The 71,417-nt window shown below is 32.2% G+C and overlaps 8 protein-coding genes, 1 non-coding gene and 2 pseudogenes across 12 annotated transcripts in view; 6 read left to right on the top strand and 5 right to left on the bottom strand.

The window, feature by feature from the left end:
- Positions 1-537, top strand: part of LOC125842145 (protein KINESIN LIGHT CHAIN-RELATED 1-like) — a 2,877-nt gene extending 2,340 nt beyond the window's left edge. The window contains exon 3 of the mRNA XM_049521373.1: positions 143-537. Coding sequence (XP_049377330.1) covers positions 143-383 — 241 coding nt within the window. The 3' untranslated portion in view covers positions 384-537. The remainder of the gene's footprint in view (positions 1-142) is intronic.
- LOC125842141 (serine/threonine-protein kinase BLUS1-like) overlaps positions 1-12,457 on the bottom strand; it is a 287,074-nt gene extending 274,617 nt beyond the window's left edge. Inside the window, exon 1 of the mRNA XM_049521369.1 lies at positions 12,454-12,457. The gene's annotated coding sequence lies outside the window, so the exon portion shown is untranslated. The remainder of the gene's footprint in view (positions 1-12,453) is intronic.
- On the top strand, positions 2,460-7,621 carry LOC125841761 (UDP-glycosyltransferase 86A2-like; annotated as a pseudogene).
- LOC125842170 (NADPH-dependent aldehyde reductase-like protein, chloroplastic) lies at positions 8,825-9,888 on the top strand. The gene has a single exon (XM_049521403.1). The coding sequence runs from the start codon at positions 8,921-8,923 to the stop codon at positions 9,734-9,736; it is 816 nt and encodes a 271-aa protein (XP_049377360.1). The 5' UTR covers positions 8,825-8,920; the 3' UTR covers positions 9,737-9,888.
- On the top strand, positions 12,011-14,045 carry LOC125842173 (bidirectional sugar transporter SWEET4-like). The gene is made up of 5 exons (XM_049521408.1): positions 12,011-12,056; positions 12,384-12,420; positions 13,021-13,402; positions 13,638-13,757; positions 13,844-14,045. Exons 1-5 carry the CDS (start codon positions 12,011-12,013, stop codon positions 14,015-14,017), a joined length of 759 nt encoding a protein of 252 aa, XP_049377365.1. The 3' UTR covers positions 14,018-14,045.
- A 451-nt stretch (positions 14,046-14,496) lies between these two features.
- LOC125841850 (mitochondrial pyruvate carrier 1) lies at positions 14,497-17,087 on the bottom strand. Of its 2 annotated transcripts, XM_049521031.1 has the most exons (5): positions 16,945-17,085; positions 15,222-15,338; positions 15,077-15,131; positions 14,863-14,998; positions 14,497-14,732 (listed from the first exon to the last, which is right to left on the bottom strand). In XM_049521031.1, exons 2-5 carry the CDS (start codon positions 15,312-15,314, stop codon positions 14,699-14,701), a joined length of 318 nt encoding a protein of 105 aa, XP_049376988.1. In that variant the 5' UTR covers positions 15,315-15,338; positions 16,945-17,085; the 3' UTR covers positions 14,497-14,698. The 2 variants fall into 2 exon arrangements, with proteins under 2 accessions (XP_049376988.1, XP_049376989.1); XM_049521032.1 differs by lacking the exon at positions 14,497-14,732 and having other exon boundaries at positions 14,859-14,998; positions 16,945-17,087.
- A 2,035-nt stretch (positions 17,088-19,122) lies between these two features.
- LOC125841262 (protein NLP7-like) lies at positions 19,123-24,460 on the bottom strand. 3 transcript variants are annotated; one of them, XM_049520350.1, is made up of 5 exons: positions 24,065-24,460; positions 22,046-22,623; positions 21,553-21,600; positions 20,534-21,491; positions 19,123-20,420 (listed from the first exon to the last, which is right to left on the bottom strand). In XM_049520350.1, the coding sequence occupies exons 1-5, from the start codon at positions 24,378-24,380 to the stop codon at positions 19,273-19,275; spliced, it is 3,048 nt and encodes a 1,015-aa protein (XP_049376307.1). In that variant the 5' UTR covers positions 24,381-24,460; the 3' UTR covers positions 19,123-19,272. The 3 variants fall into 3 exon arrangements, with proteins under 3 accessions (XP_049376307.1, XP_049376309.1, XP_049376308.1); XM_049520352.1 differs by having other exon boundaries at positions 22,046-22,545; positions 24,065-24,222; XM_049520351.1 differs by having other exon boundaries at positions 24,061-24,200.
- Positions 24,461-32,652: 8,192 nt separating this feature from the next.
- On the bottom strand, positions 32,653-38,761 carry LOC125841759 (cellulose synthase-like protein G3; annotated as a pseudogene).
- Positions 38,762-40,793: 2,032 nt separating this feature from the next.
- On the bottom strand, positions 40,794-46,530 carry LOC125842194 (auxin response factor 9-like). Its single transcript, XM_049521432.1, has 14 exons — positions 46,035-46,530; positions 45,811-45,926; positions 44,722-44,817; positions 44,401-44,457; positions 44,138-44,290; positions 43,952-44,036; positions 43,740-43,830; positions 43,473-43,637; positions 43,027-43,140; positions 42,824-42,896; positions 42,581-42,734; positions 41,897-42,477; positions 41,597-41,784; positions 40,794-41,323 (listed from the first exon to the last, which is right to left on the bottom strand). Exons 1-14 carry the CDS (start codon positions 46,099-46,101, stop codon positions 41,206-41,208), a joined length of 2,058 nt encoding a protein of 685 aa, XP_049377389.1. The 5' UTR covers positions 46,102-46,530; the 3' UTR covers positions 40,794-41,205.
- Positions 46,531-55,311: 8,781 nt separating this feature from the next.
- LOC125841450 (B2 protein-like) lies at positions 55,312-58,538 on the top strand. Its single transcript, XM_049520584.1, has 5 exons — positions 55,312-56,195; positions 57,312-57,412; positions 57,526-57,609; positions 58,016-58,126; positions 58,381-58,538. The coding sequence occupies exons 1-5, from the start codon at positions 55,553-55,555 to the stop codon at positions 58,438-58,440; spliced, it is 999 nt and encodes a 332-aa protein (XP_049376541.1). The 5' UTR covers positions 55,312-55,552; the 3' UTR covers positions 58,441-58,538.
- A 1,895-nt stretch (positions 58,539-60,433) lies between these two features.
- TRNAC-GCA (transfer RNA cysteine (anticodon GCA)) lies at positions 60,434-60,505 on the top strand. The gene has a single exon. It is a non-coding gene; the product is annotated as a tRNA-Cys (tRNA).
- Positions 60,506-71,417: the final 10,912 nt, after the last annotated feature.

Genomic DNA, 71,417 nt, shown 5'->3' with positions numbered 1-71,417 from the left:
TGCTCTACTTCTATTCCACTAATGAAAATGACCTCTCTACCGTCATTAGAGAATAGCCATTACTGGTTTGGTGGCCTCTATATACCTTTCAAAGCTTATTTTTTATGTGAAGGTTGTTCTGACATGTTATGTTAACATACAGAGTGGATGATGCTATTGAGATTCTGGAGTACGTTCTTAAACTGAGAGAAGAAAAACTTGGAACTGCAAATCCTGATTTCAACGATGAGAAAAAGAGGCTGGCTGAATTATTGAAAGAAGCAGGCAGATCTCGGAACAAAAACCCGAAATCCTTAGAAAATCTTATTGATCCAAACTCTAAAAGGACGACGAAGAAGGAGACTTCATCAAAGAAGTGGTCTGCCTTTGGGTTCAGAAGTTGATTCTATCTAGCAAAAAAATTTCTGTAACATTGTAGAGGTATGTATAGGAGCTAAGCTATAGTATCATTATAATCTGGTGAAGCCTATTGGTTGTTGTCCTTTTGAATTGTCATTCATCTTTGTTTATCAGTTTGTAATTTGAAGATATTTCTGTTGTCATTTTTTCCTCCAAATTTTACTTTCAGTTTCAACAAAATCAATTAATGTTTATCAATGGAAGTAAATTACAAAGATCAGATGTTAGAGAAAATGTCTTATAGTATAGCTGATATGGGTATTATGTCATTTGGTGACAACATTTCTGTTAGGATTATTATCCAAATGATAAAAGGAAGAAGGGAAATTTTAATAAATTTAGGAGTAGCAGCAGAGCCACATTAGCCTAAAAGATAGAAAGTTGAATATCCTTTGTTGAAAAATTATATTTCACAAAAAATTATATCGCAAAGTGTTGTCTCATTGTGTGAGAGAGGTAGGGGATAGCTTTCTCTACGCTGTTTCTTATTAGTAGTACGTATTATTTACTAATCGTGTTATTCATTTTCTTCTATTTGTATTTTGCTACATGTTGAATACATGTTACTTCAATTGCTTTACATTTTGGTACTATATTTTGTTATTATTGAGGGGTATAAAATCGAATCGAAAATCAAATTAAACTGCAAAAGAGTCAAATCAGAAAAAAATATCTGACTATACTTTGGTTGGATTGGGTTGGTCTTAACTAAAAAATTAACCCGAGACCCAACTAATTTGACACTATGTACATAATTTTAAAATTTTATTTTATATTATATAAAAATATTACTTGGATATAATTTCTAAATACAAACTTAGGATTTTGAATGGTCCAATGAAGGTTATAGTCCATATAATGTTAGTAATTCTAAAACGCTCAAATCAAAATCAAATTCATACTAATGCTAACAAAAAAAATCAGTTCAACATTAAGAATCTATCTATATATAAAAGGAGAAGAAAAACAGCATACGTGTCAGCGCCACAATCAATCTTGAAATTTAAGTATTTAAAAATTAAATTTTAAAAAGAAATATGACTTTTTATAAAAAAAAATAAAAAAATAACACATGTCAGCAAATTCTATCCACATTTTCACGTTGCTAAAGAATAGGATTTGATTAACTAATAAGCAATTTATTTTAAGTTTTAAATTTTAAGCAACTCAATTATCTATTTTTGAAATACATTTAAAAAATAAAAACTACCTATTCAACCGAATTGAAACTTCCTTACTATTTTAAAATTCTTTTAAATTAATCGAAACTTCCTTACTATTTTGAATTGAATTCATGGGTACATGTTTTTAATTTTTAATTCTTTTTAAAGTTTCCATGAAAATTGTTTTAAATTTGAATTTTGAAATTTCCTACTTTAATATACAACTTAAAAATAAAAGGTAAATTATAATTTGGATAAGAATGAATTTGAATTGTATATTGGTTAGTTTCCACGAAAATTGTTTTTTCTATTTGAATTTTAAAATTTCCAATTTTGAAATATAATTTAAAAATAAAAGTGTAAATTGTTCAATAATAATAATAATAATAATAATAATAATAATAATAATAAATAATAATAAAAAAATTTGGATAACTGTGGATTTATAACTGATTAATATATAATACAAAAATTTAATTAAAATTAATTTTTTAAAACATCTATAGGTGATAGTGTTTTTAAAATTTTAAAATATCAAGTAGTTAATTATTAATTAATAATTATCTTTAATTATATTAAATAATAATACAATTACAATTTGAAAAACAAGCTAGAAATTTAAAACGGTTTCAAAAATTAACATGACAGTTTTTTAAAAACTAAAACATATAAAACTAACAAAACCCACATTTATCTAACTTCCCATTTTTCTTGCCCACTTCTTAGTTTTCTCTGAAATGAAAATTTTCATTAGAGAAATATTTCACAAAATAAATTATATAATGCCTCACAAGTTCTATCATGAATGTACCGGTTGTGTTTGAAATGTTACCAAACACATTGTTGGTGTTGAAGTTAACAACCAAGTTCATAACAAGATCTTAAGAAAGAGGATCCATGGGAGGACATCAGCAGTCTCGATGCACGGAAGAAGTTAGAGAAAGGATTAAGAAGAATGATGTGGTTAATGATTTCATCTGTGGTTTATATAAATTTCTGCATAAATGAGATTAAAGACATTGAATTTCATGTATATTGGGTTTTCTCTGATTCTCCGATGATATTTGACCATTTTCAGACTTAAAAAATGCATATCAATGACATGTTTTGTTATTTCTTCAAAACAGTATTATTGTTTCCCTTAACTGCATGCAATTGTAGGATGCTAATTGAATTGTTAAAGATATTCTAATTTATATTGGATGATTATGTTGAATCTTTTGTCTTTTGTTAGTTTTATTGTTAATACATAATTACTATTACTTTACTTTTACCACTATATACGTATATACAAGATAAAGCACCAAATTTTTATAGTCATCATAAAATATGTTAGGTATTTATATTCATCACAAGATATATTAGGTATTTTATGCTTCTGTACTTTGAGTTTTTTCTATCTGATATTGAAGTAATAAACTTTTTTTTTTTACTATTATACAAAAAAAAGAACTCATTAATTGGACAATTAACTTTTCAAAATTTATTTCTGCTTATAAATTGATTTATTTATTATCTCATATATTTTAATGAACTTTATGTAAACTATGCAATTCTACTCTGCTATTAATAAGAGAGACCTGCGTTTGTTTGTTTGAAAAGAATTATAATGTATATTATTTTTTCTATAATTTTTATGTATTTAAAATTTAATTTTAAAAATATTGATTTATTCTAATTGAATTAGCTTTGAATATTAATTAAATTGTCTCTAAAAAAATAAAATATGACAATTATTTTGAAGGAGGGGTACTATTTCTTTCATTTATTAATCATAATTTTATGTGATACTTTAAGAATTTAGTAAATTTTATGTTTACTAACTAATTACTATTTATTCGTGCGGACAAACACATTTAATCAATACAATGCTCCATGCATGATGGAGTCTTCCATTCGTATTTATCTTCTTTTTTTTTTTACAATAGTTACTATTAAATTTAGCAATACATATTTATTTATTTTTTAAATCCTGTTTGGCCTTATTTAATTTTTTATTTATGTTATAGTTGTGTTTTTAATTCTTTTAAAGCATGATTTATGACATTTTATTTTTTTAGTATCAAAATAAGATATGTTACTCCTTCATTAGTGTAGGAGATTTATTGTAAAATAGTTGGATTGTGTAGAGAGAAACACGATGAATGTTTTTGTTGTTCATGAGATGAGACAAATAATATGAATTGTGTGGAGAGAAACACGATGAATGTTTTTGTTGGTCATGGGATAATGAAATTTATTGTTTTTCTTTAGTTATGTATTTCAATTTTAATTTATGATTTTCTTGATTGAAAATTCATAGAATATGAAAGAACAAAAACTTATGAATATTTTTTTAATACATAATTTTTATTTAAAATATATTAAAAAAATTCATGTTATTTTATACTTTATTAATGAAAATATGTCAATTGTTAAAATATTTGTTAGACAATAAAATTAATAAATTTGAAATATATAACTGTCAGTGTAACTACAAATTATATTTGAATGCAAATTGTGAAAAATACATATACAACAACTTTTTTTCCTCGCTGATTTTGCAACTCTTTTTAATGACTTTTTCTTGCAATAACAGCTAAATCTTATAGGATTAACCTTTTTATATTCATTTTTGATTCAATGCGTTTTTCGAAATTGATTTGGAAATTAAAAATTATTTAGTAATAAAATATTACTATAATTAGATGATTTTTTTAAAAAAATCATGTAATCAATATATGAGTTCTAGAAAAATAGAAAGACACAATTTAAAAAATTTGAATATCATGCCTACAATTAAATATTTAATCATTTCATGTGAAAATTAGATTTAAAAAGTTACTAACAAGAATATAATATTATTTCGATTAACATAATAAAAAATAGTAGACCAAACATGTAAAACATATAAAGTTTTTGTTTTTTTAATCAAACTAAAATAAACAAAAAGAAAGTAATATTATCTTTATTAAAATTTCAACAAAATATATTAAAAAACAATAAATGTAGCTAATTATAACTATAAACATAATATTAAATTGTGTATTAATAAAAATGATACTGTAATATGCACAAATAAATAAGTTAATTGATTTGTATAATTATTTTTTAAAATATACATTACAAAGTGAATAGTAGATTTTATTAGTTTTTTTTTTAATTTTAAAATCCGTGCAACGCGCGGGCACGTATACTAGTAACAATAATAATGTTGAATATTTGTTATTTAGTTTTACATTGGTTTAGACAATTAAAATACATAATCTAATTTTAATTTTTTTTTAATATTTAGTCATGTAATTAATACTTGTTAGACTTATTTTAGCATGATTTAGTACTTTTAAATTATGATCATTTTCATTATAACTTATTAATTTGCAAGAGTTGTTTTATGCATTTCATTATTATTTTTTGTTGATCAGTATTTTAGTGTCATCACTCATCTCATGTTTTGTGTTATTTTCTTAATAAACACCTTCGATAGTTGTATTTTGGTAGGACTAAAGAAATATTTGAAGCACAAATTAATTATATGCTTGTACGAACACTTATTGGAAAAACCAGAAAAAATCCAAGGTTGAAAAATTCAAATTTTATTAATTTGATTTGGTTTATAGATTTAAAAATTCGACATAAATGGTTTGGTTTGATATTTAAAAAACCCAAATCAATCCGTCCATTACACCCTTACTTGCTACCATGCTTTGTATTCTTATCTTACTCTCTCCTATCCTTCTTCAATTTTACTTATGAAATTACAGAGTATATTATTATTTTAATGAAATTTCTAGCTACCCCAAGTATATCATGATACTTTGCACCATTTCACAATCCATCTAGCAATCAAGCTTGCACAAAAAGGCTTCACTATCACCTTCATCAATATCGAGTCCACAGACTATCAGATCACTCAAAAGAATAGTAATATCGACATATTTTATAGTGTTCAAGGTCATCAAGACCTAGATATACGTTATATGACGGTGTCTGATGGGCAAACGGTAAATTTTAACAGGTCATTGAACCATGACCAATTCATGGCTTCTTTATTACATGTGTTCTCAACTCATGTTGAAGAAGCTTTGGTGAAAACTATAGTCAAAATTAGATCCTCTAGTGACCTGTTTGATTGCTGATTCTTTCTCTGTGTTTCCTGGAAAATTGGCTAAGAAATATGGACTTTTATACATATCTTTTTGGACAGAACCAGCTTTTAGGTTTTACCCTTTATTATCATCTTCATCTCTTGAAGTTACATGACTAGTTTAAGGGTATATTTAATCTATTTCGAATAGTTTAAGGATAATTTTGACCCTTTTTCGTTTATTTATTTTTAATTTTGGCTCATGTTTATTGTTTGATTTGTGGTCAGATACGCGTGAAGATCCTATTGACTACATACCAGGAGTCCAATCAATAAAGCCAAAGGACCTAATGTCATATCTTCAAGAAACAGACACAACCTCAATGTGTCATCAAATTATTTTCAATGCATTTAATGATGTAAGAAATGCTGATTTCATCTTATGTAACACTATTCTAGAGCTCGAATCAGCTCTACAAATTGAAAAACCATTTCACGCTATAGGACCCATCTTCCCACCCGAGTTCACCAAGAGCGGTGTGACTACTAGCATGTGGTTCGAGTCCGACTGCACCCACCGGCTCGACTTAAAACAACATGCAACCTTTGTCTTGTACATGTCATTTGGTAGAGTCCGAAGTCAAAAGGGCAAAAAAAATTGTCAAAAATTCCAAAAAGGCACATCAAATTTTTTTTTTAACCAAAAGGATAAAATCGCTCCTAAGGGAGCGATATCCTTCTGAGAAAATTAACTCCGTCTACTCCGTTACGTTAAAATATATCAAAATCGCTGCCACGATTTTGTCAAAAAAAAAAATCATAAAATCGCTGCCACAACAACAAATTTGCCAAAAAATTTATAAATAAAAAAAATCACTGTTCAAGCTGCGTTTTTTCTTTTTTTTACATAGAAAAATTAAATTAAAATCGCTGCAATTGCGGCGATTTTCTTTAAAATTCTTTAAATTTTCTATTTTTTTTAAATAGCTGCTGAGCAGCGTTTTATTCCAAAACTTTTACGTTTTGTCTTTAAACTTTTTTCTTAAAAGAAGTTTTGGAAAAAAAAATTAAAAAGAAAAATAAAAAAATAAAAAAGAATCGCTGCTATTGCAGCGATATTAATTTTTTTTTATATAAAAAAAAGGCTGCTGAAGCAGCCATTTTTAAAAAATAATTAAAATTTGACAAAATCGCTGCCAGTGCAGCGATTTTTTTTTTTTAAAAAAACAAATTTGACAAATTCGCTGCCTTAGCAGCGATTTTAAGATAAAAACAATAAAAAAAAATCGACAAATGCAGCGGTTTTTGTTTATTTTAACGGAGTAAACGGAGTTAATTTTCTTCGAAGAATATCGCTTCCTCAGGAGTGATTTTACCTTTTTGGTTAAAAAAAAAATTGATGTACCCTTTTGAAATTTTTGACAATATTTTTTTTTTCTCTTTTGACTTCGAACTCTCATTTGGTAGCTATGCATGCCTATATTACCAAAAATGACCTTGTAGAGATAGCTTATGGTTTGTCATTAAGTAAAGTTTAGTTTTATTTGGGTGCTCCGACCTGATATTGTAAGTTCCGATGACCCGAACCGGTTACCTAAAGATTTTGAAGGAGAAATTTGTGGTCTGTTTTCAAAAATGAGTGTTGACTCACTCAGCAATCGGAGGATTCTTGATTCATTGTGGCTGAAACTCAATCCTGGAAGCCATTTGGTGTGAAGTTCCATTGTTTTGTTTCCCTCTGCTCAATGATCAATTCACTAATCGAAAATTAGTAGTCGATGATTGGAAGATCAGACTTAATTTGTGCGATAAAATTCCAATTACTAAGGTTGAAATTTCAGAGAAAATACACAATTTTATGTACGGAAAATTGAGTGATGAGTGTAGAAATGCAATTAAGGAAGTGAAGAAAACGTTAGAGAATAATTTATTAAGAGCTGAAGGATCATCAGAGAGAAATTTAGATAATTTCATAGGAAGAGTATGTAAATAAAATAAGTTTGAATTTATTGAAATTATTACATGAATTGGTATTCATTCGAGTTTTACGATATTATTAATCATATGTGATTGTTGTTTTTTTTCACACTTTATTTGGAATTTGGATGGTCATCATAATGTATTGTAATGTGAACTGTGGTGTATTGTAAATTGCAATGTATTGTTTCAATAAATATAGTGTTCGAATAGATTGTATTATTCTCCATTATTACGTAATGTCATACATTGAATGATAAACTTATAATAAAAGTAGGAGTTTTTGGTCAAAAACATCCTTTAACTACTCCTAACTTAAATTACATAATTAAATTATTCTTCTTAACAAAAAAACATCCTTTAAGTATTTTAAACTTTAACAACTTCCATCCCTTTGTTAAAATTTGACAAAAAATTAATGAAATTCCTAAAAAATATGTGTAATTCATATTACACTCGGCAAAACTCCCTAAATCATCAAAGATTAAAAAATCTTTTCATTCCGTGATACATCTAAAATATTGTGAATTCTTTTTGGCAACAACACTTGGCATTATGTAGATCCTTTTATTAGCAACTTTGTTTTAATTTATTTTTCATTTGATTTGATATTAAAAAATTACTAGTTGAAATATTTTTTTTCTCATTGAAACTGCAAGAAATGGTGGTCACCTGAGACTTTTACTTTTAATAATGGAGAACAAAATTCGAGTGCCATATATGAAATTTAGAATCTTGATCACTTCAAATATCAAATGCCCCAAATAGTTATTGATCTACTTACATTTTGTCTTTACAGAAGGTGAAAATGATGTGAAATTAAGCTTCAACTTCGTTAAGTTGGTAAAGGAGGAGAAGAGTAGATCATGTCTCTTTGCAACACCATTTTAACTTAATTTCTTTTTAGCAAATAAGAGTGCTTTTTCCAACCAATAATGAAATTATATGGGAAATTTTTTACGGAGAGCAATGTGACCTGCACATATTTTTGTGTAAAATTCATTAATTATTTGATAAAAAATTTAAATTAAGGGTATAGTTTATGAGTGTTTTTGGTAAAAAAAATCTAAAAATAGAGTAAGAGGAAGAACTAATATAAAAATGTTGTATAAATAATATGTGATTATTTTAAAACAAGTTGTAAGGTAATGTTGGGATTTCAAATCATAAGATTTGCATTTCTTTAAATAATTGAATTGAAAAAGGGTAAATTGTTTTAATCATCAGTTTGATCGATTTTTATATATCATCGACTTGGTTCTATTGATTTATCTTCCTTAGTAGTAGTAATTTCAAAGCTTTAATTTCTTCATTCATGGCGGAATCAAACGAAAACGTACCTGCTCAAAAATTTCCGCTCGAAAATCGGGTAGCTATCGTTACCGGATCTTCTCGCGGCATCGGAAAAGCGATTGCACTTCATTTAGCTTCTCTCGGTGCTAAGCTCATCATCAACTATTCCTCCTCAAACTCCACTACTCTAGCCGACGACGTCGTATCTCAAATCAATTCTAATAAATCCATGAATAATTCCGCCGTATCTGCTGTCGCCGTTAAAGCTGATATCTCAGATCCAGACTCAGTGAAATCCCTATTTGACGCAGCTGAATCAGCTTTTCAATCTCCGGTCAACATCTTAGTGAACTCCGCCGCCGTGTGTGACGAAAAGCGTCCAACGATCATGAATACAGATCTCAACGATTTCGATTTGACTTTTAGTGTGAATACTCGTGGATCCTTTTTATGCTGTAAGGAAGCTGCGAACAGAATGATCAAACGCCGCGGCGGAGGAAGGATTATATGTGTGACGTCATCTGCGTCAGCGTCGTTTCGGGCTGGGAACGGTGCGTACACGGCGTCGAAGGCGGCGGTGGAAGCAATGGTGAAAATACTGGCGAAGGAACTAAAAGGAACAGGAATAACGGCGAATTGTGTGGCGCCGGGACCGATAGCGACGGATATGTTTTTCAATGGAGCAACGGAAGAGAAAGTGAAGAAGGTGATTGATGAGTGTCCACATGGAAGACTTGGCCAGTCGGAGGATGTTGCTCCGGTCGTCGGATTTTTGGCCGGAGATGCTTCTGAATGGGTGAATGGACAGATTATTCGTGTCAATGGCGGTTACATCTGATCAGTTACTTAGTTGCATGCGAGATTTTTCTGTAGTGTTGGTTTTAACTTATTAACAAGTTGAATAAAGTTGTTCGTACTCCTTTGTTACTCCCTCAGATTACTTTTACTTATTTCTTGTGATTTTTGAAAGCCAAATTATATTTATTTTGATTAATATTAAGTTGTATTTTTTTCATGATACTAATATAAAAAAAATATATAACTTGCAGGTATGTTTCACGTAGTTTTCATTTATTCAAATTTTAAAATTTAAATATAATTTAATTTAAATAAAAATTAACCCAATTAACACTAGTAAAATAGAATATGTGACAATAAAAATAAAAGAATGAAATTATCATTTCTTGTGTTGAATTTCTTAGATAATACTTCCTCTGTCCACTTTTAATTGTCATGTTGCGCTTTTCGAAAGTCAATTTGAGTAATTTTCAAAGTTACATTCGATTACATTAATTCGATATTTTAAATAGAAAATTTTGATATTCAAAAACTGTACGAAAAATACAATAAATTCCAAATTTGCGTATCAATATAATGAAAAAATACATTGTAAAATATTAGTCAAAATTATTACTATCCTTTAACTCTAAAAAGGGAAATTGTGATAATTAAAAGCTGACAAATATAGTATTATTGTGGGACAAAAAGATTTTGCTAATTATTGGGTGATGTGAAGGATACAAATTCCCGTGAAATATAATACTCCAAAATCAAAACAAACTTGTAAAAAAATTACTCCCTTCATTCACTTTTATTTATTTTAAGAGAAAATATATAAAGTGACACATAAAATTGTTTCAAATTTTTAAAAATACATATTAATTTTGCGGTCATTTTATTACTCCACAAAATATTTCAGAATCACAATAAATATACATTTTTTACACAATCTGCATTCTCAGTGCTTGAGCGTGAATCTCACCCCAATTAATAATATAATTACATATTTTTCTCCAATCTATTTAGTAAAAATTGAATAAAATCTTGACCCATTCACATTTTAATCATGACCCACTCCATTTAACCCTAAACCCCTTTTAGATTTTCACTCCACTCTCTCTCTTTGATGATCAAAACCCTAAAGCATGTCAATAGTCACAATAAATTTATTTTGCAGAGATAATTTCTTGAATTATGGAGTCAAAACGAAAAAGTGAAGGCTCACATGTTAATTGTTTCTTGATTTGAATGCAATTTTTTGTTACAAATGTTCTTTTTATATAGTAGTGATTTTTTGTAAAATAATTTTATAGTGATTTGTTGTTATTTTCTTTTTGTGTTATCTATTATTCATGTGTATGTAGTGTTAGTTTAGGACTGATTTGAGTTTGAATGTTTCTTCACTGATTTACTTTTGAAATTTGTTTGCAATTGCACTTTCAAGATTTACAAATTAGTTGATTTCATAACTTATAAATAAAATAAAAGGAAGAAATTGAAGCTAGTAAAACTAGATGATAATTTCATTGAGGATGGGGAATAATTTATTTTTTTTGGTTGTAGATGGAAAACTCTTCAAGATCCATCAATGGAGGTTTTGGAGAAGATGGAAAGTGGGTCTTTTAGTAAAGAAGAAAATTCAAATTGCCAGTGCCACATGACATTTTTACATTGGTTTGGGATGTATTTTTACTCCTCCAGGCGCCTATCATATGTGAGAACACAACTGCTGAGAAAATGGGTTAAAAAGTGTTTATTTATTGTGATTTGAAATAGTTAAATGGGATAATAGGACGCCCGCAAACTTCAAGTGTCTTTTTGAAAATTTAGGACAACTTCATATGTCATTTTATGTTTTTTCTCTTATTTAAATGTATTTCAAAAATAATTTTAACTTCCTTTGTTATTTTTAACAAAGCAATAATAATATCTTGTTTCTATTTTACTTTTAACATCTCTAAATAATTTCTCATGATTTAAAATTACATAAGTGTTTTAATAAAATACATATTAATTACTGTTCTTTAATAAGGATTGCAAAATCCAAAATAAACGAGTAAATGTGAATACTTTGACTTCAAAAGATTGGAGGGTAACCTCAATCCAGAATGAAAACAAAAGAAAAAATAAGTATAAGTTTGGCTTCGAATTTAGTGTAAGCAAAAATAATAATAACAATTAATTGATGAGTAGTTTTATCTTTGACTAACTATAATACATGCAAAAAATAATTAATTCTCTTTTTCCCAATTTATTTGGTGTTTTTTTTTTTTTCATTTCCCCACACCCTCCTCCCAATTTAGCATTTGTTCCTCTCTTTTTCTTCATTGACATGGTTTTAGATAGAGAGCATGCTCATGTTGCTTTTGGTCTTTTTGGTTAGTTTCCTCTATTTCTTAAGTTTGTTGGGTGATGAAAAAAAAAAGTTTTTGGGAGTCACTTGCTATCTTTATTGCTTGAACTATTCAAAAATGTAGTGTTACCTGTGTCGGATCCTCTAAAAGTGCACTAATTTTAAAGGATCCAACAAGTGCATTTTAAAAAATTCGGCACGGCACGATGCACGTGCCCACTGACGGTTTTGAAGAATTAGAGCAACATAGCTTTCATCCCCTATCAAAAACAATTATACACAAATACACTCACTTGCTGAATTTTTTTCTCACTATGTTTTGTTGATATGAATTTTGATATATTTATTTCAGGAAGCATCAATGCATTCATCTTGTTGCTTTCACCCTTGTAAGTAAGCTATATACATGTTTCTCCATTTATTGAGTTCTCAAGATAATTTAAAGGATGTGTGTATATATGGCTTGAACTTTTTTCGTTATGTCTTGTTTACTTATATTCTACCTTAAAATCTGCATACACTTTACCCTCTCCAGATTCCACTCTGTGGCATTACATTATATTTGTTGTTGTTGTCTTGTTACTTATAGTCAATGACAAATCACTATTGTTTGGGATCAAAGCATAGTAGTTGTTAAATTTACTTAATATCCAAGTGAAATAAGCAAATTAGTACTCCCTCTGTCCCAATTTATGTGATACTTTTCGTTTTTCGAGAGTCAAACAGTTTAAGTTTGATCGGGAATTTGCGCATGGAATTTTCAACTTTTTTTAAAATGAAATTTATATATTTGTAAACTAAGTAAAAAGTATTATAAGTCACAATAATTGATAATTCAAAATGTCTAAAGATCTATAAATAAAAATCAGTCAAAGATAGACTTGTTTGAATCTCAAAATCTGAAAAGTGTCACGTAAAATGGGACAGAGGAAGTAATTAATCTAAACTTGTTCACCTCTTGCTCATTAACTTCTTAAACTTTTTTTTAGGCCTACATTTATTCATATGTGGAAGAAGAAATCAGTGGAGAAATTCTCAGCATTTCCATACATTGTTGCATTCCTAAACTGTGGCCTTTGGCTTTTATATGGACTTCCATGGATTCAACAAGAAGGAAGCCTTCTTATCATGACCATTAATGGAATTGGACTTGCCATTGACATGGTGTACTTGATGCTATTTATGTTGTACTCTAAAAAGGAAAAAAGGATGAAAATTTTCCTCATCATCTTAAGTGAAATTGTGTTCATTGGTTCACTTGCCATTCTTGTCACAACTCTTCTCCATTGCCACAAACAAAGAACCACAATTGTTGGTACTATTTGCATGGTGGCAAATATTTTGATGTATGCTTCTCCTTTGACCATCATGGTAAATATATAATTTCCTTTTTTACATCATGTTTTTTCTAGAATGTTCACTAAATTAATTCAACAAAAATAAATTGACTTTGTATATATATATATACTGTGTAATTTTCCAGCGAAGGGCCGGGGTTTCAGATTGGTCTCCTTTGCATCCCTCTTAGCTCCGGCCTTAGCATATGTGTGAGATTTACATGTCAGTAGAATATATAGAGAACTTCTGATACTTTTTACTATTGTAGAAATTGGTGATACAAACCAAGAGTGTGGAGTACATGCCCTTCTATCTTTCCTTTTTCTCCTTTCTATGCAGCATAAGTTGGACTGCTTATGCCATCGTCCGTGTCGACTTCTACCTTCTTGTGAGTATTTTTCACTTACTGTCAACGTATATAAGTTAAGTTAAATTCTTCTTGATTGCTTTAAATTTTTCACTTCTTTATTTCAGACAGCAAATGTGATGGGAGCAATGCTGGGGCTAGCACAACTAATGCTTTATGCCACCTATTACAAGTATACTGGGAGACAGATAGCAGAAAGACAAGCTCAAGGAAAACTGGACCTGGTTGAGAAGACAGTCTCTGGAGCGGCCCAAAAGACGAGCAACGGGGCTAGTGTTTAACTTAATGTTTGGAAGGCCCATATTCTAATGATTTTGAGTCATTAGCTCAACGTCGATGGGCCCATTTTCCTTTCGTAGCACCCACCCCCACCCCAACCCTGCGCCCCTCTTCAGTATAGGAACAAAGACAAGAAATAACAACAAATAGAAGCAACAGCCTTCACCTACTGCTACTGTGCTACAGATAATATCTTTGTTCCTTTATCTTGATTTAGACTTTGTGGTGCACATGACAGCTAAAAGTCAAATGAACCTTGGGTCTAACTTAACCCCAAATAGTTCACGAGCTAGTATTACTCAAGACCATATAAAGAGAAAACAATATCATCCCACACCCTAATGTAGGGCTCTCAGTACCCTCGCCCCCAGGACTGAATATTTGAAGCATGAACAATATAATATGGATGCTCAACATCGAGCAAGCCTAGAACAGAGATGGGTATGACTCTGATAAGATGATAAGAAATGGACCTTGCGCTGGGTGAAATCACAAATATATTAAATTCTTCCATACTAACATTTCTTGCCATTCAAATTATGCTATTTACTGTGGCATATGTAATAATTTGAGCTCCTAGTTCAGCTCTTGGATGATCAAGGACAATAATCTGTGCAAATAGAGATATCGAAAATTACCAAAACTATACACATGTCCAGAATTAAACAGGAAAGAACACTAGATCACTCTGCTTTGCCTGCTTTCTTCTGCAAATATCTGCACGTACGATGGGGAAACCAACATAAACACAAATGAATGATTGGTAGCATATATTTGCAAAACATATACTCGAAAAATTGCAACTGTACACACAAAACAAAGTAGTAAAGTTAGGGTAATCGCTTACCCTTGACTCTTTGCCCAACGTGATAACTGATAAAGTTGCACGGTCTCATTCGAGGCATGGGATACCATTAGTAGATAATTACGAGGCTGTACCATCCATGCAAATCGCATGAACAGTGCAGAATACACACACATTACTGCATTATCAGAAAGAAAAGAAGATGAATGTATTAATCGTTAAAGCCAGCATCTGTTTAAACAGAAAAGTCCTATACCTGATGTCATGTTGCCTGATATCATTTCTGGAGGTTTCTGTGTGTCTACGAGTCCCTGCAATGTACGTAAAGATAACTCAGGTACAATGCCAACCAAAAGAAACGAACATCATGTTATAATATTATGTATTCTAGATAAGGGTACAGCAATGATAAATCCCCAGTTGCCTATGGGACCCCAAAAATGAGTTGTTTTGGGGCCAACGGGACTGTTCAAAAATGCCTTGAAGCTAGCCATACACGATACACTGTGTTGAATTTTCTGCAATTTAACACAGTTATTCAGTATTCGAAGTCAAAACACGAGATATCATGTTACAGAAATCTGACTATGCTAACATACCAGCAGGCAGAAGCAGCAAAAACAGAACACATAGCAATTGAGCGCGAAGATTAAGCAGTTAAATGAATTTGAATAGAGTTGGAACTAAAACAACTTCAATATACAACCACAATCAACGCGAGAAGTGCATCAAACCAACATTTGTTGACTAAAAACAACGTTTCAAAAATGTGGATCAAAGCTGTTACAATAACCAATTTCTTATATGCAATGATTAAAATCTAACATAACCAAATCTTCTGAGTCAATCTTAATCAACAGCATCAAATATGTCTCAATCACAAGCTAGTAGTGGTCGATTATATGGATCTTCACTATCTATATTGTTTCATCTGACTAAGTTTTCATTCTACTAATCAATACTTTTGGACATGGTTCTCTAACATTGGCAGTTTTCAACATTTTCTAATGACTGAATTGACTAGTTTTACATCGATCGTTAGCCTAGTGCTATCCTTCTTATTTATCCAGGCGCGAGACTGACAATTTAAGTGGACTCTCACACAGGAACAACTAAGTGATTGCAATTGCAATTTTCACAACTCCCTCACAGTGCTCTGTATTACAACTTATTGCTTTACAAAAGTTCCATTTGTTTTAGAAAACAAGTCAAAATCAATTACTACCATCTTATATGTATCTTTTTTCTTTTCAATTTTACTTTTTCTTATTCATTTGTTTATGTAATTATGTTTTTTTTTTTAAAACTCAATAATCACACATTTTTAGTACATCTTTTTCTGTTCCTTAAACGTTCCTAACATAATGCTAAACGATGTCTTTTACTCTGTTAGGTACTATAAGTCTATAAATAACAAATAGCAAATCGTTATATTAGCATTATATATTTTAAAAAAATACTGTCCTTAATACGTTGAACCAAATAATGGACAAAGAATATTCACAGCATAATTATATATTTTGTAAGAGAGCTACAAGGGTTGTGGTGGAGTAGTAAGTACTCCTTATTCCTTAATCAAGAGATTTTGGTTTGAGTTTCCTGGGTATAAAGTCACTTTTGTTAGGGAGTACTTTACCCCAAAGGTGGGACTTTCCAACACGAATCCGAATTTAGTCGAGCTTCCTGTGAATATCTAAATGGAAAATTAAAAAAAAAAAAATTGTAATAGAACTGATCCTACTTAAACTAATTGTCAGGATATTAATATTTTTATAAATTATTTTTATGACAGCACGAAACACCAATAAATACACTATTCTATAGAAAAAAAAATAGGAAGAGACAAAATTTCTCCAATAAATATTGAAGTTCCATTTTTTTGGAAAACTGTACTCGAGAAAGACTCCACTTCGTAAAATTTTTACTGGTTAAGTTGTTGTAAAAGTTTCATTTCTTCATGACCCATATATCAGAAATCAAAAACATACATATTCTGGCCATAAAATCGATATTAACTGGGTTAAACAAACATCAAATTTAACAAAAAAACTGTAAAAATTTCGAAACTCCAAATCAAATAACTTACTTTGCATCTAAATTTAAATAAATTTATCAAAATCGTACCTTAATCAGAGATCTGGAAGGTGGGTTGCTCCGAAAAAATGGCGATGATTATCAGTTACGTGTGTATATATAGTATAATATATGGTCAATTTTTGGTAAGCCAATGGTGTACTAGTGTATAGTTGCCAAATAAGAATTGAAATTATTTTTCTATAAATTTTGAAGAAAAAAAAAAGTTTTATCTTTATAAATAATTAATAATTTAATCCTTGGACTTGGAGCTTTCTCTTGTAAGGTAAGAGGAGGACCACTTAGTTACATCCGCCCCCTACTCCAGCACAGGTTGAGTATTGCAAATTAGAGATCTCAATTTGTATTTTTTTTAATTGTATTAGTTAAACACTCAAATTTATAAAATGATCATTTAAAGATCTTTAAAATTTATGTACCACGTGAGTATTGGGTGTACACGTGACACTATGAAAACGAGTTGGAATGTTTAGTTGTAGATGGTCTAGATATGTATTTTAAAGTTGGATATATTTGCTTGTCAGTTAAGACCAATTTTAATTGTATATTTAGGTATTATGCCAAAATATTGTGATAACTATGATATTATTGGAAAAATAATTTATTCAAAAGGAAGTATTCACACTTGTGTCTAGGTTCATTCTTTATTAAGTAGTTTTTAATACATTTATTGTGGTTAAATATCTTTTATTGATTAGTCATAATCATCTTTAATTCCTCTCTAAATGACCATTTGAATAGCCATTACAATATCTTAATTCTTTCGACATTATTATATTCATTTTTATCAATGACCGTTGAAAAGTTCAGCCATAAGCAACTCTTATTTTGTCTCTTTTTTTTTTAATCTATAAATGCCTGTCCATTTCTTTGGTGAGGGAAGGGAGAAAGTGAATATTCTTTCTCCAATATTCTTGTGTTTGGTTTATATTGAACCTTTGTCTGGTTTCTAGTTTTATACTAGAAAAACTTATTGAATTTTGGGAAATATATCGATATCGGGTGAAATATCCTTTAGGACAGTCTTCTGATATATTTCAAGCTATGAAAATTCTCTATAAATGTTTGTGATGAAAAATTTTCCATAAGATTTTTAATAGTTGGATCAACTTAAACATAGCTCAACTAATTTCACAGACTACATAATCTACTATATTGAGACAAAAAATAATATAAGATCTTTATTAAAATGTTAACATCTAACAGTCTTCTTTTTTTTTTGTAGTGATATAGTTATGATAATAATATTGTTTTCTCTGTAATTACTTATCAAAATACATCTATATAATTGTTAAATTATGTTTAATGAAATATTTTAACAAGTTGACTAGCAAATATGATAATACGGAGAGTTGTAGTTGTTTCTATTATATTTGATTCTTTTCTTTTCTTTTTTTGTTTTTTCACACCCCCTGTGTTTGTACTTTTTTGAGTCCGACTAATTAAAATTTACGCCTAGAACTTAGAAGCATGCTCTATAAATTTTTAATGAAGTATCTAGCATGCTCATATTTTTTTATTTATGATAATAGTGTTGTTTAATATGCATGGGATATGTGGTTGTTGTTGTATTGTTTAATATGTAGGTTAAAATACTTTGATAAAAATACATCTATATTGTCAAATTATATTAGATGAATTAGTTTAACAAGTTGCCTTTCAGTTTCATATATATTAATATGAATTATTGTGGTGTGATACAATCAAAGTTTAGGTGAAAACTTAAGTCAAATGGGATGGCTTTCTCGTCCTTTCTTTTCTTGTTTATAAAAAAGTAGTGTTAGACCAATCGTTCTTCGAACTAATCATATACATTATTGGGATAGATGAAACTCCTCCTCTGAGAACCATATATGAGACTTTCATCTCGTACAACTCAAGCAAAAATATTCAAATACTAGTTGCAATAGATATGGAATAGAAAGTTCGAAATTTATTAAGTTCTGATCCCATGAAAAATCCAAAAGCTTTCTTTGTAGCGATAATACCAAAATATTAACTGGCCTCTTGAATGTGTGCATACCAACAATTTCATCGGTACATACTAGCCAAAAAGATGAAATATTCCGTATATTCATCAAGATATACTACTCAAAGGGATAAGATAAGATAGCGGGTATCACGTAAAATTTTATCGAGGTGGGTGCAAATTGATCTTATAGCAAAAAAGGAGGAAATTTTAAGTAATGAATTTATTCTGAAGCAAAAGAAACAAGAAAACACACTATATTACCTCAGAGGCTTGATACAATTGGAAATTTGTTACAACTACAGAGAACTGTCAATCAAAATTTACATATCCTAGTATTACAATAATTACTTCACTAGTTTTTATGTATTTACAGCCTAATTCCTTAATCATTTACCTGAGCTCTCACAGGAGCTCCCTAGGTTGGACATAATATCATGAATCAACAACCTCACGATACTGCTGCCCGATGATCTTGAGATATCGACACATTCCTGCAAATCAGCATCACAAGAAATAGGAACTAACTCAAGATCATCGTCTAGATACTTGATGTCGATAGTGCCAAGCTCTAATTTAAGCCTCTTTGCTACTTCTTCCTTCAACTTAACTGTACCAGAATTTAAACAAAGCCGAAATCTTATGATATCTTCCTTATATGTTGCTTTTATTGTAACGGATGTCACTTCAGGCCAGGCAGAATATTGTTGTATCGCGTCAGGGGGAACATAAACGGGGTCCTTGGCAGTTGCATCAGAAAAAGGTGGGTTCGTCAAATTGTAGTCCGGGACACGTTCATCAACCAGAGTGTCTCTAGGTGAACAAAGATTTCTCAGATCGTGAGAGCTGCCTGCATCCCCAACTAGCATTCCTCCAAATGGTTCCTGGGTGTGTTTTGGAATAATAGGCCGAGGCATTAGGAATGCAGAAGATAAGTTGATTTCTGTTGTGGTCTGACGAGCTGCTTCCAGAGAGCCTCCCACTTTCATGCACGACTCAAGTGCTGGTGAATTAACCAGCTCATTCTGAGGGGAGAATTCATTTCCAGCGCAAGGACTTCCTTGACATGAACCATGGGACGTAGGTGTCCCTGCGCTCTCTTCTCTTGAGACACTCCCTGTTCTGGACTTACGTGTGCCTTCTGCATGCAGAAAACCGTTCTGCAAAGGAGTGAATTCTTCCTTCCTAGACACCCTGCCTCCTAGCATTTGATTCGAGGGTTCAGCTTCTATGTGACTTTCTGGTGTTCCATGGTGGGAGAACTCATTCCTCTCCTCAGGAAATACTGAAGGTTTAGACGATGGTGAACTTGGTAGATTGGAAACATTTGCACCAGCAGGCCAAGAAATTGAACTAACAGCAGCAGGAAGTGAATTTGGTGCCAGTGAAGTCAGAGTAAATGCACCTTCGGCTCCTTGAACGGATTCAATTACACACTTTAGCTTTGAAAGGGAACGATTGACCTTATTTATCTTGCGAGATGGCCATCTAGAGATCCCATGCTGCCTACATATGCGTTTCATTGTGGTAGGGCAAACTGTTGTTGCAAGAACATTGATGAGAATAGCTTTTAAAAAAAAAAGGAAATAAAAGAGATACGTTTATATGAGCGATTTGGTCAACAAAAAGTATTTCAAATTGAGAACATACCCCCAAGACTCTTTGCAGCATCCTTGAGACTTCCAGCAAAATACTGCTGCAAAACCTCTAAGCTAATTGTTTTCTCAGCTTTTCCACGTTTTCTCTCTGATTTCTTTCCAGACGTTTTATTGTCGGAGTTAGATACATGGTTAGGGGCTTCACTTGTACCACTTGTGCTCCTTGCACCTTTAGAAACATTGGATCCTACTGCTGACTGCTGCTCTCCCACTGGATCAAGATGCATCCATCCATTTGGTAAACTAGTCAGTTGAGGAGAAGTTATTGGTGTTGGTACAGATTCAGGCTTTGCGTCAATTTTCTCTTCCATGGAAGCCTGAATAATCTCAACTGAACTCCAGTCATGCTCAAGTTCCCCTCCGGAAGCAATGCTGAGACTCCTGAAGTGCTGCTTCATTGTCAATAAGAGTGAGTTAAGCAAAGCCTGCTGGTCACTGTAATCCCCAGAATTCGGTGGCAGAAAAAATTCCAGAATATAATCATCATTGGCTGTGTGACTGCTCCGTAAGCATATTGCAAAACAACTGGTCAACCCAAACATGCGTGCATAATGTACCAAAGGGTACTCGGTTTTGCAAAATTTTGTGATGTCTTCACAATAGCATGATTTTCGTGAAGCGTATGCTCTTCCAGCAACTCCCTGTCCCCTTTGTAAATGATGCTCCGCACAGGCAACACGGAAACCCCACATGTGAGCATCAACCAAGTAAAATGCTACATCTGTTGTGGACATACAGATCTGTCCCATGCAGCTCCCATCGAAACTACTGCAGCTCTTTTTCAACCCACCACCATCAGCCAGAACACTGCGATGCCTGCATGGAACCCATGTCTGAGCCAGAGGCAGTTTGTATGTTTCACATACTGCAGTTAGTATCTCCAAGATGTCAACCAATGCATTCTGCCGGCCTTCATTGCAGATCTGGTTCATATACCCCATCACATAGACCTGTTCAGAAAATGATTAAACAACCACTTAACTGAGAAAATTATACACAACTGTTCCTCACCTGAGTGTTTGGGTGGTCCAATATATCCGAACTTTTCAAATTTACAGCCTGCAGAAAGTAGAATTAGATTAGCCAAAGAGAGCTCATCTCGAAAAAAGAAAAGGCAAGAAAAGATGATGAACACATTTGGTTTAGATGAAAGACGTGCTTATCTACTCAAAAAAATTTAATACCCTACATAAGTAACCACAAAAATTGGTTTTACTCTTGCAGATAGATGTCATGCCATGTGAAGACTGCACAATACATGTCCAAATGCACCTTTGAAAGCCAACAACCCTATCAAATAATTCCTATTGAGTGCATGATTGAATTGTGAACAAGTTTCCAACAAACAAAATCTCAGCCTCTCATGGTACAATAGATGCTATAAATGGCTGGTTCTAACACTTTCTCATACAGTTATGCAGAAACACAAGATCCAATATCATCGAAAGATAGGACATCTAACATGAGATATGTGAAATTTTACACAAGGGTTAAAAGAACCAACCTCCAGTGCTTTGCATACTTTATCCACCTCAGCAGCATAGTTGATCTTCTGGGAGGTCATTATGAGTTCCAGTACACCAACACAAGATCGTCCAGAAGGTTCAAATACAGGCAGAGCTAAAGTTCCTCGAACATTGTAATGCAGAGCATGATCAAGCCGAGGGAACTCTTTACTGGAGTAGTATTGCACATTTGGTGTCCATTCAGGCAACTTAAGGCGGAAGACACGGCCCGGAAGTCCAAGAACTCCATCAGTCTCTCCATCCGCAGCAAACATATACATCAGAGAAACCGTTCGATATTGATGAAGCCCATTACACTCTGGGTCAAGAACAAAGGGCTGCCCTGAAGTTGTGAGTACAGACCGACCAGCTTCCTTTACAGGTGCCCAGACCTGAGCCAAGACTCGCTCTCCTGTGGATTCCTTTAAGTATCGGAGCGCTTGTGTCATCCTCTCCTTGATTATACAAGATCCATCTGAATTATCTCCAGGTATTAGTCCTGAAATTGGTGAAGGAAGTCGTCCCTTATCAGCGTTGACAGAGACAGTTTCAGTTGTAGCTTCTATATCACCAGTGTCTGCTCCAAAAATGGAAGGCAAATAGATTACTCTCTCTTTGTGTGTTCCCAGCCAATGATGCACATTCAACTCATTTATCCCATTTTCACAGGGACAAACTAACAGTAAGTTTATACATCACAAAGCAATGCTACTCATGGAGAATCTAATTATAGAAAGACTACAACTAGTTCATTATAAAGTTCAAGATGGAAAAAAGTTCAACTCTTGTATATCCCACAATCTAAGCTATTGGGAAAACAATTACACAAGAGTGACAGCATAGCTTTAATGTTTTACTATGCGAAGTCATCTTTTTCTCTTTTTTTTTGATAAGTACTATGTGAAGATTCTATATGCTTATAATATTAATTCATCAAGAAAAAGCAGACTCAGTTCACATTCTATTCTTATCTACAGAGACGAGAAATATTTCTACATATTTTGTTCATCAGTAAGCAAGAGTATTCATTACAAGAAGTACTTTTTACTATTAACACTCTGATGTCCAGCATGTTCTTTATCTACTATATGATTGCTAAACAGAGATGAGCACAACTCCGCAGAAACTTTCCTGCTCTAATATATATTCACAGGTTGTTTACACTAAACCAATAAATAAATGTGTCTTTCTTTTAATTATCACTCAACCAATGTCCCTAATATTAAGATATGATTTGCATATGATGTTACATTAAAATCTAAGAAAATAAAATTATTTTCATACTTATTTACATATTTTTATAATCTTAAGTAATATAGTAGCATCTATGTTCATAAATTATGAAAGAACAAAACCACATGATCCCTAATCAAGGAAACAAAAATGGAAAGAAAATGACGAAAACAAATCTAACTAATCTCACTGTGTAATTATTGCTCTCCCTAGAATCAAATTCGGTAAACATGATGTGAATAAAAGGGTGGGAATAAGTAATGTCTTGAAAATAATATTCTCTAAACTGAATTTCAATAGATTCAATTCAGATTGTGCAAATATGGTATCCAATTCTGCAATCTTTCTTTTCTGAGAAGAATTAAAAAAAAATGGTGGTAGCGGAAACGGAAATGGTGGAGGAGATTACAAGGTGGAGAATCGAACCCACCAACAAGGTGAAAGTTCAATTAACCAACCAATTAACTTAGCTACTAAGATTTCCCAATTCAGCAATCTTTCAGCTTTCCTTTGTTTCTGTTTCTGCAAAAGCTAAAGTTTGCATACTTTTAAAAAGCTTTTGCTTGCAGAAGTGTTTGTTTGATACTGTTTTTTCTAATCAAAATTAGCAAATTTAAGTCTTTTTTTTTGTAAAAACTAAATCAAATGCTACCTAAATTTGAAAAAGCCTAAAAAGTTCACCTAAATTTGCAGCAAGAACACAAAGTCAACTAACTTTACTCCAAAGTTTCTCAAATGATTTCTCAAAACCAAAACAGCTTAAACCAAACCAAAGGCTTACATACAAGCGACAAATCTAGGGTGGCCGGAGATACGTAGAGCACCGGAAAGTCCATTTCCGGCAGGTTTTTCATCGTTATCATCGGAAAACGCCCAAAGAGGAGAACAAGGCAGGAACGGAGACGCAGGATTCGATGAAACCGCCGCAGCAGCAGCAAAAATCTGATCAAAAGACCAGGAAGCGTCAATATCGAAATCGAGATCCATCATCATCGACTCTCTCTCCGTCACCGGCGCCGTCGACGCCGTATGCGGCAGAGGAGTCAACTCCTTTGACTTCCATAGGTGATTTTGAGTCATTCCTCCTTCCGGTTCCGACATTTTTGTTCAATTTTTTCTCCAAATTTTTTGTTTTTTTCACAGAGATTTTGTATGTGGCGAGTGGAGAAGAAAGGGAAAAATATGTTCAATGGCAATTGGCCGAGTCTGATTCTATAAGAAAAAAAATAAACTTGGAATCTAATAAATTGCAACTTGCAAAAAGTATAAGGGATTATTCTATGTATCAAATCACTATCTACTATATCGTATCAAAATCAGATACGAATTCAGAATTTAAATTTCACGTTATCAAAATGTATTCGGAAAGGTTACTTGTTTATCATTTACCTTTATGATAGAAGCAACTTATCAAGATTCATATATTCTTTTTACTTTTTCACTCGATATTTGATATGCATGTAATTTAATTTCGCATTGTATTATTTATTTATTTTTCTCCATTTTCATGGGCTTGAACTCGCCCAGTTGTGTGGCTAGATGAAGGATTATTTTATCCTGTGTTGAAATTATTTATCACACCATATATAACTAAATGATGAGATAAGTTCTTCATATATATGATGGGATAATTTATCCGAAATAATTAATTTCGGAATCAGTTATTTGAAAGGGAAATTTCTGATGTATAAGCTCTTATTTCTGTTGTTTAATTTAAAATTTCGTGCAAATTACAGGAAGGTGGACAGATAAAGAAATTGCTTTAGGAGACCCATTAAAAGGAACCAAAAGAATTTTTTAAGCAAAAAAGTGATTTTCAATAGTGACGTAATCGTTCATAGAAATTTTATTTTATTTATTTTTCTTAATTTTAAAATTAATTTGTAGTTGGTCGAAAAAGACATCCTCATTTATAATAAATTGATGACTTGAGGAAACATTGTATTATTTTCCCTCTTTAATTTTATCTAGTTTTTAACTTTTTAATCATTCGACTAGCTCTGAGAAATTCCATATTGTAAAATATATTCTAAAAAAGAGGATTATGTACACAATAAGATTCGAACATAAAATTTTTTAATTAAGAATAAATAAGTATTTACAATTAAATTACATTCTTAGTTAAAGATCTCAAATTTCAAATCTTAAAATGATAAATATCATGAATAGAATCACTTTCCTTAATAAGTCTTATTCAGCTCAAATTCAAATTACTATAAACCCCAAATAATATCAAAGATAGGATGAAAAAAGAGAGACAATATACCATGACTAAAACCTCAAAAGTGTCCTTTGGATTACTCAGTTGGTTTAGAGGATGGTCATCCACATGGATGACTCGAGATCGATTCTCCCTCAATGCCTTATGAGTCTAGCATATGCCTATCACATAGGGCTTGTCTAGTACGGTTTACAATTCCATGTGTGGTTTGCAAGCTATTTTATGCGGATAGAATGTATGTAGATTTTATCGCGGTCATAAAAAAATAATAAGTAGATAAAAAGTTGTTTGTTTTAAATAATTTAGTTCTTTTTGGGACTTGATGATTTAGTTGTTTTTCTAAATATTAAATTTTATTGGCTTTAAAAAAAACAAGTGGCGAGAAATCAAAATCACAAAATGGAGTCTGTGTTAGTATTCCTTATTCATATATTATATATAAAGGAAAATTATGTAAAGTCATTATTAAATAATAAAAAGTAAACCTACTTTACTACTCTTGAATGCTTCATTACTGTGGATGGTGATTAGTTTGCTAATCTTTTTGTTAATAATATAACACTTCAATTAACTCCATTTGATCAGTCTTACATATATATATACACAACTATAAAGCATCCAAAATTCTAACTGAATTAGACTAAGATCAGTGAATTCTTTATCAGTCATTTATTGAATAATAAATACAAGTATTTAAAAATCTTCGATCTAATTGTTTTTCATGAATATTGAATGAGTGTGTAAAATAGGTAATTAAAAGGAACTTTATTAATAAAAGAAAGACTTTCGATAATTATAGTACTAGTTCCATTCTCATGGGAAGAGAAAACACAAATTTATTACCATCTACTTAGTAAGAGAACAAAAATTGATTTAACATGATTTTATATATATGATATGATGGTTAAAATAAATATATAATTAATCTCAATCATTTGGAGCAAATATTGAAAATTCCAATTTGGAGTAGACTAGAATTTGAGGACCCCATTAAAATTGTTGTATAAGGGGTCCATATTGATGATGAAAAACTCAGCATTTATAAGTTGTCTACCCAATAAAACTAAGTCCGGAGCCTAAAGGGCAAAAAAAATTGTCAAAAATTTCAAAAGAGCACATCACTTTTTATTCTAACCAAAAGGGTAAAATTGTTGCGTCAGCAACGATTTTCCTCTGACAAAATGACAAAATCACTGCCCTAGCAGCGATTTCATCTAAAAAAAAAAAGTTATTTTTTTTAATTAAAAATCGTTGCCACAGCAGCGATTTTGTAGAAAAAAAAAATTAAAAATCGCTGCCATTGTAAAAAAAAAAAAAAAAAAATTTTTTGCTGTGGCAACGATTTTAAGTCAGAATTTTTTTTTTTCCTTACACATCGCTGCAGGGGCAGCGTTTTTCATGCCGAGTGCTATTATTTTCATGCCTATTATTACTTATTAATAATATAAAAATGATAAACAAGACGACAGTATACTCAACAAAATTGTTGAAGCATGAGAAAAATTGAATTATATATCATAAATAATAATAAAAGAATATTTAAAGTTTAAAAAAAACTTTTTTTTAAAAATTCTTAACCAAATTCGCTGCTATAGCAGCGATTTTGAAGAAAAAAAGTTTTTTTTTTTGAGAAAATATGCAGCGATTTTTATTTTTGTTTTGTCAGAAGCCCTTTTGGTTAAATTTTTTTTTGATGTGCCATTTTAGTTTTTTTAAAGAAAAAGCAGCGATTTTTAATTAAAAAAATTACAAAATCGTAGCGATTTTTAATAAAAAATAATTTTTTATTTCTTTTTTACAAAAATCGCTGCCACAGCAGCGATTTTTAATTAAAAAAAATGAAAAAAAAAATTTAGACGAAATCGCTGCTGACGCAGTGATTTTGCCCTTTTGGTTAGAAAAAAAAGTGATGTGCCCTTTTGGAATTTTTGACAATTTTTTTTGCCCTTTAGGCTCCGGACTCCAATAAAACTATTGTTAAAAATATGAATATTAAAAGTTTTTGTTTGATTAATTTGAATTCAGTCGAAATATTTTGTTTCAGAAGATATCACACTTTCTATTAAATATGACTTCATTTTCAAAGATTAAACCTATGGTCTAAAATGGTAAGCTTGTCAAGTTAGCGTGCTTCAAGTTGCTCAATTAAAAAAATGTTAGTTACGAGAGATGTTAAGAAAGTGTAAGAATAATTTTAAAAAATACTTTTTATTAAAAGGTGTAAAATATTTCTTATGAGACTGATAATATGAAGTATTAATTGAAAACAGATCTTGAAAATAACTTAAGAATTTATATATATAATAATAATTATGTAGAAACTTCACTAAATAAATATAAATAACAAATTTCAAATCCAACAGAATACATAACTAATTTGGAGAATTCAAATTCGAATCCACAAAATTCATATTCTAAATTCGTCTCCATTACTAACTATTGGAATTTGAAGCTCAAATCTCTAAATTGTCTTAATCCATGAAAAAAAAAGTGTTTTCTCCACCTCCATTTTGGTCTATGAAAGTTACATATTATTATTATTATTTATTTATTTTATTTCTTAATTTATTTTTTTATCTGTAACTTTCATACACCTAAAAGGACCCACGAGAAATGAAATAATAACGAGCTTTTGCGTCATTTAAATTTAAATTCCAAAATGTTTGAAGAAAAAAACGCATTTACTCATTTACTTTTAACTTAGAATCATAAAAATAAAATAAAAAACTTAAAGCATTATTCTTGACTGCAAATAAGGTTTTGGAATTCTAGTGTCACTAGCTCTATAATTACTATCCTAATCATATCACTAGTCTATGCATTAATTCTGTAAAAAAATAATAATCTATAATTAGACCAATTGTTATAACAACCTCAAGTTAATACTTCAATCATATCTGAATTTATATTCAAATATTTAATAAAGTATTTAATAAATTTATAAATATGTGTGTTATGTAAATTTCTATGATAAACATTAACTGACATACAACTTGATAAAAATGTTAATCTATATTGATAGTGTAAAAAATATTCGTAATGTTACTATATATATATATAGCTTGTTTGGCATTGCTGTTAAAAACTGCTTATTTTCATAAGCACTTTTTTTAAAATAGCTTTTCAGGAAAGTGCTTTTGAAAAAAAAAATTGTGTTTGACTAATCTTTTTTTAAAAGTATTTTTGAGAGTCAAATTACGATAAAAACAAGTATTAATACAGTTTTAATATTAAAATTATTTTATAGAGAGAAACTAGTTTAAAAACCTATTACAAAAATTAAATTAATTTTTTATTTTTATTAAATAAAAGTGTTCATTTTTAAATTTTCAATCAATATAATACATTTTTTTTTGAAGAGTTGGAATCTTTAATTGTTACTTTTTTCTTTTTTCTAATCTTGCAGAAAAATTGTTGTTACCTTTTTTTTTTTAATTATTAAATGGAACTTAACCAAGCATATGAAATATGTTTTTAGACTTGAAAAAAATAATTTTTTGCTTCTGTTTCTGCATTTTTTAAGAAGCGAAAATTTTTAGCTTCTTTCCAACAGCCGAAAAATTGCTTTTGCTTTCATTTAAAAGCATTTTTACAAATTTGTCAAATACTTAATTTTTAAAAAAGTAAATATTTTTGAGCTTCCAACAACAATGTCAAACAGGCTCTTAACTATTTTCAGATAGAACTAACATTATATTTTAGAGTTTGATCACCCATAAAATCTGGCACAATTGGTTCCATATTATTATAAAATATGGTCCTTTTTTGTTTGGCATTTAGTTGCTTAGTCCTTTCCAACTAATTAGCCTTTGTCTTAATCATCTATCATTGCCACCATTATCTTCCTAACCATTAGATAATTATTATGTGTACTTAAAAATGTAGATTATAATATTCTGAATTTAACTTGTGTACACATTGAATGTTCTTTTATAATTAATATAAAATTTACATTTTAAACTAATAAGACTACTGAATTTGGTTGAATTCATATATCGATTTCTAACTCTGCTCGATGTCTATTCATCTTTTTTCAAAGACCAATACATGAACTCTCTTAGGGGTAGTTTGGTAGAGTGTATTAGGAAGAATAACGCATGCATTAGCATTGTGTATTACTAGTACCTTGTTTGGTACTCTTTTCCAACCTATGTATAACTAATGCTTGCATTAGTTATACACTCTATTGTGTATTAAAGTGTGTATTGCTAATACCATGGATTTCTAGGTATTAGCAATGCAATGGTTTTAATGCATGCCTTAGATTAACTAATGACAAAACTACCCTCTATTAATAATAATAATAATAATAATAATNGCTTAGTCCTTTCCAACTAATTAGCCTTTGTCTTAATCATCTATCATTGCCACCATTATCTTCCTAACCATTAGATAATTATTATGTGTACTTAAAAATGTAGATTATAATATTCTGAATTTAACTTGTGTACACATTGAATGTTCTTTTATAATTAATATAAAATTTACATTATTTAAACTAATAAGACTACTGAATTTGGTTGAATTCATATGTCGATTTCTAACTCTGCTTGATGTCTATTCATCTTTTTTCAAAGATCAATACATGAGATCTCTTAAAATGAACAATTTCCTATAGGTTATACGTGTGTACATAAAATTTGTGACTTTTTTATTTGGACATAATACATAAATGTCTACTTATGCACATTTAGAGTAAATGACATAGATGTCAGTTGAGATCAAATTAAAAGACACATGTATGTATCTTTATTCTATTTGTTAGTGAATGAATAAAGAAGCACATTCTTTTGAATTTTTTTATTTATCTTTTACAAAAAGATTATTACAAAGAAAAAAGAAAATATAATACATCCTTAATATCCAAGAAGTTTTATGTATTTTAGAAAAAAATAAAAAGTATTTACTGAATGCATATGTTGTCCTTTTCTATTTCTTTTCTCAAAGGTGATATTGTCTAAAACACAAGGGACCACTAAATATATATGTCTTAAAATTTAACTCGATAAAAATTTACTTGCATCAAATATTTATATTCCGCCAATAAATATAAGACATATTCTTATTTAAATTTTGGTTAATTAAAATTAAATTTATTGAATCAACGTAAACATACGATAAAATAATTATTTAACATCAACTGATCCTCTGAGAGTTGACTTCTCACATCTATAATTTCTAAGAATAAAAATTTAGAAACCACCAAAAAAAGTAAATCATATTCTTATATTCAAGAATATTTTAAAATATTTGACTCCAATTTTTGTAATAAAATCAAACATGTTCTTGGATGATTTTAGCATAAATATTTACACATATGGCATCAAATTTAAGGACATTTTTTAATGTAAAAAAATAGCTTGGTCCACCTTAAGGAGATTAGGAATATCTTACCACAAAAGAATAAGTGATGTACGTGATCAAATTGGCAACCATCAACTTTGAGAAATTAAAGAAAAAATATCCTAACTTCCCTATGAAGAAAGCAAATTATTATTAATTGAAGTATAAAAAATTGCACAGCATTTTTTTCAAAAAAAAAAGAAGGCACAATACTTGCTAAGAATATTTGATGTATAAATATGGATCATTTTATGTTGGCTTAATACATATATACAGTTCCTTGAACATGAAAATATTAAATTCCATTTAAACACTCGAATTATAATTTGTTTCAATTAATTATTTGTATACGGTATATACAATAAAGTGTTTTCTATTGAACATTTTCTATTCATTTTTTTAAAAAAAAAATTCTCAAATGCATATTACATAAATAAATTAACTCCTTTAAATAAATATCTTCTTTAATTATATACATTAGCCTCCGTACGTTTCTTTCTTCCTTCCTTCCTTCCACACACCACTTTGAATATCAAAATAAAATTTCAAAAGATGATCTCAATGTCTCTTAATTAAGATTATGATGTAGTTGGGTTTTCAATGTTTAGTGTAATTAAAATTACTGCATATATATATGTATATATTTCTTTTGGCTACGTAAGCTATTGATGAGATCATTGTGTGATCTTCAACTTTAAAAACAAGATCCATCAATTACATATAATAAAATACATGTAAAAATTAAACCAGTTGGTAGTTGATTATGGATAATCTAAGGGTTAATTAGTGGTATACCACATCAGTAGAACGCTATAAAGAAAAATAATACTTACTCGTTCAAATTTATATGACATATTTTTCTTTTTTAGGCTACTTCGGAATGAATGTTATTTTTTTCTAATTAAAAATAACTTAATTTTAAAAAATTCTTTAACCCTTAATGAAATAATTTACAGTCAAAACAAATATCTAATTAAGGTTTTTTTAAACCACAAAAATAAAAAAAAAGGCTATTTTTCTCTTTCTTAAATTTTCTACCTGGTCAAACGGTGACACATAAATTGAAACGAACAGTATAAATTATAATAATCTTTTTAGCAATATATTGTTTTTAGCAATATATTTCAATAGTCAACCAAATGTGTATATATAATTGGTGATCTTTAGTTTCCACTAAAAAAATTGTAGTATAGGTTCATGTGGAGTGAGAACTAGCTAAGGTAGATAAATTTTCTCAATCTAGTGAAACATTAAAGTATTGAGATATGCTAGCATTATCTATATTAATTAAAAAAACCATTAATAGAAAAGCATTAATAATAGGGTATGTGCAAATATGGAACTATATAATATACTCTTACATGGATAGTTTTAAATTTTGGGGGATATGGAAGTAGCTTTCAAAAAAGTAAAATGGAAAAAATGTCCCCTCCACATTTGATTAGCTAGTTTCCAAGAGGGAGAGCTTACGAACCATCTTTTCAAGTCAGATAGCGAGTAAATATTTAACAATGAAATTAAATATATATTATCAATACCCTTCTCTTTAAAGTGCGAGGAAAGGTTCACCTATTGATTGTGTTATTGCACGCTCCTTGAGATAGACGTTAGCTTAAAAAAATCGTCACTTAACTAGCTAGTTCATTGTTGTTTAGAGACAAAAGTTATCCATCGCTAATTCCTATCATCAGAATTAGACCATGTAACATTGAATTTCTTTGGTAAAAACTAGTCCATATTATTGATGTTTCAAACACTAAACATAGGTAAAAAAAAACTATAGTAAAAAGACTTGAGCATAATATAATGTTACATATGTCCCACAAGAAATAAGCAAATTATGTAAAGACACAAAGCTAAAAATGTAGAGATGATAGTAATTTTGGTGGGCATTCTTCCTTTATCAACTCTTAAAACCATAGCTTCATATATTGGCAAACAATTTACTACTCCAAAACAAGCAATAAGAGTGTTGAGAAATAATCCATCAAAGTTTTCCCCTTTGTAATAACTCACCAATGCTTTGACTAATGCCATTAAATTGATCATTGATGTTGTTACTAATGGCACAAACATAGGGGAAGCAACTCCAAACTCGATAATTCCTCGATTGTACCTTGTAACTTGATCATGATCGACTACTTTACTTGTTACGTTGAATTTCTGAGTGACTATACCCATACGTTTCATTATGTACTCGATAATTCCAACAGGAAAGGATGATAACCCCCTTATAATCCACATTCTTTGGTCACTCCACCACCTCTGTAACGATCCTTGTGACGTTGATGCAAAATTTAAGCAATAATCTTGCATGTATGCTCCAAGAAATAGAAAAATATGCAACAAAGACCATGGACTAGAGATCTGAAAACAATATTATACAAAAATGTGAGCTAAGGAAATCATATTTTACAACACTTATAATAGTTCTTATGAAGATCTAATATCATGATTAGTATAAAAAAGAAGAAGCATTAATAGCACTTTTGGTCCTTGAGTGATTGGTAAATTCTTATTTTATTCCTTCTGATATCTAATTAAACACATTTAACCTTCAATTAATTGAAATGTACACTTCTGTTCACAAATTTATCATAATTATTATCCGTTTCAGTATGCAATTATTCGTACACTATGTTAAGCCGCCTGTATTATTATTTCACGTTTGATGGTAATATAGTTCTAAAAAGAGTCCAAATGCAACGTACTAATGAGACTAAAACACACATTTTAATTGATTAAAAGTTAAATTTATCTAGTCAAATATTTATACCAAAAATGATATCTTCAAAAAAAAAAAAAAAANGAGATTTGGGAGAGTGGTGAGCGAGATCTGGGAGAGGGGAGAGAGGAACGAAAATATATGTATATATACAATTTCTTCTCGCTTTATACAAACACAAATGCATTTTATACATTTCTGTTTGTATAAAAGCAAGAGAGGCGAGTGACAAAGAGAGCAAGCGAGAGAGGGAGAGTGGCGAGCGAGAGTTTGAGGGAGAGAGACGACTGGCAAACAGTTTGCTACAGGGCATAATTAAATCAAAGTGTGATTATACCAGTTAATTTGAATTAATAGTTTATCATTATGTACAATTATCCCTAGATAGTAATGGGTAAGGAGTGAATGGGCCAAAATGTATAGTGAATGTAACATTGGGCCATTATTGGGCCCAAATGCCCCATACCAAATGTAATTGGGCTGTTTTTTTTTATAAAGCCACTTCAAGGAGGCCCACAACCCATCTCTTCATTTGAATTAGCACCTCATTGAGTGATAGAGGTACATGTCCTAAAAATGCTGGCCTTTTAGGGTTGCAAACTATTGATTTCCAACCTTCACAATGAAGTTGATAACCAGTGTAAATGTCCTCCACCAACGATCCATATCTAAAGCCCATCTGCATATCTTTTGGTTGTTAGTATTGTCCACAACAACTTTTTTTGTGTTTTTTGCTATGATAAGAAGTGTAAAGACTTGTTTCGTTGTGATCGTGGAATAGTCAAGAGGTCATAATTCAAACTACGATACTATGAGGTTAGGTCATATTTGACTATTGCCCTCCTCCTAGCCATTGTAAATAGCGTTCAGTGACCACTTTTTCGACTGGATTTGGTTCATCCAACACATACACGTCATAGGCATTCTGCCTTTCTATATTTTATAGACTTGTATGTAACTATTGAGAGTGAAGATATTCAACATTCTGTAAATATTATCACCTCAAATGTTTGAATTTAACTCAAAGCTACCAATATGTAGAATCCCGATTTTTTAAAAAACAATAATTGTCCAGAGTTTCACTTGTGCAATGTCAAAACTCTAGGACAATGGCTATATTTCAATAATTGAGTATGTAGGTGGCTATTTCTGAAAGTTACCCCCTAACCACTTAGCGACACCTTTTTCAACTAGGGGCGGCGTAGAGGATAAGGTATGGATTCATTCAAACTCATATTTTTTATTCAGACCCTGTATACAACCAGTACAAATAACTAAATTTTGAATCTAATAAATCATGAGTTGTAGTAGAATTTTGAACTTGAACTTATATAGTTCAATTTCTAAACTCACCTTATGATGAAAGAGAAAAAGAACTAAGACTTGTACAACATACCTTGAAACCCCAATTAGTTTGGTTCTCATAGTTGACACTTGCCATTTGGTGAGCTTGCTCTAGAATAGTTTGGGCCTCAATGGGCTTGTTCACAACAAGATCTTGAATCATTCCTTGTTGCTCGAACGATGACGGCCCACCAAAGAAAGCCCGGCGTTTGAAAAAGCACTCGGTACCCAATAATTTGGGCCACAAAGCCCATCCATGCCCATTGGATTCGCATGGGCCAGAGCTTTAAATTCACTTGCATAGATATCGGCCCAATTAAGCCCATGAAATCGCTGCGGTGTTTGAACAAATGCTAAGTTGGACCAGAGAGATTGGTCCAAGAAGTAACATAAAGCCCGTTTAGGAGTTGATGGATCATTGGAGTACATGTCACAGTCCAATGTTAAGATTATAGGCCCATTTGTCATAATCCCCGACACTCGATGCTTCAAATATTAAAATAATAACAAAAAATAATTTAAATCAATTTTCAAAAGTATTCATATTGAGCATGAATTCATTCAACGAAGAAAAAAAAAATTGTCTCATCGTATCAGTTTGTGCGACATTATTTCCTAATTAATCATCCAATTGGAATGACTATATCTTAAAATAATTTAATCTTAAACTTCTTAGTTTTCCCTTAAATGAGAAACTTTTAGCGCCTCACAATTGTACGTGTATGTTTAAGGCAACAAGTATCAAATATTAGTAGAAATTAAATAGCGTCTACTGACATTTTCCAGTTATATTCTTGAAAAATAGTCATTGCTATGAAATTTCAAATTACACAAGTGAAACTACATGAGTGTATCTTAGAGTTTCATTTTGTGGAATTCGAAACGTTAGGACCATGACTATTTTTCAATTACAGAGATTGAAAAGTGGGCCCACCTCAAATTTTAAGATACCGGCTTACCAGAACATTAAGTGCCCCTGCTTTGAAATGGTGAGGGTAAGTATTGCTTTTCTGCCTGGAAATATAGACAAGATTTGGCATAAAAACATTTGTAATGTCTTTGTCTTTGTTGTTTGCCAATAAAACCTGCTTGAAGAATTTTGGGTAAAGAGGAGAGTGAGTTATATTATGAAAGGATTATACAATCATTATTCACTACCAAGTTATATTATAATATGTGTAATATACCTAGGCCTCATAAACAACCTAACAAAATCGGAGCCAGCCTTAAAGTTATACGAGTTCAATAAAAATTTAATAGTTTTGATTCAAACTTTATGTTTGTATCTAAAATTCATCTTATACGTATAGATTATAATCTATCTAGAATCTAGTAAACTAAAAGAAAGTATAACTCAAAAATCATAAATTACAAAGCATGAGTCTGCCTCTACAGCTTGATTAGCGACCTAATTGTATGAACATTTTTTTACATGTCAATGCTTATAAGATTAATACATTATACAAATCATATTAGTGTATAAAACTTAAACTCATTATAAAATAGTGAGTTCATCTAATATATATATATATATATATATATATATATATAGCTACCACAAATCAAATATGAATTCAAAAGCTTGATTAGTTTATGCGTTTTAAATTCTAAAAAATATATTTTATTTAGCATGCATAAATCATGTATACATATGTATTAAGTAGTTCTTAACTCACATATAGAATTTTGGCCAAAAATATTAAATTTCGCCGAACCCATTATTAAAACTTTAGTTTCGTTCTTGACAACGACAACAACATATCATATATGATCTTATAAAGTAAGGTTTGAGAAAAATAAGATATACACAGATCGATCTTATTTCTAGCTATCTTATACATAAATAAAAAATTATTTTCAATAAACTCTCGACTTAAAAAAACACAAACCTGAATAATAGAGGGGTGATGATGGGGAGTAAATCCATCTGATCAGGGGCGGCTCAACATAATTTGTGGCCTAAAGCCAAATTTTTATTAGAGGCCTTAAATCTATATAAATTTTATCTATATCTATTTATTTTTCTGAATTTCTATATGTAAATTACTACTTAATATCTTTTATATAAATGATTTTTCAAACATTTTTTTTTAATTATTAGTTTTAAGTAAGATTTTATCAATTCAACATTGAAAAACATCCTTTTATTGAGACAATTATTATATGAATTATTAACACAATTTTATAAGTAATAAGTTGATAAACTTTAAAGATAAGAGTTAGAATCATANAAATAAAAAATTATTTTCAATAAACTCTTGACTTAAAAAAACACAAACCAGAATAATAGAGGGATGATGATGGGGAGTAAATCCATCTGATGAATATTTGCTAAATAATAGAGGGATGATGATGGGGAGTAAATCCATCTGATGAATATTTGCTATAAGCTTCTTGTTCATCCTCATTGCTAATGTACTCTTCATTTACTTTTCCTCTCTCCACCACATTATTTATTCTAGTAATCATGTTTTCAGACATCAACTGCATGGATACATACAAAAATAATTATTGTTCATATATATTATTTTAAGATCAATTAATATACATTGATAACGTAAAAATATATTATATACTATCATATCAATATTAAAAATAGATATTATTTAAAGTTCAATTATTGCTCATATATGGCAAGTAATGAATGAACCAAACAAACTACTTCTACATATACTGTTTTTACTATTAGGGGAAAGAAAAATGTGGAACATTACGTGCTCCGGTTAGATAATCTGTTCCAAAAAGAATAATATATGTTTGATTTATATTTTCCTTTTTTTATGTTTTCATAAATTTTACTTAAGATATATTAAGATTATAAGTTTCAAATATTTTATACATGAGAAGAGACACAAGTACTCCTAGACTATAATCAAAATTTCAGCGACACATCTTAACTAAACTAAGGTCCTATTACCCCGAATTCATTTTTTTTTTTGTAATTTTGTACACCTTTTGACTTACGTGGCACACTCCATGACTTCACGCAGTTGAGGCGCATGGAAAATCTTTGGATGCCAAAATTTAAAAAGGTGTACAAAATTACAAAAATGTAAGTTTGAATAAGGTGCATCTATGAGATTTCGGTGTAGTCTAGGGGTACTTGTGCCTTAACCCTTTTATAATCGAACAATGTTATAGGAGTAACATATTTAAAATTACAAATTTTAAAAGTCTTTATTTCTTTTATGAACTTTGCCACAAGTCAAATCATGACAAACAAACTGAAACGCAACAAATATAAAATACCTTATTTTTATGCAATTGGGAATTTTCTGCATAATTATCAGAACTGAAATATGCATCTGGACACCTTTCCACTACTCCATTTTCCCTGCAAAACGGTAACCAGTGTGCACCAAATCTCGCGGCCTCCGCGAGAGCGAACATAGTAAGCTCCGATCCACCATCATCTGACACATAAATCGAGAGCTTCTCTGTCGGGTAATCATAAGCCAACACGGACAAAACTGTGTTGGCTACATTACCCGGTGGCTCCCTGTACGGATCTGCCGTACATATAAATACATCAAGTGCGGGAAAATCATCTTCAAAATTTTCGATCATTTCGGGGAATTGTTCACGCACTATAGGGCGCGTGCGGAAAGACTGAGAAGTGAACCACATAAAAGCTAAGATTATGTCAGAAATTAACATGAAGAGGGTAATTATGGTAATTAACATGGAGTGATAATTAAATAATTTTATTATATGGTGATAAAAGAGAGCCAAAATGGCAAAGATGTAAATAAGAGCAAATGCACGGTTGAGGTACATGCGTTTATGCATGATTTTGAAGGAGTGATAAGGGCCATTAACGGTAGTCGCGGTGGCGACAGCAGTTTCCATTTGTTGTGGTGCTATACTATATATATATATGATTTTAGATAGAAAAGTTCAAAGAAGATCGTTAAATTAATTTAGATCAATGTATTATGAGTTTGAGAAGTCCTACTATTTATAGAAGCTCTTACAAAAAATAGTACTCATAATTAAGTCATAGGTAGTAGGTAGAGGCTTGGAGATACCATTAATGATACGTTGAACCGTCTTCACCAAAAAAATTACTATATTGTTATGTATATCATAATAATAATAATAATAATAATAATAATAATTATGCATCTGATAAAATAATTTGGAGTTCACGATGTGAGTTCTCATAGATTAAATAAGATAGACTTGCTCGGATTATACTCAACTTTATTTCTGTTCTTAAAATTAGAAATTCGAGTCACCCAATAAACAAAAAAGATGGAAACTCTTAAAAATAATAAAATAATTTTTGTGATGTAATAGCCAGCATAACGGCCAGAATTAAATCATGCATGACTTCAAGACTGGTGAATATGATGGTCATGCATGAGTTCACACTATATATGATTAAATCATCCCAAATTATTTTTTTCTATTTTACTCTTAATGTATGCTGTTTATATATTTATTTTTTTGGTTGATGTACTGACGAATAATCTTATCTAATATTGTATCATCGTAAATTCACATTATCATCTACTTTAAGTCATTTTTTTGTGACTCCCTATATATTTCACCATGGATGACAAACTCTCTATGACCAATTATACATATATGTTCTTGGTTTTTAACCAGAAATAGCATATATATATATAATGAACTTTTTACACTCAAGTGTTATCTTAACCTACATATTATATAATTTATAGCATGTTACTAATAATTCCTACTCCCATTTATTCTAAGAAAACAAATCAATATTATTAATTAAACGAGTTATGTTATTAGTTACAATTACCTTTTAAATGACTTGATGGTGTAACTATATTATGCACTATGTTACATAAAACTTAAAACTTGGTAGAGTGTATTAAAAAAAAAAAATGCATCAACCTTGTGGATTACTAGTATTTTGTTTGGTACTTTTTTCCAACCTATGTACAAATAATGATTGCATTAATTATACACCCTATTGTATTAAGGTGTGTATTGTTAATACCATGGATTTATATGTATTAACAATGCAATGATTTTAATGCATGCATTCAATTGCCCCTCAATACATTTTTTATATCTTTTCCATTATAATAGTGAAGGGTATCTTTGCAAAGAATATTTTAATGCAATGCATTCTATTTTTAATGCATCAAAGTGATCAAACTAAACATGCATAAAAATAATCTATGTATAATTAATGCAAGCATAACTAATACATGCATTGCTAATGCAAGCATTACTAATACACTCTATTTAACATTATTTTTATAAACCCTACCAAACGACCCCTTAAAATAATAAGTATTCGTATCAAGGTAAACTCGGAAGAATGATAAAGATGAAAATATGTTAAATATTCATCCGCATACGATGTTTAATAAAAATATGAAAAGAAAAAGAAAAGAACTATCCGAGTCCATAGAACCCACTATGTGTCTTTAAGAAATTTAATTCCCTTAAGTATCGGAGGTTGTAGATTAATTCCTCCCAAGATAAAACAAATTAACCATTAAAGAAATAGTGGCACCTCAAACTTCGATAATTTCAACGAACTCAAAAAGATAGCAACGAATCACATACACGATTAATTTTGTTTGTAAGAAATGTATGCAAAAGAAGAGAAGAATTCAATGCTGAAAAATGAGAAAAAAACTTTCTATTTATAGCCAACAAATGGTAAAAGATCACAAGTTTTTGAAAAAAGGACAACCTTTAAGAAAGGTCATAACCCTTTGAAAAAGGCACAACCTTTTAAACTGTCACAACCCTTTAGAAAAGACACAACTTTTCATTGAGGTCACAACCCTTCGGCAAAGTCACAACTCTTCATTTCCTATTCATACCTTTAAAACCCTACCAAACCATATGAATATGCAATTGTTAAGTGACAAAATGAGGTGAGAATGCATTTAAATCAAACAAATTTAAGCGATAAACGCGTATATATAGAATATACGCCTCATATACTTATTGATTTTACATAAACACTAGATGTAAGTAAGTTTTTCCTGTTGCAACAACCCCACTTGAGTAAGTACAACCACAGAGATAAAACAACCAAACTTCCACCAGAATCATTAAATTACATATACACAAGCTTCTAATACTAACTCCACTATTTGCTTGTTGTCAAGCTTATTCAACAAGACGACAGAATCTCATCCTCTAAGCGTTATTATTGAAGATTGCAGATGCCTGTTGGCAGTCAACAAGGCCGAAACTTTTTAAGAAATGAAGGTCACAATTGGGAAAACACGATCAAGGACGAAATGGAGTCTTCGCTCCTGACAGATGTAAGTAATGTAGCTTATGAGCGGTTTTCATGTTGAAGTAGTTGTTTCACTTTCTAAACAAGATGGCGATTTGGTTCTTGCACTGAAACTTTTCATGTCTTGACTAGAACAAATGAAGATCCTCTTCGCGATGTTGCAGAACTCTCTGTGAATAATTGAGCACCATATTATGATATGCAAAGTATGAGAGATCTTACATGTAGCTATAATATAATTCACAGGCAGAGCTAGCTTATGAGTTTATGGATCACATGTATTATACGTATTAAGAAATTTACTTGAGGTCGTTGTAGGAACCCAATTATTTTTATATATTAACTTGAGGTCGTTGTAGGAACTCATAAACCTTAAATCCTGGATTCGCATATGAGCTACATACTTTTAATTTTAAGTTGTAAATGGAGAAAGAAACACTTACGGCCAAGGATAATCGCCCATAAGCATCATATCACCTTCATCGTCTGTAAAAACGATCTCCCATTTATTTCGTGCGTGGAGCTCTTCCTGGATATCGAACATCTCTTCGAGTTCCTTTAGGAGCTCATCGTATCCACTCAGTTTTGTTAAATCCACAGCACGTCCCACAGCTACGCCTTGCATTTGAACCTTCTCAAGGAATTCATGTAAGCTAAAAAAGTATTTTTATTTCTATTGACGTCTTTGGAGTAGTAACGAACATGGAAAAACACAATTTACTTTCTCGTTTTGGTTTTCATACCTTGGTGCGAGTTCTGGTGGAAGAAATCTGCTTGATGTGAACCTCCTTTGGTGGCAGATTCAGCTGCTCTTGCTTCTGATCTTCGGTATCTCTTGAAAGGCCAGAGTTGTCTTCTGAATCACCAGCAGAAGTTGTGTTTCCAGAGCACCCTTCAGCAGAGCCATCAGAATTGTTGGCTGGTTCTAGAGGCGGATTCTCATTAACAGAACCAAATGAGGGACATTTCAAGTCAATACCAAACAATCTACAGGATGTAATTGTATCACGTTTTCTCTCATCGTCTAGGCAAGGAAGCAGGAGATCGTTCTGCTTTCCGAATTGTGAGGACGCCAAGCTTGGAAAAGCAGGCCGAGGTGAAGCACTTTTACTGCCTTCTGTCTCATCCAAAAGCATATTCAAAGAAGCACTTACTTTAGAAGCTGACCAAATTCCATCTTCATGAGCCTTAAAAGTACTGTTGGTAGTTGAATGTGTTTGTGAAGTATGCAAAGAAAATGGATTATCACTACTTTGTCCTTCAATAACGGGGTTAAATTGCGTTGAAGGAATCCAAGCGGCTAGTGCAGCTGCAGGGACAGGTTCTAGCAGGAAAATAACGGAATAATAATCAAGAAAATGAAAATAGAAAACTAAATAGGATGACTAAAAAGACATGCCATGGATTATGAATATGCTTGTTTCCACCTGAAGTTTTGGGTTCGTTATGTGCTCGATGCCTTTTATTCTTCACCCCCATTGGTGGAACGAGAGGAGTAGCGACTGACGCCACAAATGGTTCAATGTCCCAAGGAGAAACTCTGTCAGGTCTTGAAACAGATGCAGGCTCATCCCATTGAACCTGGAAAGATGGAAGAAAAATAATGAAATTTTACATCAATCCAAATGTATTGATTCATTCAATGTCGACAACAACCAAATTATATCCACCTTCAATGATCGCCATTTTGAATCTTTCCACTGTGAGGAACTATCTTCAACTCCTACTATGGTACCTGTAAATCTGGGAAATTACGAAGGAACAACCGAAGAAAAAAGATAATAGAGATCAGAAATGCAGTATACTGAGAAACTTTATACGGTAGAGAAACATCTCGTTAATTCGAGCTTCAATAAAGTTGATGTTTTACCACCTTTTCTCAGGAATCTCTTCCCCTTCAAAATTCATCTTGAATCTCATGCCAACTGAATACCGATGCTTAACAGCCTCAAGATATTTGTTTAGGCCTACGATAAACTGACTTGTTCTGAAGATTTTCCACACACAACATTGAGAACATAGGCAACATTTAGCATATTCTCACCCAAAAAAAAAAAACAAACTAATTTCAACATTGCTGAAAGGACATAATAAGGGCAGCCCGGTGCATTAAGCTCCCGCTATGCGAGAGGTCCAAGGAAGTGCCGGACCACAAGAGTCTATTGTATGCAGCCTTACCCTGCATTTCTGCAAGAGGTTGTTTCCACAGCTTGAATCCATGACCTCTTGGTCACATGGTAACAATTTTACCAATTGCGCCAAGGCTCCCCTTGACATCTAAAGTTCAATCTTTTAAGAAAAGAGATGCATAAGAGAAACCTCGGTTTGTAATAAACAACAAACATAGTCTGGGTCGTCACAGCATGAGATGCAGTAGCTAACACTCCTAGGTGCATGCTCTGATTTGAAATCACTGATTGTGGCATTGAGCTCGGTTGGCGAGCAAGTCGTCTAATTCCTATTCGGACTTCACCTTTGTCCCTCCTAAACACGACATATTTGCAGAACATAATGAATAAATAGTGATAATTGTGATGAATATGATAGATTTAAAGCGCAATAGACAAATAAGCACCAGATATAAACCTCAAGAATACAAAAGAATCCCCTGTAACTAATCTCTTCGAGGAAACAAAGGTACTCCACCCTGTGGTAAGTAAATGCCTCCGGGGTTGGCCTGTTAGTCAAGAATCAAGAGTGAGCACTTGGGCCATATAACAATTTGATAAAGTGTCATCGCTATCATCTTTTTGTTGTTGTCAAACCAAATTGGACACTACGAGTTGTCAAATAATTACCTCTAAATATATGTTTAAAGTGCCACTCGAAGCCATGAAGGTCCTTGGCGACCAATTCCTGTGCTGGAGTCGTTTGGTTCATGTCCTGCATTAAAAATTATAGCATCACAAAATCGACAGGTAATGCATCATTTTCTCAAAATGGACAGACTATAGAATGTAACAACAAAGGATCAAATATATTACCAGGGGAGGTAGGCATTCGTTAGCATGTTTCCTGAGAATGGAAAATCCACCGTGAGTGCTCGTATCAGATGCAGTTAGAACCTTGCAGAAGAAATGAACTTTGGGCCTCGGAGGCTCGGGCAGGGACGGATCAGGACTAGTCGGCTCAACTTGCTAAATTGGATGAAAGCAATTATAGGAAAATTGGCCAACAGAACATAAAAGACCAAGTGAACACAACAGAGTTTCATACAAGCAAGAAAGTAGGTTCTTTAAGTTCTTACCTCTGCTTCGGGCAACAAAGCAATCTTCGCATAAACCTCATCAGTATCTTGCTCAGCCTACAACGAATTTTCAATGAGAAAGTCCTCATTATAACTTCTTTTTTCTTCAGAAATAACCTAGAATTAGCTATACGAACTTCGTCGCTAATCTACGTCTAAATAGCTCGTAGCTAACAAAATTATTTGATTGTAGTTCAACTACAAAATTTGTTTGTTGCTAATTCTTGTTTTTTTTTAGTAGTTTATATATGCATGAACCTAATACATAGAAACATTACTGTTTAACTAAAACAAGAAAACGGTGAAAGTACAGCTAATTACCAGAAGTTGAATGTGAAGAACGCGACAAAGGATCTTTGGTTGCAGATTGAACAATGGTATTCTCTGATTCAGCTCCTGATTTGTTGATGCCTCCAACTATCCATACCACAAAATCAAACTCAGAAACAAACAACAATAACGAATATGGCAAAGGGACACATATTCTCATAATGTATTTGATATAGAGCAACTTTATCCTCCGTTTCAAAAGTGTCTCGTTCGTAACTATGCTGGTAGCCAAATGGCCCAGAGTTGCCATTGTTGGCTAATGGAAACCGTTTTCCCTATTAAAAATTTTGGTTTATTTTATATGACCAAAAAAATGCCACCTATTAATAATTAAAATTGCTCAAGATGAAATCTACCATTGCCCGTGCAATTCGTTGAGTTGGAAATCTATTATTTGTACTTATTTGGTGAATCTTTTACACATATACAGGGTTCTGAACAAAAATTGCTGGTTTAGATCAGCCTATAACTTATGCACCACATCCGCTTGTTGGGGCCCCACTAAATCCAAATTTCCAACCGAACAATCTAGTAAGCACTCCATAACAAAGGCGATTTCATACCAAGTAGAGCTCCATCACGAGACCTTTGGTTAAGTACGAAAGGAGTACGTATCACTCCACCACAAACCTTGTTACTTCTGCCTCTGATTCAAAACCAAATTAATTCCTCTAATACCCACATTGGGACCACTTAATCCGCATTCACACTTGAAAGTCTAGTAAAGTGCTCACTAACAAAGGCAACTCCATGCCCAACAGAGCTCAAACACGAGACCTCTTGTTGTTAAGGATGAAATGTGTACTTACCACACCACCATTGTTAGTTCCACCTCTGATTCAAACCAAAACTGAAACAAATTTATACCTACACTACCTGCATTGGGACCACTAAATCCGCATTCACACTGGAAAGTACCTTAAATCACTCCTTAACAAAGGTAACTCCGTATTCAACAGAGGTGAATACGAGACCTCTAGTTAAATCCGAAAGAGTACATATCACTCCACCACAACCCTCCTAACTTCCTCTACTGATATAAAACCAAACTTGAAACAAAAAGAAGAAAAAAAAACATACTTGTTCCATGTGACCTTGTGGGAAATAGTAAACCCTTTCTTCATTTTTTGGAACATCAACTAATGGACCTGCACACAATCTCCATAACTCTTGGTACAATTCATTTTCACCTGAAACTTTTTCCAAAAACAAATTCAAAAGTAAACATTTTTACAAAAAAAAAAAAAAAACTGAATTCTTTAATAATACCCCACAAAAATTAAAAAAATAAATAAAAATCAAACCTTCAGCTGCTGAGAAATTGTGTTGCTGATGCTGCTGGTTTGAATTAAAATACCCTTTATTCTCCATTAAAATGGAATTCTGAATCAGAAATCTACAATGGCTCAAAAATTCCTTAACCTTTTGTAGGCAAAATTAACTTCATTTCTCTACATGGGTATCAATTTTTTTGGCAATAGATGTTCTTGAACTATATATAATGAAACAAAATCTAAAAAAACTATGACTAAAAGTTTGTATCTTTGTCACAAATGAAAATTAGATACAATTTTAGAATTAGGAACTCTAAATCTTGCATTTACACAGGAATAAATTTCTTAGTAATAATAAATAGAGTTAAAAAGAAAAAAAAAATTGCATATTTGGACACCCTTTAAAACGGAGGAGTTCAAGCTGAAAACTTTTCTAATTCCGCCGGCGGTAACGGAAGCTGCCGGTGATCGGTGATAGTAACGGGCCGTTCAAAAACAGAGCTTTTTCTTGCTGTTTCAGAGAAGTAGATATACAGTGTATAATTAAAGCATGTGTTTTGGTTTAAAGTTACTATATAAGTGCTTCGAAAAGCGTGTGAGGGTAGTTTTGTCAATTTGATATAATATATAAATATTTCTTTTAACTTGTCACCGGATAGCATTTATATAACTATATAAGTAGACATACAAATTCTACGTGACATAATACAATTAATTTTATGCAAATTGTTGTATAAGACACCACTCACGATGTTACATATTCAGAGTTATATATAAGTTAAAGTGTCTATGCGCACAAAAAAATTAGAGGGTTAAAGAGTTATATATAAGTTTACGTTTATGTATTATATCTATTAATTTTGATACAAAAATAGGGTGAATCCAACGACGTCTACTTAAATTCACAAGTAAATTTTATTTAGATATTCTTATTTTTATAATAATTTATTCCGATTTAAACATCTGAACATATAATAAAATGCTCATGTTAGACACCTTCGGCTCATATTTTAGAAAAAATATATGCATGCATTCTCAAGTGTCATGACATAAATAAATTACATAATAAAATATAACATCTCATTTAATTATATGCACCAACATCAATTAAAACATATTCTAAAGTTTTATAGCTTGTTAAGATGAATGTTCATAACACAACGAGGTGTTATATTTTAAGTTATTGACTTATCTATGTGATAAACGATAGAGAATAATTTCAAAAACTTTGAATTAAAAATATTTGAATAAGAACATTTTATTACTTCATCCGTTCACTCTTACTTGTCAGTTATTTCTAAAATAGATTTTTATTCTTATTTGTATTTCAAGAAAAAACAATTACAATAGTATTTTTTTTCCCATACTACACATTCACCATTAAATACTTATTCAACAAATCATTTTATAAGACCTAATACTAAAATATCATTTTATTGGAATAGTTTGATAAATATCTATATCAATAATTATTTTCGTAATGAGTCTGTCAAGTCAAACAGTGACATAATGAACATATGTTAAGTGTTCGATGAAAAACAAAATAGTTTTAAGTGAATACTTTAACTTTTGTTCAGGTATTTATTTTCATTAGAGAAAATGGATAAAGAAAAACAAACCAATAGAATTACGTTTGAATGCATTCGTGTGTACTGTTTGCTCCTCTTTGTTTCATAATAATAAAAATATTAGTAGTTTGTATTATTAGACCAAACTTTTCAGATTGACACCTGTATTTCAATTTGAATTGAGTATGTAATATATTGATGTGAAGACAATCATGGGCAAATAGGAATATTTACTAGTCAAGTGGACATTCATTTAACCCTCTTAATATTGCTTCTACATAAGTAAATGATGATTATTGGAAATTAAGGAAAATATAATAATTGAGTGGCATACATTATATATCCTAGGATTGGATCAAAGTCGGAAGTCTATCAAAAATAATATTTTTATTCTTTACATGATAGTAGGAGTACTATAAATTACATACATTTTACTTTCTCTAAATTTCACTTGTGAAATCATATTAAGTATATTATTATTGTTCGATTGTATATATTAAGTTTTCTTTATTTCACAGGTAATTTAAGTCGAAAATAATAGATTCAGTTAAATCTGCGGAACCTGTTCTAGATCCTCCACTTTGACATAGGCTAGCTTGCTAGCTTGCCACTTATTAACTAGCAATGAATTTTAGAATTTTAAATAGAAGACGATGACACAAGGCATGACGTATAAACCATGGCATCAATGTTTAATACTATATTTATTTAGTGGTGTTTCTTTTTGTTGCAAAAATTAAACTTTTAGTACAAAAAAATAGAGTTAATTATAGTATGTTAACAAATAACAGGACAGTTTCATGCTACTTTATTACTTATGCCATATGCATCTTTCTCTTACCAATATTATTAGTTGGGGTATCTTTTTCTTTAATTTGTTTTACAGGTTAGATGAGGATCTAGAGTGGGAGTAGGAAGTAAAATGGACTGATTTCTTAATTATTTTTTAGTGTTCAATGAGTTAGTAAGTAGATAAAAAATATTATTTTAAAAATATTTATATATAATCTGACAAAATATTATATGAATCAATGAAGTGCGGAATGAGGAGTGGGGAGTGGGCTAAGAAGTGGCAAGGGATGAGATGGTCAAGGAATGAGAGTTGGGGGGCATTTGATGGATGGAAAGAAACAATAAACTTGAAATATTATTTATGAAATTTTATTTCTTCAAGAAAAAATTATTTCATATCTCGCATAACTGTAATAATAATTGTGTGAAACTTTGTTTTATATAACAAGTTAATGAAATCCAAAATATATGGACTCGAACAAATAAAATTTGGATCCACCTATTTGTGAGACAAAAAGAAAGTCGTCACACAATCAAAATGTCTTATCCCTCCCATCTATCTTTTTTTTTTAATAACAATAATGTTCATTGTTTCAATACAATTCTATCACGATCCAAATTCATGATACATATTATTCAATTGGACTCAATATAACGGGCCTTATGGATTTGTCTCTAATTCTACGTCATTATTGAGCCCAAAAGTGTGTGCACATATAAGTTTATGTCATGTCTTATAAAATTTGAGCAACTTGTCTCTCTTATTCCGATATAGAATTTATTTAAGGTGTGATATGTACCTCTTCTTTAAAAACTTATTAGTTATTTTCCTTGACTAGTCCTCTATTATGAGCGTCATAATTTTGTCCATACCTTGATTATTTTGTTATATACTTATTAGTAACTACCTTTCATTAACCCCAAATATCGGATAATTATTTTTTGTCCAACAATTTTGACATTAAAAAGATGTTTCTGCTAGAATTTGAATTCTGATTTGTTAATTAATTTATCAATCTTTAGATCACACCTTGACCTAAAAAAAACACTTCTACATAAGATCTGTACACTTTCCTATTACATTAAATTATAATAAATAAGCATCCAATTATATCTTAATCAGAAATATATGAATTAAATTAAACTTTGTAAGAAAATAAAACAAAATGGAGCTATGGTTTTTGGTCACTTGGACTATATAATTGTGGATCACACCTCATTAATGTTTGGATTATCATATGGGCTTGAAAGTTGGGCTTCCCAAAGTCCACTTTTGCTTCAGCCCATACTACCATTGTGTTTGTAAGGAAATAGGAGTGTTGGCCTTTTTATGTGCAAGAAAGAGAATTTACAAGAGAAAAATCGTGTCGGTTTAATCCAGGCGGATAATATCATGTCTTATTAAAAATATTTGGACTGAATTAGCGCAACAAGTGATATCAAACAGATTTAATAATTTTGGCAAGATGGACATGAAGATAGCATAGTAATGGCGTGAGATTCAACATAATGTTTTTGCATCATCTAAGTAGTGGTTTATTATCTTTATTTATAGCTTTGAAGATGCATCGTGCATAGATACACACACCAAAAAAGAAGAAGTGACCATTAGATCATGATTCATGTAAAATTTAGTTTGAGAAAAAATTTGTGAAATTAGTGAACAAATTTCATATTAATATTTAAAACAAAAGAATAAGTTACTTATAATATAGGGAAAAAAGTCTGAAATATATCCGAACTTTGACCGAAATTGTTGTTACGATACCTAACTTTGGAAAGGACCTTTTACCCCCTGCATCATAAATATTGCATCATTATAAATATTAATGTGTCCACGTGGGCACATATATACCTTTAAAATACACTATTAAATAGTGCAGGGGGTAAAATGTCCTCCATAAAGTTTGGTATCGTAATAGCAATTTTGGCCAAAATTAGAGTATTTTTCAAACCCTTTTCCCTATAATATATAATGACATTCTTAATAATGCAAAATCTTTTTTTCCCAAAAAAAAATTAAGCTAATTTAATTTAAACGGTTAATATCATATCATGTTAATTGTTTTAAAAAAAAATTTGGACTAAGTAAGCTTTGGGTTGACTGTTTCCACATGAATTGACATGTCTAAGTGCACCTCTCACAGATTGAAGCTTAACTAAGCAACTAAGTAAAACAAATAAATAAACAGATACATATATAAATAAATAAATAAGGAATATTACCTCAGCAAATCTTTTTTCTTAATTTTGAAACCCAACCTAATAGTAAATATGATCTTCTAGATGGATGTTAGAGGATCTGAATAGTATATCTTATTTGGTCAATTGTTTGAAAAATAAAATATTCTTTTTGGAAAAATGGTTATTTTAAAAAGTGGAGTTATTGAAGTGTTTGATCATTTTATAATAATAAAACGTTGTTTTTTCAGAAGCATAAAAAGTAGCATTTTCCAAGAACTAATTTTAAAATCTTAATTAAGCATAAATTAATATTATTCTATTAATAAAAAATTATTTAAGTTGATTAATCAAATATAACTAATTATTTTTAATAGTATTTTAAAAAAATATTTTACTTTTTTTTTTCTAACTAAACAAATTTTGGAAATTCAGCGAAACATATTATGAAATCTATCATGTTGTAGTTATCTCTTATAATTATCTCCTAATTGTCACCCAACCCTATAATTGTCATTAAGTTCAACTCTAACAAAGTTAATTTCAACACTTGACTAAATATTAAAATATTTTCTTGATCGTATAACCTCACAAATCTTAGAAGAAATTACAAAAAAAATTCTCTACACCAATCGTTTGATCACATAGTAATTTTTTTTTAAAAAAAGACAGTTTGATGGTATAATTGAACTACTTATACATACATTAATTAATTAATAATGACGTTTTGATTTATTTTTTGAACTACTTATACATACATTAATCAAAAATCAACTTAAATGTCTTTTTCTTCTAAACCGTGTTTTTATGTCACCATTCACTCTTTGATTAGCTCACCTAAAACAACCCCCACACTATTTATAGTGAAATTACTACTTTCTTCCCTTTTGCTTTCATCAAAATTTCTTTCATTTTTCCTTTTTCAACGAATATACTTTTAGTCGCTTCGCCTAGATATATAGACTGTCGATAAAAAAAAATTTGATATGCTTTTATGTTGATAATATTTTAAAAAGATGGAGGCATAGGATATTTTAGGTAAATTTTATATTTGAATAAGAGAAAACATAAATAATCTTATAAATTATATCACAAATTTACTTATTACCCATGTTTTTAAGTTTGATAATAATGTAATTCAAGGAAATAAATTTGTAAGATATGTTGGGCTTTAACAAAAGATATTTGTCATAGGTTTAGAATATGAAAAAAATAATGTTAGAGTCGGACGCTCCCTCAATACAATAGCAGAGACAATTTTAGTGAGAACGTTGAACTCTTATAAGGGAGCGTATGTGACGCCCAATACGAAGAGCAGATCAATTAAAAGAAGAGTTGACTAGATTTTAGGTTGACAAACTTCTATAGAAAAGATGTACATGATATTTTAGGTGAATCTATATTTAAATGGTGTAAAAATGAATTTTGGGTGTAATTCAGCCCCAAATGCTAGCTTATAAGTTAATTGTGCAAGTCTATGTAAGGAGATCAATTGTCCATCTATTTTTTGAGATGGAGCGTGAACAATATAATATGGGGCCCCAACATTGACGAACAAAAAATTGAGGTAAGCCGACTTTGATATCACGTAATAAAATAAATGTCGAGTCTAATTCAATTCTAACAACTAACATATAAAGTGAGAATTGTTCAGATCTATATAAGAAAATCAATTGTCCATCACTTTTCCAAAATGACTTTTTAACAAATGGGAGAAGAAAATGAACGACTTTAAGTTAAGTGATGTTCACATTTTAAAAACAAATTCGTGAGGTTTATTAGATCAAAGTGAACCATACATGATTTATTTCGAGCTATAGGTAATAATTTATATAAAGGCACATGTTAGTATATATTTATACTAATTTTAACATGATTAATAATTAGATTAAAAAAGAAGTTATTAATCATTATTTTCTGTGTCCAATAATAATTACTGTACTTATTATTGACTTGACATAAGCAGTAAATGATTGGGATAATTTTATCAAATCACCTTCATTAAATATAGAGAATTTATGCAAATCTCATAATGTCAAGAGCTAATTACATCTTATTTCTAAACTTTTCCAAATTACAAAAATTCCTTAAATTTGGTGGAATTCGGATACATCCCAAAATGTCTCGTTACATCGTGTCATGGTTTCGAATACATTGTTCAACGTCCCAATACATCACGTCTCGATTTCGGATACATCACACAATGTCCTGATACATCGTGTAAAGTGATGTATCCGAGAATACGAGAGAGTAGAGATTTTGTAATTTTTTAAATGGTAGAGAATTTTAGAGAATATGATAATTTTTTTTGTGTATTTAGGTAATTTTTCCTTAAATATAAGTCATATAAACATTGAAAAATGAATAGTATATAATAGTAAGGGTAAAATAGAGGCACAATCATAAATTATTCATTGATTTATAAACTAGATAAGTATTGTTGGTCATCCAAATAATACCGTAGACAAATAAAGTTGGATGGAAGTATAATTAATTTATTTTTAGTTTCCCACTCGATGTCCGGAGCCCACACTGGAGCCCCGACTAAATTCGGATCACACACTACAGGGCCCATTCAGGAATGACGCTCCTAATAGGATTTTCAAATACACATTGTATGGCCCCTTCAAGGTGACACTCCAACAAGATTTTCTCGATATCGGCTCAAACTTGAGATCCCTGATTAAAGAGTGAATGAGTTCCATCACCGCACTACAATTTGAGTATTAGCGGTGTTCACGGGTCGATTTGATCGGCTACTGGTCAAAATCAAAACCAAACCAATCGGTCTGGTTGTTATCGGTCTCGGTTCGATTTGGTTCAGTTATTAACCATATACAAAAATAAAAGAAACAATTCATTCAAAACGTGAAAAAAGTGACAACAATCAATTCAAATTAAGTTTATATATCTAAATAAAATTAGTTTATATATTATCGCTTTGATTTAATTTCTCAATTTGAATTGATTTTTATCCAAATCGTGAACACCCCGGTAAGTATAATGTAATTTAAGTATTACTACGATTTGACACGACTAAGTTTTTCCACTCCTAATTCCTCTCATTTCTACGAAATTTCCCTCTACCGCGTTTACTCACTCCACCCTTCCTTATAAAACCCAACCGCTACTTTAGAGTTTTTGTAAATATAATCTCTTCTTTGAGCTTTGTTCATCTGTAAATTTCACTCTTTTAGTCCAAAATTGAATCTTTACAGACAAATTATCATCTGGGGTTTAGTGATAAAACCTTTTCCATTGTTATTTAGTCCAAAATTGAATCTTTACGGACAAATTATCATCTAGGGTTTAGTGAAAAAGCCTTTTTCCATTGTTGTTTTAGGCCAAGATTCAATCTTTATAGAAAAAATTTCATCTGGCGTTTAGCGAAAAGAGGAAAAAATGGAGAACAATCAGTCATCTTTCTACCAATTCAGTGATAATCTCCGTTTACATACAAACAACTTAGTAAATTTGTCTTCAAATGATTCAATTTGGAGTAGCAATTATGTATCTAAAAGGCCTGAAGAAAGAAGAAACTTTGATATCAGAGTAGGTGGTATGATTAACTCTGTTAGTTCTTTAAATCCATCAAAAAATTTGANTAAATTATTCATCAATTTACAAACTAGATAAGTATTGTTGGTCATTCCAAATAATACCATAGACAAATAAAGCTGGATGAAAGTATAATGTATTTTTTTTTTAGTTTCCCACTCGGTGTCCGGAGCCTACACTGGATCCCCGATTAAATTCGAATCGCACACTACAGGGCCCATTCGAGGATGACGCTCCTAATAGGATTTTCAAATACACATTGCAGGGCCCCTTCAAGGTGACACTCCAAGAAGATTTTCTCGATATCGGCTCAAACTTGAGATCCCTGATTAAAGAGTGAACGAGCTCCATCACCTCACTACAATTTGAGTATTAGGGGTGTTCACGGGTCGGTTTGATCGACTATTGGTCAAAATCAAAACCAAACCAAATATAATATACATTTGTCGGTTTGGTTGTTATCGGTCTCAGTTCGATTTAGTTCAGTTATTAACCATACACAAAAATAAAAGAAACAGTTCATTCAAAACGTGAAAAAAGTGACAACAATCAATTCAAATTGAAAAATAGTTAGAATGACTGACATTATAAAACTTTCGATCACTGAATTTATTATGAATAAAGCTTCAAAATTCACTATTTTGTCCTAGAAAGAAAAAACAATGACATTTTAATCTCACAAAGAATTGTCATAGTCTCATACACTCGTATACATGAAACTAACATAAATGTTCTCACCTTGGATAGTTTTGCTTTCAATAAGTAAATTATAAATAGATTTTATTGAAAACATATAGTATCTTTAAAATTGTTTATAAAAATAATATATTATGTATGTATGATAATAAAAGATATGTATATAATTTATCGATTCGGTTCGATTCCTTCGATTTTTTTCGAACATAACCATAACTAAACCAAATACTGTCGTTTTTTTTAAATGTAAAACCAAACCAAATTCAAATAAAATCAGTTTATATATTATCACTTTAATTTGATTTCTCGATTTGAATTGATTTTTATCCAAATCGTGAACACCCCGGTAAGTATAATGTAATTAAATATTACTACGATTTGACACGACTAAGTTTTTCCACTCCTAATTCCTCTCATTTCTACGAAATTTCCCTCTACCGCGTTTACTCGCTCCACCCTTCCTTATAAAACCCAACCACTACTTGAGAGTTTTTGTAAATAAAATCTCTTCTATGAGCTTTGTTCATCTGTTAATTTCACTCTATTAGTCCAAAATTGAATCTTTACAGACAAATTATCATCTGGGGTTTAGTGATACAGCCTTTTCCATTGTTTTTTAGTCCAAAATTGAATCTTTACGGACAAATTATCATCTGGGGTTTAGAGAAAAAGCCTTTTTCCATTGTTGTTTTAGGCCAAGATTCAATCTTTATAGAAAAAATTTCATCCGGGGTTTAGCGAAAAGAGGAAAAAATGGAGAACAATCAGTCATCTTTCTACCAATTCAGTGATAATCTTCGTTTACATACAAACAACTTAGTAAATTTGTCTTCAAATGATTCAATTTGGAGTAGCAATTATGTATCTAAAAGGCCTGAAGAAAGAAGAAACTTTGATATCAGAGTAGGTGGTATGATTAACTCTGTTAGTTCTTTAAATCCATCAAAAAATTTGAATTCAGATTACAATCTTTTTAGTAATGATGGTTGGAAGATTGCTGACATGGCGGCGGCGGCGGCAGCTGGTGGTGGCTCAGCCGTGAAAGGTGGTGGTGGGGTTGGTTTAAATGGTGGATTTAATAAAGGGGTTTACACAAACCCTATGAATTTTAACAATTTTGTGGTGAACTCAAAAGGGGTTAATAATAACAAGAGAAATGGGAAAAATGGTATTTTTGAGGATGATTATGGATTTGTGAATAAATTTGGAAAGAAAAATAACAAGATTAATAGAGAGAGTAATAGGGATTTGGGTGCTAATAATAATAGTAGTGAGAATAAGAAGTTCAAGACTTTGCCAGCATCAGAATCTTTACCAAAAAATGAAACTGTTGGTGGATATATTTTTGTTTGCAACAATGATACTATGCATGAAAATCTCAAAAGGGAGCTCTTTGGTGAGTTTTCTCATTCTTTTGTGTTTCAGTTACCGCATTATTTCGTTGTTGTTACCACTCTTGCATTATTTTGTTGTTATTGCCCTATACTATACTGCCCTCATTATTAATTGACATGTTTTCTCTATTGCTGTATTTCCTTTTTTATAACTACTTTGATTTGCTGCACTTGAGTCGAGGGTCTTTCAGCAACTGCCGTTGTTGCCCTATACTATACTGCTTTCCGTATTAATTGACATGTTTTCTCTACTGACGTATTTCCTTTTTTCATAACTACTTTGATATTTGTTGCACCTTAGCCTTAGCCGAGGGTCTTTAAGAAACTGCATCTCTACCTCTACGAGGTAGGGGTAAGGTTTACACACACTACTCCACTTGTGAGATTACTAAGGATATATTGTTGTTGTTGTTTTGAGCTTTTACAATCGTACCTCTTTATTAACAGTTTTCCTTTTACTATAACTGTCAAGTTTTCTTTGGGACTGACTTTTTATACTATGTTATATTATATATTCTGTATAACAAGCTTTTGCTATAGTAGCCAAAAAATATTAAGACGAACATGCAGTTATAGAGAGGTTTGACTGTATTTCTAGATTGTTCTTAATTGTTGTAATCAGTTGAACTTTGATGTTGTTGGTTAAAGACTTAAAGTAGTGGTTTTTGTAAATGACTGCAATTAAGTTATGTTAATTGGATACTTTGCTTGATTTGGTAAATGGACCTACATAGAATAGAATGGAGTGATTAATATAGCCGATCTCAACTGTTTTGGAATTGGTAATGGAACATAGGAGTTTTTTGTGATGCGTTGTTCCAATAGGAGAACATACAATTGTTTCATATAAGAGAATTTTGCATAAACTCGGTATTCAGTAATATGAGTTCCACAGCTGTAGATGTGGATAAGAATAGTTAAACTAAGATGAATCTCCGAATACTATAAATGGTGTGGATATATGGGATTATATAGTCAACGTCAACGAATTTGAGATTAAGGTGTAGTTGATCGATTTGTTGTCATTGCACAGAGCATTCTAGTTATTCTTCAACTCTCACAACGAAAGAATAAGTAAAATTGGCATTTTTCTGATATCTGATCGTGTTATATTTCAGGTTTGCCACCTCGTTACAGGGATTCAGTTCGCCAAATTACACCCGGGTTGCCTCTTTTCCTCTACAACTACTCGACCCACCAGCTTCACGGAATTTTTGAGGTTTGTGTCTCTATTTTTCCATGCCGTAAATCTCTCAATTTCGTTGGGATTAGGATCTATTCCTCTTGTTTTTTGTCTGGTAATTTAACTCAATACATGGATTGGTTTTGTAGGCTGCAAGCTTCGGTGGGTCTAACATTGATCCTACGGCTTGGGAGGACAAGAAGAACGCTGGTGAATCGCGCTTTCCTGCTCAGGTAAGACAAGTTTAAGAAAGCTGTTAGTTTCTGTGCAGAATTTCCTTCAGATATTTGAATGCCATCGTAAGGATTAACAATATCCCGTCACCTAAAAAAAGGGGCAGCCTCTCATGAAGGGTCGCATCTGAGGGGTATGTGATGTAGCCCTGACGCAAGAATCAGTAACTCAAACCCATGACTGGATTTTACCGTTGCTCCAAGGCTGCCCCTTCTAATAATATCTCGTTGCATATTATAGTTATTTCATTTACTAGATTACAAATGAACATATATCTAATCTAACTGGAAAAAAAATTTAAATCAAACTGAATGAGGTTCCTGTTTGTTGATTGAGACTTACTACATTGGTCTCAAAATAAATCGAAACTTACTTATCATATTTATATTTCATTTACGCGTATAGGTGCGTGTTGTGACAAGGAAAATTTGTGAACCACTTGAAGAGGACTCATTCAGGCCAATTCTTCACCATTACGACGGTCCTAAGTTTCGCCTTGAACTAAACATTCCAGAGGTGATTATTAGCTCCTTGAAAAGAAAAAAAAAATTGAACAAGAGATTGTATACTATGTTGCTTGGACCCTCCAAAAATTTTGCCGCACCTGTGTCATATCCTCCTAAAAATGCACAGTTTTTGGAGGATCCGACACACCTAACAATATTTTTCGAGACTCCGAGCAACATAGACTGTACTAGGCCATTTATATATTATAGTGTGCATATGAGACATTTTGTTTTAACATGAAAATTATGTTTTTGGTTTTGCAGGCCCTCTCTCTGCTGGACATTTTTGCAGAGAAAAATATACTGAATAGTTTGTTAAATTGAAAAGTCTATTGTACATAGGCAATATATGTGATATATAGACAATATATAGCTCTTTTTAATTTGCAGATTAATAACTATTTTGTAATCCAACAGGTTTTTGTTATTGTTACATATAATAAAAGTAATGATTAGTTAATTTTTGTTTAAGTTTGTGCTCTGGATGTGTTTCTCTTTTTCTCTTTTTGCTTGAGATTAAATTCAGCAATCATTATTAGACATTATTGTTTAGTTGGAACAAACTCCAAAGTAAAATTGGAAAATGCCCCAAAGTCTTTTTTTTTTTCGCCCGGTGTTCGGAGCCCACATTGGAGCTCCGACTAAATTTGGATTGCGCTTTGCAGGGCTCATTCGGGGGTGGCGCTCCTAATAAAATTTTCTCCATACCCAGGGCTCGAACTCGAAATTTCTGGTTAAGGGTGAAACACTCCTATCAGTGCACCACAATCCATGTTGATAAATGCCCCAAAATCTTAGTTCAGAGTGCAATACGTGATGTGTGGATTAAATATTTTCTCATGTTTCTAGAAGGAGTATTCAAAGAAAGTAGTTGGAAAGTAGCTAGTAGAATTGTTGAACTGTTCTCTTACAAAATTGGAACAAGTTTGTTGATGAGTTATTAGTTAGGCACATCACTTTTGATTTAATCAACTTTATGTTTTTGGTAGTATGTAAGCTATCTTCTGGTGTCATATCATTATATATGAAAATCTCTTTTTTCCTAACTTGTATAAAATAGTTTATAATTTGAGACATGTATATATAGTAACTCTTCATTTATTTAATATTTCTTCTATTTTAATTTATATGAAAAGTTTACACTTAATGATATAAAAATACTTTTTAAAAAATTGAGAAAATTATTATTGAAGAAAAGATTGTTTTATCTCTTTAAATAGTAAAACCTTTATAGAAAATAAAATGAGAAAGTATCCAAATCAATAATAATAATAAAAAAACTTTCTTGGATCAAGATTCGAAAAGACTAAATTAGTTGGTCTAGGGTAAGGAAAAAGTTATCTAGTAACGATAAATAAAATTGTCAAACCAACTTATGACATCATCAGAACGATATATATCTGTAGATTGATAATTTTTTTTTTTATAGAACTACTTGAAAATAATAGAAAAGAAAGATCATGTGATGAATTTATACTAAATATAAATATAAATAAGAGCGGATTTTGACATCATCATAGAAGAGTTGGCTTTTCTTTTTAATTTTTCCTTGTTTCTTACGATTAGTGTTGAAATTTATGTAAGAAGGTGATGGTTGGGAGCTCACCTAATCTAACTTTTAATTAAAATAGTAGAAATTTTGACTTGCGATAAATCAATAATGTTGACTTTGTCTCAAAGATCTTTTTTCCTTCTACCTCTCTAGGACGTAGGTTTAGCTGAATGTCGTAAAGTTTTTGTGTTATTTCTCCTCTTTGTTAATTGTGTGTGTCTACTAGTACAAGTCAATAGTTACGTCTCAATTTCAAGTAGGTAAGACTTTAATTTTTCTTCATAAGAGGAAATTAAGAAGAGGGAACAACCTACTAAACTACCCTTTGTCATTTTAAAGCGAAGGACATTAATTTTTTTTTTATCAGTCTATTTCAAAAAGAATGATACATTTAAAATTTCTAAACAATTATTTAAATTGACCCTCATAGTTTAGTATCAAAAAAGAGGTTTTATAGTTTAGTATAACTTTACGACATATCTCAAACATAAGTTTCAAAAATCATTTATTTCTTTATTACCTGCATCAGTTATCTACATCAAATCAAATAATTTAACCTCATCAGTGTAAAATTTTAAGTGAGAATGCATATCACTTTAACCATAGTTTAATGACAAATATGTGTATAAAAAACTTTTTTCTTAAAATTAAAGTATATGTGTATAAAAGACAAATGTCTAGCATTCATTAATTTAAAATAAACACCAAATGCGAATAAATATTAATCCTTTCATGTAAATATAACAACATTTCTACAAACAACTAGGGTCCATAGCTTAGTGGTAGAGCATTTGACTGCAGATCAAGAGGTCATCGGTTCGAACCCGGTTGGGCCCTTTTTATTTCTTTCTAATTTGATCTGTCTTAGTTTCTTAATTCTAAAAAGACAACTTATCAAGTTATAGATAAATTTTTTATACTTATGAAATGAATTTTATATACAAATATAATTTTTGGCAAAAAAACTGATAAGTTACATCGAAACTATAAGTTGAATTGTAGCTCCGCCCCTATCGATAAATCCTTGATTCCTTAAACTTCACCTTTTTCCTCTATTGAAATTTGAAACTATAGAAAAGTTTCTCAAATTTAACAAAATGTACAAGTTGGGTTGGCTAGTGGGCTTTACTAGAAAGTGGCCCAGTTAGAACTTCATTATTTTGGACCGTTTACTTTATCATTTGGGATCTTAGCATTTTTAGCCGGTCGTAAAAAATATTTTTACATTATTCGTAATAGGTTATAATGTAACGATTGGGTTTCGTCGTTATAGAAAAGTCAACGGGGAAGAATTTTGGGTCGGAAAACTTTTTTGTAGTAATTTGAAATTTCTCAACCCAATCCAGATTTGGACAAAATCAGAATCTTTCAAGTCTAGAGAAATCTGGTAGCAATTGGGTGATCTAATTATGTTTTTGATTACATGAGTAGTTAGATAAGTCGTTAAGGAATTTGTACGATTTTACGGAATTGAATTCGGGCGAGTAGAACTCCCGAAATTGATCTTTACATGAACGGATATTTTTTGAGTGTCATTGGTGGAAGCTGTGTTGTGAAATGGGGGTCTTGGAATTATTAAAATAGCTCACCGTTTCGTGAAAGCCGCTTTGGTGGTGGTTTTTGTTGCTGAGGCGGGGCCGTTGTAGCGGGGTGAGGACCGTTGTGGCAGGTCCGACGTGACTTAAAGTCGTAAATAGACCCCAAAACGTCTTATTCTGCACTTTCTGGTTTTTAGAGCTAAGGAACGAACCCCAGGCGATTCTTGATAATTTTCTACCATTCTTAAGGCTAAAGGTAAGATTTTAACCCCCGAATCCATTTTTCGATCCGTAGAACGTAATCTAATGGGTAATTATCGATTGGAAAGGGTTTTGATCTGGAAATTATGGTGGAAAAAACCCTAATTTATATACTTGGGATCATGGGTATGATCTAAGATTGTTAGAATTGTTAGTAATCCGGGTAATTAATGACCGTTTATTGATTCCCGTATTATATTGATTGTTTGTAGACCAAGAATAAGCGAAACGAATTTGAAAAAGGGAAGGATCAAGTTTGCTTGTTTCGAGGTAGGTAATGGTTGTGATTCTATGATTATGTGATACATGTTTGTTCTTGTTTCATTATGATACATGTTTGTATGCGAATGTTGCATTATTGATCACATTAATCATAAATGAAGATAGATGAATGCTGAATGCCATGAATCATGACTTGATTGTATGATTATGAGAATGTACTTTGTGATTGTGATTGTGGTTTGTTGAATGTATTGGGTGTTGCGTTTCGACACACAAACTTGGATCGATTGTCACGTTCCGACATAATTATGGGATCGGTTGCCAAGTTTCGGCATAATTATGGGATCGGTTGCCACGTTCCGGCATAATCATTGGATCGGGTACCACGTTCTGGTATGCTAACTCTTTGGGTTTGGATTCTATGAGAGGACCAATGACTTGTCATAATTGTGTATCTTGAGAAATGCGAAGTTGTTCGTTGTTCGTAAATATTGATAATATTGTATATGTTCGATATATGCATGTGATTATATTGTTGTATTGACTTATGTATGTTACACTTTGTGGGGTAGCCGCGTCATCCTACCAGTACACTGTGGTTGTGTACTGATTCTGCACTTGCTATTTCTTGTTGAGTACAGGGCATCTTCAGGCAGCTATTGACAAACCTCGTTTAGAAGATCAGTGATCGCCGATCGAATTCAAGGGTGAGCCAGTTCTTCTAGGCTGCCATGAGTTCTCCTTTCGTCTATGTCTACATTTCGGACTTAGACTTTCTACTTAGTTAATAATTCATTAGTTGGAGTTGTGACCCTTCTTGTTTAGACTTTGGTTCATTGTTAGATGTTTTGGTATATTGACTTTCAGGTTCTAGGTGTATTTTTCCGCATTGTTTAGTTATTAGATCTTTTGGAAGTTTATGGGAACTTCAATCTTTAGCTATTTAACTTGCTTCCATAACTTAAATGCTTAGTTTTTGGTTTAGTTACTTGATTTGGGTTGTAGTAGTGGTTCTCCCACTGGAAGGATAGTGTGGGTGTCAATCTCGATGGTCTGAGTCATGACAAAATTAGTATCAGAGCCTAGGTTCATTGATCTCAATGTACCAAAACGAGTCTAGCAGAGTCTTGCGGAACGGTATGGGGACGCCTTTTACTTTTCTTCAAGAGACTATAGGACTTTAGGAAATCTCTCTGTTTTCTTTTTTCTCCTTTCATGCTATGACTTGATTCCAATTGGTATTTGGTGATTCAAATTGATATTTAACCTCTTTCACTCTTCTGTCTGCAGATGGTTAATACTAGATTCAACGACGTCAAGCCCGTTGCTCCCATCAATGCTCCAGCTGAGGAATCTGCTGCGAGAAGTCGTGGTCAAGGCAGGGGTAGAGGCTGAGGAAGAGTGGCGCCTACTATAGATGGGCTACCGGTCGGAAATGCTCCCCAAAATGAGGCCCCTCATGTACATCATGAAGAGATAGAAAAGGATATTGAGGTTGAAAATGTCAAGGAGGTTGGACAAGAGGAAGAGGTGCAGGCTGAGACTACCGATGTTCCTCCCATCAACCTAGTGTTAGCTCAACAAATCATGTCATTCCTGAAAGGTTTGGTTGGTCCTGGAGTGTTTCCTTCTACTCAAACAACTCGAGCTCCTACTAATCCCTCTGTTGCTAGCACTGCGCCCAAGGTGGGTGGGACTGGAGGTAATGATACGTTCTTCCGTCCTTTGTTGGGTTCTGTTATTACTGGTAATGAGCATGACATGTTGACTAAGATTTTGAAGCTAAAGCCTTATGTATTTCTTGGTTTCGAGAGTGATGATGCTTATGAGTTTATTTTAGACTGTTATGAGAGGCTTCATAAGTTGGGAATTGTCCATCAGTATGGGGTTGAGTTTGTGACTTTTCAACTTCAAGGTGAGGCTAAGCAATGGTGGAGAGCTTATATGAAATGTAGATCTTCAACTTTACCTCCACTTAGTTGGACCCAATTTCATGCTCTGCTTTTAGAGAAATATGTGCCTAGAACATTGAGGGATCGCAAGAAGGATGGGTTCATGGCTTTGGAGCAAGGTGATATGTCTATGGCTGCTTATGAGGCCAAGTTCCATGCTTTGTCTAGATATGCTACTCAATTGGTGACGACTGAGGATGAGAGAATTAGTTTATTTATTAGGGGACTGAACTCTGAGTTGCAGGTATTATATGCTCATATAACCTCTGCAAGAATGAGCTTTAATGAGGTAATAGTCTTTGTGAAGAAAGTGGAGGGGGTGAGGCGAGACGGTCAGGCTAAGGCATTGGCTAAAAGGGCCAAGAACTTGGGTAACTTTCAAGGTTTTTACTCCAGGGTGTCCGGAAGGCCAACGTTTGCAGCCAAGCCAATTCAGTCCGCTATGCCCGCCTCTATAGGTAACTACTCATGAACTCCACCTCATAATTTGATTCAGGATAGCCAAGGAGTCACGCCTTTGACGGGCGGCAGACCAACTTTGATCGTACTTGCTACAATTGTGGAGAACCTGGGCATATGAGGAGAGATTGTCCCCATCCACAAGTGTTAGATTCCGCGCAGCAGCAGATTAGTGCAGTGGTACTCGCAGGAAATGGTAACAATGGTAGAGGACGTCCACAAGGTGGGCGAGAAGGTAATCAGTGAAGCCGTTGAGGTAGAGGAAATGGTAACGCAGGCAGGGGTAGCATGCAACCAAGCAGAGAAGTAGCTCGTCAAGATGGGTCAATGCTATGCCTTTCCGGGCAAGAATGAGGCAGAGACGTCTGACTCGGTGATCACATGTACTATTCTTGTCTGTAACCGAATGACTAATGTGTTATGTGATCCAAGTTCTACTTATTCATATGTATCCGTGCGATTTGCCTCAGATTTTGCTATGATTTGTGATATACTTGAAGCCCCCATCCATGTTTCTACCCCAGTTGGAAAGTCTGTCATAGTCACTCATGTCTATCGTGCTTGTCCTATTTTGTTTATGGGTTTTTAGACTTGGGTTGATTTGGTGATATTGGATATGACTGACTTTGACATAATCTTAGGCATGACTTGGTTGTCCCCCTATTATGTTGTGCTTAATTATAATACTAAGTCTATAACTCTAGAAATTCCGGGTAGGGAAAAATTAGAGTGGGAATGAGTGTACGAGCCTAAGCAAGCTAAGATCATATCCTTCATTCTGGCTAGAAAATTGGTAGGGCAGGGTTGTTTGACTTATTTGGCTCATATTAGGGATGTTGAGGTTGAGATTCCATCTATTGAGTCTATTCCTGTGGTGTCTGAATTTAGAAAAATGTTTCTCAATGACTTGCCTCATATGCCTCCGGATAGGGATATAGACTTTTGCATTGATTTAGAGCCTAGTACGCGTCCTATTTTTATTCCTCCATATCGCATGGCTCCGGCAGAGTTAAGAGAGCTTAAGGCTCAAATCCAAGAGCTCCTTGATAAGGGATTTATTCGTCCTAGTGCTTCCCCATGGGGTGCTCCAGTTTTGTTTGTTAAGAAAAATGATGGTTGTATGATAATGGGTATAGATTATCGGCAATTGAATAGGGTCACTATTCGAAACAAGTATCCTTTACCTTAAATAGATGTTCTTTTTGACCAATTGCAAGGTGCGTCAGTTTTCTCTAAGATTGATTTAAGGTCTGGCTACCATCAGTTGAAATTAGGCCTGAGGATATGCCCAAGATGGAGTTTAGAACCCGTTATGGGCACTATGAATTTCTAGTTATGTCTTTTGGTTTGAGTAATGCACTTGCAGCTTTCATGAGTTTGATGAATGGGGTGTTCAAACCATTTCTTGATTCATTCGTCATGGTCTTTATTGATGATATCTCGGTCTATTCGAAAAGTGAGGAAGAGCATGCCGACCATCTTCGTATTGTTATGTTGGGAAACAAAAGTTATATGTAAAATTCTCTAAGTGTGAATTTTGGTTGACTTCGGTTGCATTTTTGGGGCATGTTGTTTCAAAAGAATGGGTAATGGTAGATCCTCAAAAGATTTAGGCGATTAAGAATTGGGTTCCGCCTAGCTCTGTGACGGAAGTTAGGAGTTTTATGGGGCTCGTTAGCTATTATCTTTGATTTGTGAAGAACTTTGCTTTTATTGACACTCACTTGAAAAATTTGACCAAAAAAGAGATACCATTTTAATGGACTAAAAATGTGAGGAGAGCTTCCCAAAGCTCAAGACTCTTTTGACCACCACACTCATCCTAGCATTACCGGTTGAAGGTAAAGATTTTATTGTTTATTGTGATGATTCACATTCTGGCTTGGGTGTTGTGTTGATGCAGGATAAGAATTTTATAGCTTATGCTTCGCGTCAATTGAAGGTACATGAGAGGAATTATCCAACACATCATTTGAAGTTGGCAGTGGTAGTGTTTGCTCTTAAGATCTGACGGCATTATATCTATGGTGTTAAGTGTGAGGTGTTTACTGATCATCGTTATTTGCAGCATGTGTTTACTCAAAAAGATCTGAATTTGAGACATAGAGGGTGGATGAAGTTACTCAAGAATTATGATATGACCATTCAATACCATCCAGACAAGACTAATATGGTGGCAGACGCTTTGATATGAAAAGCGGTGAGTATGGATAGTTTAGCTTGCTTGAGCGTATCCAAGCGACCCTTAGCTAAGGAAATTTAGACCTTGGAATCTAAATTCATGCAATTGGGCATCTCAAAAAAAGGTGGGGGTATTAGCTAGCATTGAAGTGAGGGCCATATTTATTGAAGAGATCAAGGCTAAGCAATTTGAGGATGAAAATTTGAATGAACTTAAGAAGAAGATTGTGATTGGTAAGGCACAAGAGACCACTCTTGATGCGGAAGATGTGCTCAGTTTTAAAGGAAGGATTTTTGTTCCTCGAATTGATGACTTGATTCAGAAATTGTTGGTAAAGTCTCATGGTTCACGATATTCTATTCATCCGGGCGTGACCAAGATGTACCGATATTTGAAGCGAATTTATTGGTGGTTAGGTATGAAGAAAGATATAACGGAGTTTGTGGCTAAGTATCAGAATTGTCAACAAGTGAAGTATGGACACCAAAGGTCTGCAGGTTTGCTTCAAAGAATGTCAATTCCAGAATGGAAGTGGGAAAGGATAACCATGGATTTTGTGATTGGTCTTCCCAAGACTTTGGGGAAATTTGATTCTATTTGGGTAGTGGTTGATAGATTGACTAAGTCAGCCCATTTTATTTCGATAAGAATAGATTATAATGCTGAACAATTGACTAAAGTGTATGTGAAGAAGATAGTGAGGTTACATGGGGTGTCCATTTCTATCATCTCAGATCATGGTACATAGTTTACCTCCAAGTTTTGGAAGAAATTACATGATGAATTTGGCACACAACTCACTTTTAGTATATCATTTCATCCGCAGACGGACGGACAGTCAGAGAGGACTATTCAAGTGTTAGAAGACATGTTAAGGGCATGTGTGATTGATTTTGGAGGACATTGGGATAAATTCATACATTTGTGTGAGTTTTCTTATAATAATAGTTATCACTCCAGCATAGATATGACACCGTTTGAAGCACTTTATGGGAGGGGATGTAGATTGTCACGACCCGAGAGCACCCCCAAGTCGTAACAAGGCGTACTCGACCCCGAAGGGGTCTTATACAAGCCACATAGTCATTCATTGCATTCAATAATGATAATAGTGCGGAATTAAAAAACTTATTTACATCCACACATTCAAACTTCATTAAAACAACTTTAAAAACACACAACGGAAGTCTAAGTCTCACATGACCATCTTAGACACAATCACAAAACATAAGTAGGGACACGACCCTTTACAATAAAAAAAAGTCTATTAAGTCTATTACAAGAACCTTATCATAAAATTAGAATAGAAAAGTCTTGTCCTCGACATATGAGGACATACCACAAGATCTTGGAAGAACTTCAAGTTCCAAGCTTACTATAGAACCCGCTCACTTTTCGGAACCTACACTAGTAGAAAATAAAGAAATATGGAATTAGCACAATTAAGCACTAAGTATGATGACCATGCAAAACATGCTTTAAAAGGGACATTTTGGCTAGAAACCATGCATTATGCCACTTTTTGAAGTATCATGAACAGTTGCATAAAAGACATACAAGACAAGCATAAACATCAAGTAAGTCATAATATCACCTTTAAACAATATCAACATGAAAACCTTTACCTTGGACCTTCACCTCAAGCAACCCTTATGCTATACCTCGTGCAATGTATGGATGGCGTCCCATACCACCATCCATACTAAGGCACCACATTTAGGTCACTTAAAGTAACTTATCATTCCTTTCTTTCACCTTTGCACAATATTCATACATAAGAGGTATATCATTAATTAAGACATGACAAGGGAAAATAACTCATAATATAACCCAAGTATAGCATGCATCTCATATTAAGCATTTGAGAGCCAACATTCTTTAATAACCTTATTTAGGCCACAATTGTGTCACATACATTAGGATTTAGAGAAACTCACTATGACCCTCTCCAAGCCTACTCGTGCAATGTATAGGTAGCATCCCATACTACTACCTACACTTTGTAGAGCCTATCAAGAAACCATAATGAAATCTCACATGATGGGAAGTAAGCATTTAACCGACATAGACCATGAGAGCTTGTCATGGAATCCGGTGTCATAAGTCCCCACACCGTAAAGAGGTGGTCTACTTGCCTAAGGAAGACCGGTATATATAGCTTAATGGATCCACTAGCTACCTATGCGGGCACATAGTTTATGGGATAAGGTAGACGATCATTGAAACTCATGCCTAACCATTGGGGGAGTTTCCATCTAACCAAATCCACTCGGTGCTTAGCCTACATTCCCATAGAATAGTTCGTTACCTTGACATTATCACATATGAGAGGTGCCATTGGCCTACCAACTCCAAATTACATTCATTAACACGTGAAAGGGTGCTTTAAGCCTACCGTTTCAAGGTTCATTTAGGAAAGCTCATTAACTCCTCTTGAAAGGGTGCCATGGGCCTACCGGTTCAAGTCTCATCATTAACCTTCATGGAAAGGTGCCATAGGCCTACCGACTCCAAGGTTCATTACTATCATTAATGGAAGGGTGCGATAAGCCTACCGATTCCAAGGTTCATTATTATCATGAGTGGAAGGGTGCTACTAGCCTACCGATCCGAGGATTCAACAACCAATAATATAATCATTTAAACAAGAAAATGATGCACAAGCTCTACCAATTCGAGATATGCAATAAATTGGAGAATCCTTCATATTCTATCATCAACATTCATGAGTGTCAAATTGAGAAAAATCCTTTCAATAATAACACATTTACGTTCATAACATGATCACATTAGCTCCATTAAATGTCCATTCATAAAAATGTCATGTAACACTTATATTTCTCATACTATGCCTTCAAGGCCATGGTCACAATACATTCCATAATTAAACACCTCCACCATAAGTGGATCAAACCAAGCAAGAACAATTTTTTTATCCATAATATGAGATTAAGCCAACTTACCATCCTCCAAAGCCATAATCAACAACACTCAAGTCCCAACCATTTTTCTTACCACAAGAGAATTCTTCCATAACTTGCCCATAAGGCCACAATCCTCAATTATCCATATACCAACAATTCATCATAAATAGGTATAGAAAACCATATAAATCAACAATACAATCCAATCTAAACACAATTTCATCAACATTAAATCATAGGCATTAAACCCACTTCATTAGCAAATTCTAGGCTTTTAATGAAAACATGGGTTCTTGAAGAAGTTTCATATAAAAATCATCTTAAAATCATAAATAGAACTTCAATTCACCAATATAATGACTTTGAAAACATTTTACCCATGAACCCATACCTAGAATAGAAAATAGAAGTTTTGTTCTTTGAAGACTTTTGAAACCCTTTTGAATGGACTCCTTGAAGGAAAGATAATCAAGGATCAAGGGTCACCATACCTTTGTTAAGATTCCCCAAGAAAATTGATGAAGAAACCACCTTCAATCCAAGCCCTAGCTCCAAGTTCTTGACCTTCTTAAAATGGAGGATTGTAGAGAGAAAAGTATTTGAGAGGAGGTGAGTTCTTTTTAATTCTAATTGGAGTGACTTAAAATGGAAGAATTTGGTCTAGAAGGGTTTTATAATTGCTAGGAAAGGCATATAATAAAAGGGGCTCAACTTAGGAAAAGAAATAAGGACCCACTTAAAAGTTTCCACTAAACCCGTCTAAGCTCGTCCTTGCTGACAGTGCTTCACTATTTTAGGGATAACTTTTTTCTCCGAGATCAGAAAAGGGCAAACTCGGTGGCGTTGGAAAGAGGACTCAGATACCTTTAATTGGATAGGTAATGGTCCACCTAATTCATTTTGAGCTAAAAGATATGACCATTTAAAGTTGACCCTCACTCCTAACTTAAAACTAAAAACTGTTTTTAGGGGACTGTTTTGAGGGTCTCGGTTATAAATGATTTCATGACCTAGCTTAAGGTCTTGCTATCTTATAAAGGTGATTAATCAACTAGCTAATCAACCCCTTAAGCCCTTAAACAACACTCCAAACTTCTACGACAAGACCCTTACAACTTACTAGTTCAAACGACTAGTTTTCGGACGTCACTGTCATTTCTCATCATTTCATCAAGTTCTCAACTCCAAACTCACATGTGAGGCTCTAGTTTCACTAGTTCATTTTTTTGGGTCGTTACATAGATCACCCATATGTTGGTGTGAAGGATGTTCAAGATAAGGTGAGGAGTATTCAAGCTAAGCTTTTAAAAGCCTAGAGTAGACATAAGAAGTATGTGGATCATAAGATAAGATACATAACATTTCAGACCGGTGAGAATGTTCTTCTTAAGTTATCACCCATGAAATGGGTGATGAGATTTGGCAAGAAAGGTAAGCTAAGTCCGCAATACATTTGTCCCTTTGAGGTTCTTGAATGTGTAGGACCAGTGGCGTATAAATTGGCTTTACCTTCTAATTTATTGGGAGTTCATCCGGTATTCCATGTGTCCATGTTGAAGAGTTATCATGGTGACAGGAATTAAATCATTAAGTGGGACTCAATTGTGTTAGATAACGACCTCTAATATGAGAAGGAACCGATTGCAATTCTTGATCGTGATGTGCGTAAGCTAAGGACCAAAGAGATTAAGTCTGTGAAAGTTCAATGGAAGCATTGTCCAGGTGACGAAGCTACATGGGAAATTGAGAGGGACATGTGAGACAAGTATCCCCAATTGTTCGTCGTTTCAGGTACTACTTTATTCCTTATTTAGCCTGTTTTTCCTAAGTTGTCACTCGAGGATAAGTGATGGGTAAATTGGTATCTATTGTAACGACCAGGTTTCGTCGTTATAGAAAAGCCAACGGGAAAGAATTTTAGGTCAAAAAACTTTTTCGTAGTAACTTGGAATTTGTCAACACAGTCCAGATTTAGATGAAATCGGAGTCTTTAAAGTCTAGAGAAATTTGATAGCAATTGGGTGATCTAATTATGTTTTTGATTACATGAGTAGTTATATAAGTCATTAAGAAATCCGTACAACTTTACGAAATTGAATTCGGGCGAGTAGAACTCCCGAAACTGATCTTAGCGTGAACGAGTATTTTATGAATGTCGTTAGTGGAAGTTGTGTCGTGAAATGAGGATCTTGGAATTATTAAAATAGCTTA

This window comes from Solanum stenotomum, chromosome 10 (genome assembly GCF_019186545.1).
Source record: "Solanum stenotomum isolate F172 chromosome 10, ASM1918654v1, whole genome shotgun sequence".
Lineage (NCBI taxonomy): Eukaryota > Viridiplantae > Streptophyta > Magnoliopsida > Solanales > Solanaceae > Solanum > Solanum stenotomum.
This window is presented reverse-complemented; position numbering and strand designations above follow the sequence as displayed.

Bases quoted from the DNA above. Each gene is read 5' to 3' on its own strand.
- LOC125842170 (XM_049521403.1), top strand. From the start codon at position 8,921: ATGGCGGAATCAAACGAAAACGTACCTGCTCAAAAATTTCCGCTCGAA.
- LOC125842173 (XM_049521408.1), top strand. From the start codon at position 12,011: ATGGTTTTAGATAGAGAGCATGCTCATGTTGCTTTTGGTCTTTTTG. The intron at 12,057-12,383 runs GTTAGTTTCCTC...TATTTATTTCAG, and splicing joins TGTTGCTTTTGGTCTTTTTG to GAAGCATCAATGCATTCATC. The intron at 13,403-13,637 runs GTAAATATATAA...TTACTATTGTAG, and splicing joins CTTCTCCTTTGACCATCATG to AAATTGGTGATACAAACCAA.
- LOC125841850 (XM_049521031.1), bottom strand. From the start codon at position 15,314: ATGGCTAGCTTCAAGGCATTTTTGAACAGTCCCGTTGGCCCCAAAACA. The intron at 14,999-15,076 runs GTATAGGACTTT...CTGATAATGCAG, and splicing joins ATCAGGCAACATGACATCAG to TAATGTGTGTGTATTCTGCA. The intron at 14,733-14,862 runs GTAAGCGATTAC...TCGTACGTGCAG, and splicing joins CGTTGGGCAAAGAGTCAAGG to ATATTTGCAGAAGAAAGCAG.
- LOC125841262 (XM_049520350.1), bottom strand. From the start codon at position 24,380: ATGTCGGAACCGGAAGGAGGAATGACTCAAAATCACCTATGGAAGTCA. The intron at 22,624-24,064 runs GTATGTAAGCCT...TTTTTGGAGCAG, and splicing joins CCACCCTAGATTTGTCGCTT to ACACTGGTGATATAGAAGCT. The intron at 21,601-22,045 runs GTTGGTTCTTTT...TACTTTCTGCAG, and splicing joins AAGTATGCAAAGCACTGGAG to GCTGTAAATTTGAAAAGTTC.
- LOC125842194 (XM_049521432.1), bottom strand. From the start codon at position 46,101: ATGGAGAATAAAGGGTATTTTAATTCAAACCAGCAGCATCAGCAACAC. The intron at 42,735-42,823 runs GTGGATATAATT...CCATCTTTCCAG, and splicing joins CAAAATGGCGATCATTGAAG to GTTCAATGGGATGAGCCTGC. The intron at 41,785-41,896 runs GTATGAAAACCA...TTCCTTGAGAAG, and splicing joins CCACCAGAACTCGCACCAAG to GTTCAAATGCAAGGCGTAGC.
- LOC125841450 (XM_049520584.1), top strand. From the start codon at position 55,553: ATGGAGAACAATCAGTCATCTTTCTACCAATTCAGTGATAATCTTCGT. The intron at 56,196-57,311 runs GTGAGTTTTCTC...GTTATATTTCAG, and splicing joins TCTCAAAAGGGAGCTCTTTG to GTTTGCCACCTCGTTACAGG. The intron at 58,127-58,380 runs GTGATTATTAGC...TTGGTTTTGCAG, and splicing joins TTGAACTAAACATTCCAGAG to GCCCTCTCTCTGCTGGACAT.